The sequence below is a fragment of the Tetrao urogallus genome (genome assembly GCF_951394365.1).
Source record: "Tetrao urogallus genome assembly, chromosome: 3".
Classification (NCBI taxonomy): Eukaryota; Metazoa; Chordata; class Aves; order Galliformes; family Phasianidae; genus Tetrao; species Tetrao urogallus.
This window is the reverse complement of record NC_136815.1, coordinates 31,678,266-31,750,354: the sequence shown is the minus strand read 5'-3', so window position 1 is coordinate 31,750,354 and position 72,089 is coordinate 31,678,266. Positions and strand designations below refer to the sequence as shown.

Sequence of the window (72,089 nt, the reverse complement as noted above, 5' to 3'; positions counted from 1 at the left end):
CATTCTGAAAGATGGCACTCAAATCAGGTTAAATTGTCTGAAGAAAACCACAAACTTCACCATTTAACAGAGCACAACTACCAGAAGACCTGGTACTTCCTCATGCCACAAAAACTTCCTTTAAATTGTGCTGTCCCTATCTCTATTTCAAGGTTTTCCAGCTCTTCTCTTAAAACCAACGCTTAATGTAAAGGTTGTAACTGACAACTTCTTTGATCACTGACAATTTCAGGCCTAGTTTGTGATAAATATTAGCACAACTGGTAAGGCTTCAGTAGGATTTGTATGCCATCTTTCCCCACTCAACTGATCACTGCTGCTGTTATTCTCTGAAACTTTAGAGTCATGATGTAAAATGAACCCATCTGCTTAATGCAAAAGGAGAAATGTAAATTTTAATCAGTATTATTTTTTCCTTTCTGAAGTGCTAAAAACAAAACAACATGCTCCTCGTTCTTAATTTTATGCACTCAGATTTGAAAACCATGAATCATAAGATTAATCAAAAGGCAATGCAACTCTGCCTTTTGATCCAAGACAGAAAGCCTCACACGCCCTGTAAATCTTGGGCTCCAGCTTACAAGAAAAAATAAAGCAGTGACTGGATGTGCTCAACCCAGCCAGCACCCAAGGCAGAATACTGAAAAGATTCAGTGTTATATATCCAGTATCCCTCACTCCTTATAGCCTCTTCCTTTTGGCCATTCCCCATGATAATCAAAATAAGCATATTTATTCAGCTTACTCCTGAAATGCACCTTCAGCTGCGGGACCACCAGGTCTTCCGCTCCTCTCAAAATACAACCATTTTGTGCAATTATTAGCAGCAATAAAAGCAGTGGCAAACTCCATTGCTTTGCTTACACCAACATTGTTTTATTCTTTAAACTGTTATTACAATCAGGGCACATATTTAGGAATGACAACTTTACCACACGCTCTTTGATGACATAGAAGGTAGTCAGATATTGATCTGTGCAATAAAAAAGCACTTTTTTGTTTTGTTTTGTTTTTTTTTCCATCAAGACTCTGTACATGGGAAATTCCAGCACACCATGGAAAGCTACAATGTGTTGTTTCTGTAATTATATATTGATAATCAGAAAAAAGAAAAAGGAAAAGAAAAAAAAGCGGAAAACTAAATAAAATCTGATTTTAATTCATGATCTTGACTTCTCTTCTAAGCTTTTCTGACACTGGCTCAGCCTCCCCCACTCTGCATCTCGTTGCACTGAATGCTGCCTGATCACATGGCCACAATTCAAAATGAGACCAAATGACGCAGAAAACTAAAATTGAACTTTAACCCCACCTCCTCCCCTCAGCTATTTCCCCCCTGCGCTGACTGCAAAAACATATATTTATATAATAATAAGGAGGAAAAATATCCCAAGCAAGTAATTCCCCGCAAGTACTGAAGACAAACAGCAACAAAAAAAACCTCATACATTTAATTTGACACAAAGACTTTTCTTTTTGCACAGTTCTGCCAGGCATATTATCTGCAACTGGAAATAGAGCATTTAGAATGAAGAGCAGAAATAGAAATGTAGGGGTGGGGACTGTGAGCTCAGAAGAGCCTTTTGTCTGGCGATACTGTGACTAAAGATAATCTTTGTTTATCTTGTATGTTTGACTTGTGCCTTGTATATCCAAAGTGTTGGAAAAAAATGTGGAATTGCAAGTGAGTAAATGAGCAAACCCATAATGCAGGGTATAATTTTTAGGCATGGCGAAGGCAGGAAAAACAAACTCTGCAGTTATTATGCTGTATTTTTTCTCTACAGTAATCTCTCCCAGACTTGTGGCGCAAGAACGTTACGGTTATAGTATACCTGAAGTAAGGATTTCACAGCAGAAAGAAACGAAACGATGGTCACATTTATTAATGTGCTAATGCAGAAAAACATAGCTGCAGTGCACCCCAGCTACGCGAGTACAGTTTAAAGATAAAACTTTACGGGGAAGAATGAGTAAGCTCAAGGCTGTAGAAAACTGAATAGGATTTAAGTATTTAGTGTCATCCAATCAGTGAAATATGATTAATGAGTCTGGAGGAGTACACTGCTTTTTAGTCTGCAAAGTAAAATGGGCATGGGGGGAAACATATTTGAGCTCTTCAACGATAAAAGAGGCAGCAAAATTCTGCACAGCTAAACTCCACGTTATATCACAGTTGCTTATTTCTCCTCTGTGTGATTAGAGCCTCCCTTTTCCCTCATTACGGGCTTGATATTATTGAAGCAAAGCCAACAGCAAGTTAGCAAGCCAGCAGGGGAGCAAATTGATTATACAGTTAGCTGTGGAAAAACTGAAATTCTTTATTAAGGGGAAATGAAATACAGTTAATTTATGCTTCAGCTCAACCCCTCCCACACTACACTTACTCTGCTGGTACTCTGAATATTCTCTGAAGCTACAAGACGGCCAAGAAATTACAGAAGCTTTATTGATATAAAAATAAGTCAGGCCTTCAGGATTCTTTTAAAGGGTTTTTCTATTACTAATTACCATAACTCACTCACTATATAGGACAACACGGCATTAAAACTAGAAAGAAAGGTGGAAGCATTTGGTTTAATGTACACTGAAAGACTTAGCTATCTGTCTTCAAGCGGCCTTACAAAGGTGGTTCACAAATAAATGTAAACACCAACTCATCCGTAGAAAAACAACTTAACTTCTGTGGTATCTCAATTACAAATCTTCTTCCCCAAATGAGGGAAGTAATCCTTTGAGACCAGAAGTCATTTTCTGAGAGAAGCATTAGGCCGTTTACTTTAGTTCTGAGAAGAATGGCACGTTAAGCAGACCACAAGATAGAGTTCACTTCTGGAAGGAGATCTTGCCAAAGTCATCACATGGTGCCATCCTCACCCTGTCCCAGGTGATGGTATTGGAGAAGCTTGGTATTCTTTATTAAGCAGAAAAGCACCAAAACCTACTGTGCAGACTGCACCTGAGGACAACACCTCCTCCTGTCCACAGCCCTTTGTTCTCCCACCCCAAATGTTTGCCCTTGGCAAAGCCCTGATAAATGGGGCTCTCGATGGGACCCCACTGAGAAATGCCCCCTCCCATGTGCCTGCCACATCCCATTGTTTTTAGCTGAGCTCTGGACACCGGCTTCCATTCCCAACGGCAGCCACTGCTTCTTCTAATCTATTTTTCATCATCCCTTTCTGTCCCCTGACGGGATGAGGGATACATCATCTTCAGAGGGCACCTTGCCTGCTGTCCCACGGGGTGTGAAGGGTGGGGGAACTTCTCAAAGATGAACAGTTTACAGAGAGACAGCCCACACGAGAAACCCACAGGGGGAAATGTTTAAGCAGAACACTCCCTAGGAAGGAAAGAAAAACAAACCATGCAACATGCTTTTAATAAAAAGTGTGAATCAGTCAGGATTCACACGCATGAACGCAGCCTTCATCAGAGCAGTGAGGAGGGGCAGCACTAATTGCTGGCATGCCGCAGGTACACCCCTCAGTACTTCAGTCTGTTTGCATCAGCTTTCCTTCTGCTTTCTCTGTGCTTCTCCTCCAGCATCTGCACATGCAGTGTACCAGACACTGATTAAGGGCTTTGAGATTTTCCCCTCATTTTCAGACAAAACTTTTACCAGCACTCTGCACCTGTCAATGCCTTTTGGCTGAAAATGTTCAATGAAAGTATTAGTATAAAAGCAACAAAGCCTTGTTTGCACTACACACGACATGAATAATAATAGCACTACAGGAGAAGTAAAAATACATGTTATGCTTTTATTTCCTGTTGCCTCTCCCTTCCCCCAAAGTATTGCAGAAAATAAACGCCTCATTTCTTATTTGCTGTTATAATATCCAGTGAGTAATCCAGAGAAGTGATAATAAATGCAAGTGAAAGTTTGCATACAACTTGAAGTGCAGAACAGCTTATTTCACTGAAAACTGGATGTTCACCAGGAAACAAGGAGGGATCCAACTGCCCCTGCAATTGCTTGAGACATATTATTTTTAAAGATGGTATTGAAGTAATATGCAGGAGGAAAGAAACTGTTTAAAGAATAGTGCCAAGACTGGCAAATCTAAAATTTCCTACACACAGTCATACTGCAGCTATTTTGGGAGCCACAATCACCTCTTGGAAAAATAAATACATTTCCACAGAACAGCAATTCTGCATGTTGCACTTGGCCAAGTTGACTGAAACCAATGGGGTAATGACTTTTACAAGAGGCAAAAGCCAGTCCTTCCACAAAAGCAGCCCCTTATCTCAAGAAATACAGAGCTATTTTGTTAAAAGAAAAAAAAGAAAGCATTGGAATGTGTTTGTACCTAAATGTACATCTAAACAGAAGTACGGGAACTTCTTGTTTGTTAGAAAATTTCTACTAGGAAAAAGATTGCAAATCTGCAGTACATGAACTAATGTAAACAATCATTGACAGAAAAATGATGCTCTTGTTCTGAGAGGGATTTTTAAAAAGAAACAAAACCTAATGGCTTCACAAAAAAAAAAAAAAAAAAAAAAAAAGAGAAATTCTTTGTGCCCCTCTGAACCATCTTTCCTGACCTATGGTTGCTATGCATTCTAAGTAGTACTATTCATATATGATGCAAAAGAATTATAAAGAAACCAACCAACCAAAAAAAACCCAACAAAACCCAAACAGTTTATCATAGCTCTGTCTGAGATGCATCCAAAAAGCATCCAGAAAGAAGTGGGTGTGTATGTATGTATATATAGAAGTATATGCATATGTGCATATATAAAAATGGATTAAATGCATGTTGTAAAAATATCTTAAAAAATCCACAAAACACATGAGAACTAAAATAAAACATAACAAAATGTAGGAGGAAAGCCTATGCAAAATAGACTATTGAATAAGAGGATGGCAAAAGCCTGTGGGAGAGCTACAGCTCTTCTCCTTTAGCAAGGTAATGGAGGCACGGGCCTCCATCGTGAAAAGTAGCCCTAACATGGCCCTGTTTTGGTGCATAACACACTCTAGTAAAGCAGGGCCATCTCAAGGAGAGGGCTTGGCAAAATCTAGAGCACAGGCTCCAATTCGATGTGCCCCATCATCTGCAATACACTTGCTGGACATAGCAAACATTACATGATTTCATAGTGCATGACCAAAAAAGCTACGATACACGAAAAGCAGAGGGGACAGATGCTTCCTATACTAGCAAGAAGCTGGTTTTTTTTTAGGGAAAGAGCTGGGTGCAGGTTAGTGAATTACATTACTAAATGTATCTGTCCATGTGCAACAAATCTGGCTATAGCCTCTGTGAACACTATGAACCTTCACCTTTGTCACGATGAATCCAACCTGACCCATGTGAATGGCCTTTTCAACATCTGGAGTCACAGATACCCCCAGATTGCAGTGAAGTATTTGGTGGCAGAAGATCTCCAAAGTCCTATGGGTGATCCCAGTACGGTCTTAAATATGAAATAAAATACAATTTCTTATACCTTGAAGGAGTGAAAAAATATCTTCTGTACAGTAGGCAATGAAAAGAAAGGTGGCTGAGAGCACATACCAAGTGAATGGCACAGCTAGTCTCTATCCTAGCTTTGTGTTTTGCACAATACAGTTTCCTAATGCTTTCACAGTTGTCTCTAGTGCTTTTCCATTAATAATGTTTTGCAAAGATTCCAGCATTTCAAAAAATCGTTACTGATTTTGAGTGTATTTTTCTGTGAATCCAAGTTGAAGCTCTAAAAGAAAAGATAAAGAAGCTGGTCTGGTATTCTGGTATTTAATGCAACAGATAGGCATCTCAGAGGCAGCTGGTATCAAGAAGAGTTACAAGATTGAAGGCACTCAAAAGTTCTCAGCGAGTTTCAGAAATCTGTCACTTGTGAGTGCCATTTCCTGCATCTTTAAGACACAAAAAAACATGCTTCAGCATCAGAGAATGCCTGACTGCAGCCAGAAGAACAAGCATTACCGATATCAACTACAGCTTTGGCAGGTGTAGGACCCTGTACTTAAATAATTGTTATCTGTATGTGATTCCTTGAATCAGTTTCAGTGAAGGGGACAAGTGCTTTTTCATCACCTCACTGACAGCTGGATCCTAAAGAGGTGCAAAGTCTTTCTCTACCCCACTAACAGAAATGAAAATGAAGAGTGAAATTTCCTTACTGAAGAAAAAAAAACTGGATCTTTATTTTCCTTCCCAGTTTTATACAGTTTGATAGGTCTTATCGGCCTAATTTCATGAATATTCCTAACAATCTGAAAAGAAAGTTGACCAACACAAATTAAAAGAATCCTGAAACAGAAGAGAGATGGAGAATAATGTTTAACCATTGTAGAACTCTTTTATTAACATCACCTACTGAGTAAGGCTGATGCACAGCAATCTGGGCTGTTTTGCTATAAGTGGAAAGTTACCTAAGTAGAGTATCTCTGCAGAAACGAAGGAATGCAGCAGAAAGGTGAAGATTTGAAAAGGAAGATCTGGTTCCCTGAAAAAGTAGAGCAATATAAGAACAAGTATAAGAATTAGGAGAAACGTTCCTTAGCATCCTTAAGATGCTAAGAATAATGTTTTGTAGGTTTATATATGGTAAGGTATGTAGGTATATATATATAAATAATGTTTTATAGTGTGTATAGAGTCAACTCTGCATCGTTGAGACTACTAGAAGATTTTAGAAACCCTAGACAACTGGAAAGCTCCAGAAGAATATCTGGAGCAGTAGAGCTTGGCTGATTCCCTATGGAATATTAGGTAATAAATCCCATGAAATGTAAGGTCATATGGGGACTCAAACTGAGACTCAATAGGGAAGAAAATGAAAGTAAAATGAAAGAGAGGGGCAAAAAGGAAGTTTGATGTAGTTACAAAACATAGGTCTTTGCTAAATTCCTGGATATAATCAGGGCAAGTTGCATTTTGAGATACTGCAGGTTCCTTGTGGCTGAAAGAGTTTCAGTCTCGAAGCCAACAAGGATGTTATAAGGCTCAATAGCAATTGTTTGTTCCTTTTGTGTAAGATTATGTACTTGAGAACATGGAAGTCTGGTACAAGGATAAAAGGGGTAAAACCATCAAATATTCTTACAATTTCTGTAAACTTTTTCTTGTCTGGGAAGAGGGCAGTCTGCCTGCTGTGCTTCTGACCAGTGACAGGAGATCACTTAGGAGAAGCCCAGCGTTAAAGCAGATAAATAATGAAGCAGGCAAAACATCCAACTGACGCTGAAACAACACCTCTGATGTGGACGTGTCCAGAAGAGCCCAATGGCTGGGGGAAAAAAATATCCCCACTTTGTATTTTAAGATCTACTTTTAATTCAGTGGTATTTAAAATATGTTTTCAAGAAAAGTGTTTTTAAAAGCGGTCAGAATTTACAGAATGAGACCAAAAGGTGAAGTCCCAAATGACTTTTGGCTGAGGGGGGAAAGAGGAGTCACCGGCATACATGTCTCAGAAAGATGGCCTTGCTTGCATCCCTGGCCAGATCCCAGTTCTGGTAACCACTCTCAGCTTCCCCAAGACATCTTCTGGCGCTGCCTCCCACTCAAAGCTATTGTGCAAGAGATCTCTGACTTGTCAGACTGATAGTGCTCTTTCAAGCAGAAGTGGCTGTGATTCAGCCAGCAGTGCAGTAACCCTTCTGAGACTAAAGCTCCCCCAGCTCAGCTGGAATTAAAGGTGGTATTGTAGACACAAAGAATTTGTTTTTCTAAGCTTTTTCACAACCATTGAATTGTTACTATCTTTATGCATACGATGTCTCATTGGTAATGACCAACATCTTTCACTACAAACAGGAATAAGGTTGGGCATTTCAGAGCAGCATTTCAGTAGCAGGAGCAATATTATGAAATAGGTTTTTCATTTGTTCATCAAGTCATCTCAAAAGAACAAGAGAAAAGAGGATGTCCTAGCATTACAGAAACACTTGCAGTTGTAGGGCTGGCAAAGCTTGACTCGAAAGCTTAGACACTTCTCTAATCATGCCAATGTTTCTTCAGCATCTCCAACAGCAAACCAGAACTTCCTTTGGGTTCTAACACAAGCTGTTTCCTGCCTGTCACCCACTGTTCTTAGTTTGCTTTCCAGTAGGCTCAAAAGGTTGCATCTGCAATGTTTGATTTTCCTAACCAAATTCAAACTTCTGGCCATCGGCAGCTGTACCTCAGCACTGATTTCCTCTTACACTCCCTTTTTGACTAGCTCACTAGAAAGACTCCTTGTTTCTGTAATACTTTCTAAATCACTTAAACAGTTCTAAAACAGCATTCCACTTTTCCATATTTTCCAAATGTCGTTAACTTACTTGTGGTGCATTTGTGATTCAAGGTTAGTACTTTATGGAGAAATGCATTGACATTAAGATACAGCTTGCCTGTAACGTTTTAGAAACCAGAATATTCATACATCAAACATCACTATAATAGTCAATTAGGAGAGCTGCTTCTGTTCACTTTTTCTCCATACCACTGCCTTTGTCATGAGAATGAAAGACCCAATATGATGCCTCCAGCAATGACGGAGGGGATCTGCATTTTCAGAGAAAGATCTCAGGGACAACTTACCAGTACAATTTAGTTTCTTAGAAATGAATTGAAAAAGGAAAAACTGGAAAGGAACTAACCTCAGGTTTCCTAAGTTACCAAGATTCCATGAGAAATGATGCAGAGAAAATAATTAATCAGCAAAGCAGCTAGCAGAAGGTATAATAAATAGCTTTTGTATGAAGAGATATATATATATATCGAATTAATGTCATGTTTCTCTACCATATCCATGTAAAGAAAAGTAGATAAAAAATGCACAGTTCTGATTTAAAGCATATTTCTGGTCGTATTACAAAAAAACCTCTTTGGGCTACACCCACTGGTGAGTTCCAGCATTTTTGGTCATGTTGGCTGTCAAATATGCACATGGAGTTTTGTTCATGGGAAAGGTCCATTTCATGTTTCCAGGCTCAGGCTCTTATTATAGCTGAGATCAAACCCTGTAATAAAACCCTCCACAGCCGCCAATCCTATCATACGCAAATACTTACACTTCCACTGAATCCTCTAGCCTAATCTACCATCTACAGCTTTACTTACCCCAAGGATATTGCCAAAGGTGCATTTTTTCCTCATCATTTCATATTCCAGACATGGCCAAAGTATAAAATTCAATCATTTTGTTCATCTTACATCAAGAAAGCAACAGCCTTAACAGCACAAGTCCACAAACAACAAATTCAGATATGCTGTTCCAATTTAAAACCCAGCTTTTAGACCCTCATGGCTTCTTGAGACCTCCCCCCTCCCCCCCCCCCCCCAAAAAAAAAAAAAAAAGCCAACTTCACAACTTCCCCATAATGAAGACAAAATCTGTCACTTTCATTCTGCCTTCTGTACTTCTGCCTATGCAAATTCCATGAAATCCTGGGAAGGGCATGGCGCACTGTCAGGCATATTTGCATGAAAAGCCAGAAAACAAAAAGCCCTACACTTTGCTGTCCTGCCCCCTCTCTATAACATCTCAAAAACCCAATGCCACCAAACGAACAGGATGCTACTGCCAGACCCTGGCAAACTGGATTTGATCTCAGCCCCCAGGCTGCATTATGCCAGCAGGGACTGCTGCAGCTCTAGTGCTGCACACAGGTCATGTCTCATATCTGCCAGAGAAGAGAACCCATGAACAGAGACAGGGACGATATTAAGCAAGCAATATTTATGTATTACTAACCAGGAAGCAATATTTATGTATTACTGACCAGGCAGATTTATCCAAAAAATTCCAAACCAGATAAAAACCAACTTACCAGCAAAACCTGCAATCCTCTGCATTAAATGTCCTACAAGAAAGATGGAACTCAAGAATGACATAGTCCTTCATTCGTAACACACCTTTAAACTTCACTTAAATGTTGATCACTTGACAAGCCAAGAAAGAGCAGGTGAAGTGTTTAGGTGGAACTGGAATGGGTACGCAGGGACAACCAAGAGCATTCTGTTAAACCATATTCCAATCTGTGCCAGATCACCTAGATGAAGCACCTAGATATGCAGGTCACATAACTCTGTATCAGTCCTGTGGATACGTACAGCAGCCATTTGGTTGTACCTATGAGATGTGAGGATCTTGGGGCCAGCCTGAGGATCTATATCCAGCTGTACAACAGCAGTCGTAAAGTAACACTAAACAGAAGGAACAGCAGACATCTTCTCCCTACCCCTTAACTACCTACTGCTGCTGATTTGCTGCTAACTCTCCATACTGCTCATCCCTCCCTTCCACAACACTCTTACTTTTTCAAGCCTTATATCCCCACCATTTCCCCAGAGCAACCAGCTCCTTCCCACCTGCTGCTCCCATTTTGTCCTGTTTTACAGCTGCTGTCATACAACTGGTGCAGGTCCATTAGTCTGCAGCTGGTGGAGGTAAGCAGACCTCCCCTCCCCTATCAGCCTTTTCAGCTCCTCTCCACAGGTGTTATTATCCCAGCTCAGGGATCACTTAGTGAGGAGGCCTATGTACAGGATGTCAACTTTTTAGTAGATTAACTAGAATATTTTAGAGGTAAAAAGCAAACAAACAATAACAAAAACAAAAACAAACAAACAAAAAGCCCAAACACCATGGAAAAAATGCACTAGCAGCTTGGAGCAGCAGAAGAGAATCATTTCCTTTCTGAACTCATTTGCTGCTGAGTAAATTATGAAATAAAATTATATTTCCAATTGCTGCCTTCAGGAGAGCAGAAGAGAATTGGAAAAAAAAGCATAGTGCTGAAGAATGGGGAGCTGTGAGTGAAGTTTCCAGCTCTGCTGCAGGAATCCCCTGACAGAAGCTGTAAGTCAGCCAAGCCGCGGGTCGGGCACAGATGAAGTGAGGTACAACAGAGACATCCTGCTCTGGAGCTCTGTGCAGCTCTCACGTGAAAGTCAACATCGTTGGAGGCTCCTCATCAGCAATGTTGCATTTTAATACTTTCTACTTAGCGTTCCCTTTTCCGGGCACTTTGCCAGGAGACGTAGAAAAATGAAAACAGAACAGCGATAAGGACTGAAAACGAAGAGTTTTTACTTTGTAAATCAATGCAAATCCCTCCTGGTTAAAGCCACGTTCTCAGAGATGCTAAGCATCGCTCCCTCTCGTGGCTAGAACCAACCATTGCTAACCTGGGGGCACTTGGAAATCTTCTTGTGAAAATTCATTTGAAGAAGAATTCTTCACCTAAACTTCTTTCTCAGTGCACGGTCATGTACACATTCACATGCACAAAGCATGAGTTATAAAGTACACCACGTTTTCAGTTCATACTGGGTATACAATTTCATCTACTGTCTTGATGTTGAAAGACTGCAAACATTTATCTCCCTCAAATGGCTGATAAAACTGGAAAATGAAACTTACCGGGGTCTGATATTCACACACATAGAGCTCCATACAAAGGCAGTGAGTTTGTCAGTGTTTGCTGACCGAAGTGCTGTGCCCGATAGCCAAGAGTTGAGCCGACAAACTCACTCGCAAATTAAAGATGTGAAACTGCTGGATTCCTTTGCAAGATTAAACACACACCCTTCAGCCTCTCTTCCAAGGTTGTGCAGAATTCTATCCACTACTCTGTGTGGGCATTTCAGGATTTCAGTTACTTCATAGATCTCAAAATGTTTTGTTTTTGTTTTTTTATTAGCACACTCCAATGGCTATTATAAAGCCAACATAAAAAGCAAAGACAGTCTTTACAAAGTGAAAGTTGAGTTGTGTTGTTTAACAGTGCCATGGCAATGCACTCCAAGGGCTTGAAGCCCACTCTCCTGCCCTGGCTTCCAGCCTGCTAACGAAAAGGAGGACGCCTTTCATTCTGTCTCAGTGCACCGTAGACTTGCATGAGGAGACAAAACTAAATGTAAAATAAGCAGCTCTGTTTTCCAGTCAAGCTGCAATTTCATCATCAGAACAATGAATTATTTTCTGTGCTTCCACCGCTAACAAAATTTACAGAAAGCACCAAGTGTATTAGAATTTTTTATATGAAATATCATTATACAATAAATTCTCCCCAGAAAACATTGCAGTATGAAGATGGGAATAAAAGACCGTGGAATTACCAATATTTATGTTCTCTTTCAACTTAATAGGAATTTATTTGAACAAGAATGCATTATTTCATTCCATAGAATGAGTAATACAGTCATTCACAGGAGTAACAGCTAACTCAGATATTTCAAGCTGATATCAGGAAACATTCAAATTTATCTAAAATACACAGCTACCGTTAGATTTGCTGCAAAGAATGGTTAAGAAACCAAGAAAGAAACTACCTTGAACATAGGACATGCAAAGTCATTGAATCACTGACAAAAAAGCCAGTGTGCATTCTGGGATTTTTCCAACCCCACCTTCTGTAAAGTTGTATTCAAGGTGCAAATGTCCTTGAAACAAGGAGTATAAAGGTGATATTTTGGAAACAAACTGTAAGAACGTATGTCCATGCTTTCCAGGAACTTGCAGTTGTTTCTCCTCAGCAGTGGCTGTAGCTGACTTTGTTGGAGCCATTACGTCTTCCTAAGACAACTAGAGCCATCTCTTCAGGAGTTCCCCTCACATTGTCTCCCTGCCCTTCCTTTCTATTAAGGAGCTGTAATTCAAGCTTAAATACTTTGGAAAGGAACTCATTTTGCTGCAGCAAAGGAAGACTGATGCACAAACATTAGAGGAATCTAATTTTAGATCCTTCAGACAATACACTGGATCCTTCCACGCATTATTTAAGCCTATTTATAGTCCCTCAGACAGCGCTGGAAGCACAGCCATCCATTGTAGGGCTGCTCAACTGTGCTGTGCTGGAGGGAGGAGGTGATCAAGAGTCCCATTGTTCTGGGAAGGCAGGTATTCAGGTGTTAGATGAAATGTTCATTTGCAGCCTGAACCGAGATCAAAAGATTCCGCCACTTGGCAACTCGGCCGCTGCCAAAAACTGCGGGGCTGCTGTAGAACTTGGAAGTCCCACACCACACCAAATTACAGGCCCAGATACAAACATTACTCACAGCTGCAGGCACGGAAAAGTGACCGTGTGCCAGGGTAAGAGGGGGAAAAGCTGAAAAAGTTTTCGTTCCTCTGGGGACGCTTTCTGGAGCGGTATAAATGGCTGCACTGTACCCCAGGGGCTGAGCGGAGCAGCCAGCAGCTCCCTCATAGGCATGTGATGGCTGGACCAAAGTTCTCCTTTCTGGTACAACCCCTTGAACACTGTGATCTAAAAGCTGGCATTCTCCAGGCTCCAGGACTCGGTTATCAGAAGGCGCCTCACTCCCCTGCCCTTCTTCACTTCTTCTTTTTAGTTCTATTTTTTTTTTTCCTCCTGTTTAAATGAACATAAATCTCATCACATCTTCTGACTGCAGAAGAATTTTGACAGCGCATCTCAGGCAGTGCTTCCACCACACCCATGCAGGGGGAGGAGGATTCAATATGCTGAGCTGGCAATCAGGCCCAGCTCTCTGTAGCACCACAGAAGCCTCTGGACCACTGGCTCCAATTGTGCTATAAGATGAGAACAGCATTTTCTCTGCGGTCCTTCTCATCTCTAACTCATAGATAATCTTTTGTCAGATTTTTACTTAGTTTCAAGTCCTAAGGTCTTCAGCTATTCTGGAGCATACATGTTTTTGAAGTTATTTTTAGTTATCCAGGTCAAAGGACTTTGAGTTGGAAGCATGGAAAATCCAAAGCACTACGGCACAGCAGCTTGTTTTCATCATGCAGTGTGTCTTGAGTAGAAAAACAAACAAATCTGCTTCTGAAGTTATGGACAGTCTGAACAGAAATAGCCTTCCCATGAAGCTGACTCACCTGGCCATGCAGAACCCAAGGCATTACCATTCATCTTCAAAACAGCAGCTGCAAGGCACAGCACAGAAAACAGAGTCACAGAATGGCTGGGGGTGGAAGAGACCTTAAAGCCCACCCATTTCCAGCCCCCTGCTGTGGAGGACACCAACCAGCTCAGGCTGCCCAGGGCCCCATCCAGCCTGGCCTTGAACACCTCCAGGGATGGGGTACCCACAGCTTCTCTGGGCAGCAATGCCAGTGCCTCACCACCCTCTCAGTAAGGAATTTAATATCTAATTCTAATCTCTCCTCTCTTAGTTTAAAACCATTCCCCCTTGTCCTATCACCATCATCAGACCACGTAAAAAGTTGGTCTCACTCCTATTTATAAGCTCCCTTTAACCTATCTGTAGGTCTCTGAGATCCTTGGATGGAAGGTGTGTATAGATGATTGAGTCACTGTCCTATTATGTATGTGAGCTAAAAATAATCCACCATTTAAAGAGAAGCAGGAACGAAGTTTGAAATGACAGGTCTGAGGTTCACAAAGATGACAGATTCAAAGACAGAACTTAACTCATCGCTCTTTTCATCTTAACCTCTTAACTACCTTATGCAGCAATTCCATGTGTTGTGAAATCAAAAGCCATCCTTGGAAGTTGATGCTGGGAGACCAAGTCAAGCTGTTGAGAGCTCCGGAAGACAGCTTCACACTGGGAGAGAGCAACTTTCATTTTATGAAATTTTACGAAATTATCAAGGATAAAGATAAAGCAAACATATATATATATATTAAAGGCAAAACAAAACAATAAAGTAGTTCTATCTTAAAGATTTTTCTTTCTAAATTTATGGCTTGAGTTTAGTTATGACCCTCTAAGTGTGAGCTGACCTCCAGTGCAGATCCAAGCTTCTCTTGGTACTGGGGCACACTGCTGCGCTCCTGCTAGTGGGGTTCATTTGTTCTGCTGTCCTTTTTCAGGTACTCACGATCCCAGATCTTTGACACTTCCAGCATTTGCTATTGAAACACTGCAAAAATAAGGCCTCCTGACCAGCTTCTGACCAGTCTTAAGTTCCTGACTTCCTGACTTTCACCATTTGAGTATCTGATCCTAAGTTTTCAGGTATACACACTACATTCTAGATTCTCATTTTTGAGGGTCATATTTTTTCTGTTCAATATCTGTACCTTGTATACTTAGTTTCAGATTCCAGATACACGTGCACATAAAAGCTCATGTACTGTAACTGTAAGAGTATTATAAACTCAAAGCAAAACTTAAAATAAGAAGCAAGATATGACAGACTGTTGATTTGATTCCCTCTGACCTTAAGCAGGACAGAATTCAGCTCTGATTATGTTTATAGAGAAGTCAAGAATGCAACATTCATATAATAATTACACATTTGCATAAAAATGCTACATTTAAAAGCATTTTTCTGAATCATTTGAACAATGTCACACTAGCACCAGCAGTAACAGCACCAGAGACCAATCCCTGCCCACCAGGCTACAAACAAACCTGGCAGAGAGGAGGGGAATGGAGCAGAGCCAGGACAGACCTGCATGCAGGACTAAGACTCTCTTCCATGCTGACAAGTTACTATTTGATTTGCTTGTGTATCATTGAGCAGCATTCTAAAACGAATGCCTCACTTTCAAATTGTTGAAGGAATATAACTGCTCAACTATCTAGCATGGAAACGTGTAGTGAAGCTAGAAGAAGAGATGTAAAGTACATACTGGAAAAAATATAGTATAAGATTTGAAAAAAATAATGTACCTAGAAGGGAATGAACTGTCAGGAACTACTTCCCATTAAGGGTGGATAAGGCCCTGGGCAACCTGATCTAGTTCTGGTGTCCCTGTTTATTGCAAGGAGTTGGACTACGTGGCCTTAAGAGGTCCAAGTCTAAGGGTTCTATGGTTCTATACAGAAAAAAAAAGCAAAAAAAAAAAAGCATTTAGGTGAACAAGGAAAGGTACATAAAAATGGCAGAGAGAACTGGATGGGCAGAAGAAAACATGAAGTAGACAGGGAATGCCTGGGCTTTAAAGAGAGAGATACATAAAATTATGTATAGCATGAAAGAGATGAAGAGGGAACGATTTTCACAGCTCAAGACACACACGGAAATCATCAGGTTTAAAAAAGAAGCCAAAGGAAATACATTCTTTTTAAAAAAGGCGTCATTAAATTGTGTAACCCATTGAGTGTTGTGGATGCCAGCTATTTAAATGGGTTCAAGAGGGATCATACAAATGCATGTAGAATACTTCCATCGGCAGCTATAAAACCAAGGAATAATAGAAGTTTTGATGCAACTGAAAGCGTCAGAAGTCCCTCAGCTGTTGGTCACCAGACATGGGGTGAATGGAGCTGGCTGACAGCTCTCCATCTCGCCTTCCTTCCCCACAGAGCTTTGAAGTCATGGCTCTACACAGCACATGGGCTCTGGGTTTTCCCAGGACAGCAGCTCTCTGCAAGGCAAAGCAGCTCTAGGGCCCTGGAGACAAGAAGTCTGCTGGCCCCTGCAAGAGGAACCTGCATGATGGGTGAAGCAGCTTCCCACGGCCCCAAAGCTTCCGGGGCAGAGCAAGACTGTGGGAGCAAGAAGGGGCAGGAGGGATGTGGCCCCATCCATGTCACATCTAGAAATGATAGAGCATTTCCTTCTCCTTCTCAACGTTCTCCTCTAGAAAGCCAAGAGCTTTCATGACAGCACAGTTTACAATGTCTGATTTTTTTTTTTTTTTTTTTTTTTTAGTATTTAAATGCCAGTGCCAAGAATTAAGATGATTTACATCATTCTCTCCAGGGTGGGGCACGCTCCATCCTCCATTCAGTTAGAGGCTCCTAATAGCCCCCGCGCAGCTGAGCTGCGTTTATTGCTATATATTAAAAGGTTTCTATTTCAAATCTCTTCAGTTCTTGAAGGAGGGCAGATGTGGGGGGTGGGAAGCAGGGTACAGCTTTCCATTCCCGAAGGGTTCAGCTGGTCCAGTGTGCTCACACCTCCTGGCTCTGCGTCCTCCTGTAGGACTGAATGCAGCCACAAACGAAAGAGCCCGACCTCCCACCTTGTCAGCATGAGCACCGTGCGCCTCACGACCCGTTTCCAAACGCATTTACATTGACGCAGAGCCACACAGACGGACTTGCTGCACTTCTGCCCTGGTGGTCAGTGCAGCGCTGCTGAGCTGGGAGCAGGCGGGCCGGCCGGACGCTGAACCCGCCCACGACTGTTTAATGAATTCCAAATCAGAGCACGCTCACAGCTAATAATGTGACCCTGCTCGTCTGCCATCCCTCACCAGGACTACCCAAATCCAGATGTTCAGGACAGATTTGCCCAGACTCCATCAAAGTCCCAAGACATTCCTGAAGGAAAGCCATTTTAATTATTCTTCCAGGGCTAAATCATCCTGCTCTGCAGTGCTTTCCAGCAGATGAAGGTAAAATGACCCAGAAGATATGAACAAAAAAGAACACATTGCAAACAGTCTTCCAAAATCACCCCAGAACACCCTTCTGCTACATGAAAGTGGGCACATGCTCAAGAAACAAGACCTCTCTGTATTATTGAAGACAAAAACTATAAGCTGCCAAGTTTAATGTATTTCTTCACTGAAATTACTTTAACTGCAGAGTTCTACAGCATCTAAAGGAGATGTCCACAGGCAATACTCCTGCAAAGTAAGTCTCTCCTATCAGCAGATGAAACAGATCTTTTTCCATTGCAGAGAACAGATTTATGGGGCCATCACCCCATATCTTGTTCTGAAACCATCAAAAATTGCTGGAGATGCAAAGAACAGGTTTTTTTTTCTTTTTCTTTTTCCCTCCACACAAGCAAAGAAATCAGCATCTACCTCAGCACTGTGTACTTGCCTGCAAAACCAAGCACAGCCAGCAGATCTAATTTGAGGCTTACATTGCATTCTGTACTCTATTTTTAATGTAGGATGTTGCAGCTTTGGAACAAAATAAAGCTTTAACAGTGAAGATGTACATCCTGCTCTCCCAAACGTGAGTCAGGAAATAGTTTCCATCCCAACAAGATTGTCTTTTGAGATCTGCAGAATATCACTTCTCTTAAAAAATAAATAAATAAATAAAATTAAATAAAAATAAAAATTAGGTCAGCAGCAAGATCAAAACGACAAGGAGTTGTGACTAATTTAATTCAGTGCTCGGCTTTCTGAGTTACAGCAGAAATGCTGCTTACAAGGAGACAAAAATATATATTCTTTCCTTCAGGAAGGGTAGCAGGGCTGTGGGCTTCTGGACACCCACGCTCAAAGCCAGCTGCCAGAAAGATTGTGGTGGCCTCTAGTGGCTGTTTTGCCCAGCACGCCAAACTCATCACACACTTAGCTCCGAAGGCTCCGGCTGCTCCACCTCCCATCAGCATTTTGCAGGTCACCCACCTGAGATGGGCAGCAGGAGCATGGGAACGACGCTGAGAGGAGCAGCAGGGAAAGGTGAAGCAGGGGGTTGGACTGCGTGATCACCAGAGGTCCCTTCCAACCCTACCACCCTGTGACTTTGTCAGCCCTCCTGGGTGCCAGCCATGCAACATCCACCAACCCTCACCAGGTGACCTGACAGCTACATCTATCACTCAAGTAGCTCAGGTTCTTAGAATTAGATTGTCAATGGAGACTACATAACACAATTTCATCTCAAGCTATGAGTGTCTCAATAATGTAATTGACCCAACCGTAATGAACCTGAGAATGAGATGTGTCTTCACAGCTGACTAGCGGTGTAGGATTTTAAAACGATTAAATAGCTCTTCACAAGAACTCTGATTTATCTTGAACTGAATATGAAGATTTTTCAGTCTATTCTCAACCCCGTTACCATACAGGAATCAAACTCATTTGAAGGCAACACTTGCGGCACAGATTTTCTACAGTCCGTCTTTACTTTCCCTTAATTTGGGTGAAAGCTCCCTATCACCTGGCCTACATCACCAGTGGATCAATTCAGAGGTTGCTTTATAAGATTGCATTGAGTTGTTTTTCTTCTGGGTCAGTGAGCACTAAGCCTAAAAAGGCTTTAAATGCAAGTATTACCACAAACAAGCCACATCTTCCCATGATGGAGCACGAAACTGGTTGTCAAGTTGATGGCAGGTGGAAAAACTCAGCCTTGAACTCTCAATAAACGTGCAAGCTCCAGCTCCAGCCTCAGTTGCAGGGTATTTCTCTTCAGCCTAAGGTTGTCTCCTGGCTGTGTTCACCTGTTACAGAGAACAGCGAGCATCTCTCTGCTGCTGGTGCAGCTTGGCTGTAGGCAAACCTCCATCATTTAACAGACTATCCAAGCACAATTTTAATTAGATACTCTTTATTATGATATCCAGGAAAACAATAACAAGGTGATTGCTTATTACAGCTTCCACAGATTGGGGCTCGAGGCCGTATTGTCCTGGGTACACACGCACACACACACAAGACAACTCTTGCCACAAAGAACTTACAATCTAAATAAACAAAACAAAGGTAATGATGAATCTAAGAAACAAAGAGGAGGAATCACCTGCATGAGAACACAAGGTAGTTTTGGTTTGGCTTCCAGCCTGAAGTTCAAGAGTTGAAATTCCTATCCTATTACAATATTCCCATCACCACGGGCTGAATTTTTAATCCATTAATTACAATGCAAGATACATTCTTCAACATTCTTAATCAATATAAGGAGACACAGACAAAGATCAAAGTCCTTGACCATGATTCGCCAATATCTTTGTTGTGTGACAGCAAAACTACTTTCTACAGATACTGAAATACTTTGTGCCCAGTTTCCTAAATGAGAAAAGCAGTACCAGTGAACGGTAATACAGAAAGATCTGGACTAAGAGAAACATCCAGGAATACCATTTTTTCCGAAAGCAGTCAGGACTTAGCACTTCTTTTTTTTTTTTTTTCTTTTTCTTTTTTCCATTTCAGTGTATTGTATTGCATAATGTTCTTCTGTTTGGAATAAAGAAATGACAACTGCATTGTGCTGCATGACAGCGCCTGACCTTAAGTGTTAACCACAATAAATAAGAAGAAAAAATGAACACTGAAAAGCTATCAAATTGTAAAGCTACACCTCAGATGCTCTGATTCTGCAAAAAGATCCTAACATAAAAAGAAAAAGGAGTTGTCATTTCTGGCACTCACATCACAGATTTTCCATTCTCGAGCTGCATACAAATAAAAGTCTTTGCAGGTACCCAAAATAAAAGTGACAGGACACACTGCGCGAGATCAAGAGCAATCATCTTAGATCCAAAACTAGGTAGCACTTTTCCTTTTTTTTCTTTCAACCTGAAATAGAAGTTGTTAACTTTTTTCTTGTTGACATCAAAAGAACTTCCCTAAGAGGCAGAAAAAACCCACCTGCAGCTGCAGCCCAGGACTCCTCACCCATCACTCACAGAAGGGGAACCGACAGTTGTAGATGCTAATAGTAGTTCTGTTTTGTGGACAGAAAGGCACTTGCTATCTGAATGTGAGCTAAATTCAAACACCTCACTTGAAATACAAGTTGTATCAAAATGTATTCATGCTATAAAGAGTTTCAGTTCCCATTAAACGGGTTCTGATGACACCCTGTATATTGCTTTAATGTGCTTCTTTCTTCTTACGTGTCTGCTCCAGAAACACTCAGGCACTGCTTCTATTTTAGTTCTAAAAAGTATGCCAAATTCCTTAACGTGCACAGAACCAGGCTTATTAGATCCCAAATTGAGTAGTTTGGGGAGCAGTGAAAAGGGGGATAGCAATGAGAAGAGGGTATACCCACCACAGAGATCCATCACCACCTATAGCAGAACAAGAAAACTAAAAAAGCTACAAAGCCAAGAACAACCACAACAAAAGCCCAAACAACAATAGGAAAAATTCAAACACAATGGACAGATGATAACAGACATCAGTTCTTTTAAGAGTCCTATTCTTTTCAAAGGATCTTTTCAGAATTCCCCCCCCAGACTTAGCTCTGTAGGACACTGTCACACCCAGCGCAAGAAATAACTTCAGCACTTGAATAATAGGATAACTGTTACAGAACCTACAGGCATCAAACTACCAGCCACTAGAACGTAGTATGCTCTGTTTGCTGACTCGCACCGTGCCTGTACCTCAAACAAGCAGCATGACTGTCTACCTGGTGTTCTAACTCCTTCAATACCGACTTTTTCCACAAAGAACCATTAGGCCCGCAATGACCAACACAAAGAGAGCGGCCATGGAAGCTGCTGGTTTCTACCTTCCGAGCACAGGTCAAGGGCCGAGTCACAAATGGAACAAAACGTAAGAATGAGCTAGAAATGGGCTAGCCAGCATCCTGAAAACAGAATAACAAACTTAAGAGAAACAGAACAACTCTCCCTCCCAGACTGCTCAACAGAAAGACAACGCAGTTCTTGCAAAGCTCTTTGGAAGACCTGCTTTAACATACGAAGGGTTCACGGTGAAAAGAAGCTGTAGTTTCCCAGCTGCTAAAGAAAGTAATCTTGGTCCTTGATCCAGAAGAAATTACATTTTCAGAATTCCTATTTCTACACTTCCAGTTCCACTGCTTGGAAACCCATAAACTGAGACAGAGAAAATGCATTTCACTACAGAATACTGATTATTTCCCCTTCACCAAAATACCTGGCAGAAAGCCATAAATAATCAGTTTGGCATGTCAGAGCTACCAGATAGCAGTTTCCTTCTTGTATTGAAGACTGGAAGCCCTTCAATAAAGTCTTCCAACTTACACATTGTGTAATCTGTCATTTTCAACCAAAAAAAGTGCAGTTGAAAGGGACAATTGCCTTACACCTTCATGCACGTTTTTCCAGCATCTCCTTGCTTATCTATAAAGACTTGTGTACTTCCAGGATTACTCTCAGGCAACTAATTCAGTCAAGAAATAACTCAGCAAACATGGCAGTTTACAGCTGCGCCAGCTCCTTGATCGAGCTGACCGTGCAACAAAAAAATCTTTGTGCTAGAAAAAGAGAAGGGGCACTTTTTGGCAGCAACCTACAGTATTTTAAGTTTAGCACAGCCGTGAAAATGCTCCTTCCCTCCAACACCAAATTGGACTCCCAGCAAAACTGCTTCGGGTGCAGTTACTTTTGCTAAGTTATTTGCTAAAAGGGCTGAAAATGTACGTTAACTCTTTTTAAAGCAGTCTGATAACAGGAGGACGATTACTTTTATCAAAGTACCAAACTACTTACTAGAATTCAAGATGATGTAATTTCATTAGCACAACTAATATTTTCAAAGAAAAAAGCACTTTGGAAAGAGTATCAGATGCTTCATAATGACTGATACTCTAAATAAAATACATTACCCCAACATACTTCATTTACTTTCAGTGTATTGTAACACCATAACCTACGCATTCTCTCTGCACGACTCCCTTCCCTCGATCACTCCTAACTTTGGGCTCGGGATCACACAGAAAGCAGTTTGTGAAGTGTCACCCTCACAAATAATTTACACATGAGAAATCACTCTTTTTAACTAGTCGTGAGAAATAAGTGTCCTAACAAGAGCAGAAAACTGCAAATGCTGAAAATGAATGTCAGCAGCTCCGCAGTCTCTGTTTACACTTCTAAGTTGCATAATGTTATTTAGTAACAGTAAAGTCCCAGCTTTGGTAACTAATTCTGCACATAAAGCAAACACACCTTTAGGGCCAAAAAGAAAAAAAATAAAAATAAAAGAGGCTCAGGATCATCAGTTAGGAAAGAGTTCTTCCAAGGTTGGGGGAGAGAGGTATGACAATAAAATGAAAACCCTTAACCACAGTCTGTATGGATCATTCTCTTCACATCCATTTACATGGACAAAGCCTTCTCTTTGTGGGATTTAGTAATTGGTCAGGATAAACTGCCACAGCCTAAGCAAAAAGCATTACAATGAGGCATAGGAGCGCAATAACAAACTCTTCAGTCATTTCCATTTCTGATTTTCCTGATACCGTAACTTTGAAAACACTATTAGACAACTAATCTCCTATCCTAATGAATCCCAGATTACAAAGAGAGATGAAATGCGATAAGGTTTGAAAATCAGACTGTAAGCAACTCAAAAGAAGTTATCCAAACAGGAAAGAACAACCTTATGCCAAGGCAAGTAACGAATCGGAAACAGAAATCTCAAAATGTTCTAAATTCACAGAGGTTTTCAGCACAAGGTAGAAATTAAAAAATTATTGCTTCTGCAGGAAGTCAGGAATGCCTCCTCCAAAACTATGAATGGGCATTTTTAACTATGACGCAAGAGGATGAAAGAAACTGGCATTCAATGCTCTGTTCAAACCCAAGAACAAGAGAAATCATTCTATATTACTCATCAGAAAGCAACAAGTCCTATAAGGCAAAGATGAAGATCAAGCCATCGTGGAAGTAAAAATTCTTTTTGTGAAGTCCAAAGGCCGAGAACATCCATAAGGCCAACAGGAGACAAAAGCAATGTCAATATTAACAGGCAAGAACACGCTCTTCTGAAGTTTTTAGAAGGGAATCTACAGTTGACATTTCAAGACTCCCGTGACAAACAATGAGCTTTACAAAAACAGTTCCTTTAGGGACACAGCAATCACAATCCTCAGACTCCAATGTATCAAAGAGCTGAAGAAGTACCTTAAAAGCACCCTCTATAATTTCTTTCTCCATCTCCTATGATTCTGACAATACCAAGACAACCAGATATATCACACGCAAACTTGATTTACAAGTCAAAGTACCAGACAAGAAACTTTAAACATTTGCCCCTTTTGGCTTAAGGTACAACTTGAGAGCAAGGCACGCAGAATCTATGCACGTCTGTTAGAAATATCAGATGTGAAATGTGATTTTGTGCAGTATTTCATTTATCAATTCCCTCAGCATTTCTGTATTCCAAATTTCCAGTTTCACGGTCAGATTGGATAGACTCACAGTTCCATCACTTGAGTTTTCTTTTTTTCCATCAGTACATAAAAATAACTATACCTACTGAAGTAGATTGGGAGCATTAAAGGGCGTGCAGCTCCAGGGTTCTCAAGTTAACTAAGTCCAAGTCTGCCAAGTACACTTCAGGAGCTGTGAAGCAAGTACTCAAAACTGTGACTTGAACTGCCTGGAACACGTAACAAATTAAACGGTAGTAACACTAAATAGCACTGTATGACTGAAGAACAGATAGTTACATGTAGTCAATATTTTGCACTAGAAATTTTATTCTGTATAGTAAGCAACCGAACTGTGTAAGATACAGAATGCAGATTTTTTGTTGTTGTTGGGCATAAACTCCATTAAAGTAACAATTTTTAGTTAATCTGTTTATTTCTCAGTTTGATTGCTTATAATCACTCCTACTCAATCCATAAGCATTCTAACACTGGGGTTAACCTGAAAGCCTGATTTAGTAACTCGTCAAGACTGAATAAAAATCTTTAACTCATTCCCAAGTCAAATGGTTCCCATTACAAAAGGATACACAAGAAAAACATTAACTGCATATTAAATTGAAAAATTAACTGGACAAGGCTTCACATTTAATACAATTCTGAAAGACAGATAATGGAAAAAATCTTAAATCCAGATTCCTCCAGCCGTAGCCAAGGGCACACACAATATACCAGTTTTAAGAAGTTGTAGCTTTTAAATATTCTTTCATAAAAATATATATATAGGAGAAATCAAACTATTTCCTAACAGAGGCGAAACAAGGCAAAGCATTTAGAATAGAGGAATGTTTGTCAAAACTTGATCCATTTATCTAACAAATTCCCTCTTCGTGGAGCATTAGATGCCTCCCCACCTAAAACAAACAACACAGTGTAAGAATCTCCCCCTCTAAAATCAGAAAGACAGGTTTTGGAAGAAGGTCCAACGCACAGTAACTGTCCAAGATATGTACACTTTAAAAGCACAGACAGGAGTTAACAGTGCTACTCAAATCAACTCCATGACATACACTTTTCCCTTCTAATTTTCAAGTGCTAAAGCTTTATCTCAGAAAGGTTTCTCTGTTCCTTGTAAGACATTTCTAACCAACGAGCAATAAGACTCTGCAACATTTCCAATCAGTTCAGTTTTGTTTTAATGATATGGGGCAATTCTTAGAGCAGACATCGTGTAGCTAGCAACTACAAAATAAAAGAAGTTTACTTTTGTGGTCCTAGAATTCCAATTTGATCTGTGAATTTGAATCAACTAACTTAAAAGTCAGAGTATCCGAAAATGCATACTACATTTTTACTTCAATTTCATAATATATTTGAAGTTTTGAAGAACTAGGAAAAAGTGAAGTTGGAAAACAGTATATATCACCAAGATTACAAAAACTGGAAAGGAATAATACATTGCATCAGTGATCCTCATTAAGTGAAGTTATTTCATCACAGTAAGTGTTTAAAAAAGTGTCAATGTTATTTAAAAAGTGTTTTGTCCCCCCACCCCCCAAGCGTTTGTTTGAAGACAGATAAACCTTTTCTTTTAGTCAAAATGGCTTTTAAAAAAAGTTTCACAAAACAATAGCAATAATCAAAAAACATGATTTGTATTTTCTTTAATCCATTACATCTCTAGTGCTGAAGGGCCATCCATGTAAAAAGCAGATTCTTTGGGGACACTTGTCAATTAACTTAATAAAACCCAGTTTTACGAGGATTTATCCTTCCTGCTACGAGGCGAGTCTGCTCCATTTGAGGTCACTGTCCCATTTATTCCATTTTCTACAAAAAAAAAATAAAAAAAATCAAGTAGAATGAGACACTTTATTATTTTACTACATTTTAGTAGGTCCTAAACAGTCATTAACTTCTTCTCTGATGCATCTATTTTGTTAAATCTCATCATTACCATTTATAACTGGAACCGTACCATTTATTACCATTTATTCACTGGAACAGGTTGCCCAAGGAGGCTGTGGATGCCCCATCCCTGCAGGCATTCAAGGCCAGGCTGGATGTGGCTCTGGGCAGCCTGGTCTGCTGGTTGGTGACCCTGCACAAAGCAGGGGGTGAAACTAGATGATCATTGTGGTCCTTTTCAACCCAGGCCATTCTATGATAATACAATAGTATAACAAAGCTTTTACCAACTGCAAAATACAACGTTTACTCAGACAACTGAAGCACAGTTTGCTGACATGGCCAAATACTGACATGGTTGTGTTACATATATTATAAATTGAAAATCAAGATTAGCTAGATATTCTCTGATAAAGAGAAATATTCAACTTGTTGGCAGGACATTCCTGTGAAATTCTGGAGTCAGATGGACACAGCCCTCATATCATTCTTCTTCCTATTTCATTTTTTAATGCCTAAGAAACTTGCAATCCTTTACTCACCTTTACAAGCTTTTTATATACGTAGAAAAATTAAGGTTAATTAATCACGTACTTAAAAAAATATAGAGATCATTTATTTTCTGAAGAAAATATTTCAATAGATAAGATGGACGGAAGTAAAACATCAGTTAAAATATAAGAAAAGTATAGAAGGAGCTCAAGCACAGGACTTAGACACTTAAGAACACAAAGCAAGAACCTGATACCATCAGCAGCTCTTTACTTGTATCCCACTTCTGGGTCAGCTCAAGAGTTTTAATATGAAATAGTCAACAAGTGGTACCTGTGCGCAGCAAACATTTGCTCTCAGCAATGACCCAACGTCTATGGATCTATCATGTCCTCAAAAGAGTGGAACAGAGCAGCGTGATACCGCTATGAACGAAAGTCTCCCCTCTACTTAAAGTCACCACAGCCCATGGAAGCACAGCTGCTGCCTGACAGCAACCAAATTTATAAAACAGACCAGAAGAGCAGAAGTGCATAGTCAGCTTTACTGCTTGCATCTCTGCTCAACTAACTTGCACCACCATTTTGATTTAAAGCAACTGCTATACCTTCCCGTACAGATAACAGGTTAAGTTCATGTTTTCCATCTCCAAAAGTGCTGCAGATCATCAGAAGGAGTGGCCAATCCACAGAAATAACTGCAAATATTCCTTCTCCCCACCTTTCCTGCACCCAAAGCTCCCACGCATGCTAACAAGCAACTGAAGTGAAAAGGAGAACAAAAACAAAACCAATCAACCAAGCAGCAATACAAGTGAGAAGGAAACTGGTCACAGGCCTGATCAGTCATAGAGGAACAGTCAGAGCCTCTTTATTTGGCTGTAAATGACACCATCATCTCAAGCTTATGTCAGGCTTCTTCAGGCTCCTCTCAAAAAAATTTGGTTATTCTTGATTTATAAAGCTTACAAATAGTGATCTAGATCCAAACCAGCAGAGATCATATTCTCTTAACAGTTAAGTCAAAACAAGTGAAAAGAAAGAACACAAATCAGCAAGTGCTTAGGCATCACACATACACACCAACATTTTCCCACTATTATTGCTTGCTTCTGGCACAGTCTAAAAGAAAGGCATTTTGCGTCCTGGCTCCCCAAATGCAGCCTGCCACACTCACATGCAGCTCCCCCCAAAAACAAACATCAAAAAAAACCTGTTTGAAATGCAACTTAATTGCATGTTTTAGTTCTCAGAAAAAAAACCCCACATCTTGTGCAAGTGTTCTGAGTCAACAATGTTACAGGAATCTTCCAAACAGAAAAGTCTAAAACAACACCAGCCTTTGAGATCAACCTTTTCTTTAGAATTCCAATTTAAAATAAGCTGCAAAATTCCTGGGTCTTTAAGGCAGTCATAGCTCAATTATTATGTGAATTCAATCATAATTCAAGTGAACTACAAGTTTACCAAATTAAATCAATGAAATTTAAGAAAAGTTTAAACATTTTAACTCACTGATTAAATAGCAGATATATAAACGAATTCCACAAGTAAAACACAGTAATAAATGAACATTAAGCTCTGATTCAGTCGGACACCTACAAGTTCTATTGATAAAAATGCCACTCCTATTTTTTTCTAGTATCACAGAATGACAGAATGGCTTGGGTTGGAAGTGACCTCAAGGATCACCAAGTTCCAACCCCCTGCCACAGGCAGGGCCACCAACCTCCACATTCAATACCAGACCAGGCTGCCCAGGGTCCCATCCAATCTGGCCTTGAACACCTCCAGGGACGGGGCATCCACAACCTCTCTGGGCAGCCTGTTCCAGCACCTCACCACTCTCATGGTAAAGAACTTCCCCCTGACATCCAACCTAAATCTTCCTTCAACTTAAAACCATTTCCCCTTGTCCTGCTGTTATCTACCCTTTCAAAGACTTGATTCCCCTCCTGTTTGTAGGCTCCCTTTAGGTACTGAAAGGCTGCAATGAGGTCACCCCGCAGCCTTCTTTTCTCCAGGCTGAACAAGCCCAGTTCCCTCATCCTGTCTTTGTAGGGGAGGTGCTCCAGTCCCCTGATCATCTTCATGGCCCTCCTCTGGACCCTCTCCACCAGCTCTCTGTTTTTCTTGTATTGGGAGCTCTGGATCTGGATGCAGAATTCCAGATGGGGCCTCACGAAGGCAGAGTAGAGAGGGAGATCATCATTTCATATACACACCACCTCATGTATATTGTAAAAACCTACACTCTGCCCACCAAGAACCCAAAACAAACTCAAAAATAATAAAATAATATAAAAATCAAGGTCTGAAATCTGTCAGCTGAAGTAAAAATATGTGCATGTTAGCACTGGGCAACAAAACCTAAAAACTAACAATGGACAAACACAAAACAGTGCTAATCGAAAACAACCAAAATGATGTAAGCAACAATCTAAAGCATGACTTTAATACAAAAAAGACACCTTAAAAGTTGAAAATCCACCTCTGACACATCTCAGTTCTCAGTACAACTGTCTTCATGCAGTAAATTCAATGTATTGAAAAAGCATTAGAGGTTAGCAACAAGCAAAAGATCATGTGGAAATAAGCTTTTGAGGTGACTGTTTCAAAGAAGTTCAGGAATTATTCAAGCTAGCACTTAACTACATAGAAGCTCAACTGTACAACAGATTTATCTACGTAAACTGAGTACATAATTTCATTGGAGGAAATGGCAGACTGTTCATCTTTCATCTTCCCCTAAGAGTGACACAAACCATCAATTCATTTCCAAAAGCTCTTAAAGATTAAAGTAGTAAGCAGTTGTTACCTACGCCTTTAAAAGAAACATCAAAATGCTGTTATTAGTAAAGACAGCCCAACATGAGCTTATTTACTGGATCTTCACTCAGTGGCACTGAAAAATATGCCTGAAATTCATTGCAAGAAAAAAGAACTTCAGAGCGATCATGGGAACATTTAAAAATGTCTCCTCCCTTTTTATAACTGTAAACAACATGAGCACAACAGATTTCATGCAATAAGATTAGACACAATAAATTGCAAAAGCTGCAATAACTGTAACAGTGATTCCTTCATTCCATCAATTACAAAACAAAGCCAAACCCACTTTTTCTAGATCAAGATTTTTTTTTTTTTAATCAATAAAATAAATTCACCAATACTGCTTCTGCAACTGAACCTTCCCTTTTGAGAGCAGAACACAGAAATTACTTCAGCAGTTTTATCATAAAAGGTTCTCTATAATCTGAAGTTGCTTTCAAGACACCAAAGTTAACAGAAAACTTGAAAATACAAACCTCTTTCTTTTCTGGAAGTCTTTCCTTTAGCTGTGACAAACTTCTTTTTCACCGATTGAGGCTGAGAAGAAGAATGCTCTCTCCATCTCCGAAGTTGGAAATTAATGAATTTCCACATCATAAATGCTTGAGCCAAGCAGATGGAGGCCAGCACGCTGATTCTGAAAAAGAAACAGGTACAGGTTCAGCAGTAAGTCCACCTTGTTCAAAGAAAAAAGGAAAGCAGAATAGCACATCATACAGGTTTTTTTGTACATCAGAAACGGCCTTTTTACTTTGTTTCCTCCAGTGCAACAGAGTTGTTCTTTCTGGACTACACATTAGTAAATGTTTTTTGCTCTCTGGCTAGGAGGTTTTCCTCTCCTCCTAACACCCGTTTTTCCACAGATGCAAGAGTTAGTGGGATTAACACAGCAGAACAAAACTGGATGTGTACTAAGAGCAAAGACTTCATACTTCCATCAAAACTGAAAAGCAGTAAGTTTCTTTTCTGCTTTCTCCTTTCTCTAACACTCAAGGTACCTGTCACCAGAACACAGAATCACAGAATGGCCAGGGTTAGAAGGGACCTCAAGGATCATGAAGCTCCAAGCCCCCTGCCACAGGCAGGGCCACCAACTTCTCCATTTAATACTAGACCAGGCTGCCCAGGGCCCCATCCATTCTCACCTTGAACTCCTCCAGGATGGAACACGGGTCCTCCAGTTCTGAATAGTTAGACTGCAGGGTACTGTGGACACTGGCAATGTTTTAATAAATTCCTTTCATGCATTTAATTCATAAAAAGGCTGAATGGTTGGCCGAACCAACCACTGCATCAGGCAGCAGCAATAAAAGTCATAATAAAGGCAGAGAAAGTGGTGAGAATCTTCAACCAGATTCAAAGATGCTTGGATATGATGTCCAATTGTCACTGCAATTATTTATAGTTCGATTTAATAACTCTAAGGTGTGAAAGGCATCTCTACAGCCGGATATTCCTTTTAATCTTGTTTTATTTTCCTAACTCGTAACCAGTTACAGATTTCTCAGTGACAGACTGTAAATTCTTCCATTCACTTCAATGTGCTTGACAAGCTTTTTGTTTTTTTTTTTTTTAAAAACCAAAGCCATGCCCACTGATCCCATTCAGTACCACTAGCATTAACACTACACAGGTTTAACACAGGCTTACAGATCATGCTTAGGAACCATCCCAAGTTTACTGTACCTAACAGCCAGGATATTGAAGTTTCCAGTGCTGAAATTCAGCTGCTGATTTTCTGCTCTTGCCAGACCAAAGCCAAAAGTGAGGACAGAAAGAATCAAGGTGAGAAGCCTTCCCAAAACAAAAAGGACTGCCCACAGTGAAAATCTGCAAAGAGAAAGACCACAAACACTATACGAATTCTCTGCTCACAGCACAAGTACTAACAAGGCAAATAGTTACTCTTAACTCTAAGAACTCATCTGAGAGTTAAGAACTTGACTCAGTCATTTTTCACTTGTCCTAATCCTTTATTTTCAGTTATCACAGAAGACAAAAATTAAGAAACGCCTCACTTAGGATTTTTTTTCCTACAAACCAAAACTTTGTTCTGAAAATTATTTTTATCTCAATAGAAAGTGCCTTCCGTGACTATCAGAACATGACTGTGTTAAGAGTTTATTTAGAACCGACTGCATTAGCAGCCCAGGTTGTTGCCTTGTCTACAAGACCTGTACCTGGAAAATGTTTTATTTTTACTTTTAATAAAAGTAGTATGAGATTTAACTCCATTTTACATAGCTACTAACATCTACTTATACAGGAGAGTAAGTTAAAAAAAAAATAATTCTTTTTTAGTCTGGAGGACAGTGGCCTCTAAGGAAGTACAAGACAACCTTCCCTGTAATCCTGGCTTCTGCTTAGTTAAAATGCACGAGGCTTGCAAGACAGAGGTTACCTGAATTTGAGAACTGCTGACTACTTACCCTTTCTGGTATCTTTCATCACTAAAGTAGAAAAGACGAGATATGTGGAAAAGAAATTCAACGAAGTAATGTAATACCAGGAGAACAAGTCCAAGGTGGGTCAGACTATTAAAACAAATAGAACATCCATTCAAATGCTTTGTTACATTTTAGGACAGTGATTGAAGACAATAAAACCTCATACATTACTTACTTCAAAAGATAGGCTCCAGCAATATGAAAGAGATAAAGTCCAATGTAGACAATTTGGCGAAAGATATCCTCCTATTGAAAAGAAACAAATAAACATACATTACACACAATGCTATACGATGTTACAATACAGATTGCCTCCTAGTCCTAGAAATTATCATCTTCTCAGCTACCCCACGTGGCCTGTTTTGGCACTGAGTTACTCCATCTAATTCCACACCACTTACTGCTTACTTACCAGTAACATACTGCATTTTTTACATACACTTTTGTGAGAAAATGCATTTGAAAATGCATTTCAAAAGATGAATTTAATTCTTTGTTAAGACTTATCTGAACTTGCAGCAGTTATTACAATAAGTACATAATTGGTATGAATTATTGTGTCTCCAGATAAACTTCCGTAGTTTGACACATTTTCTGCCATTCTGATTCTGTCAGATCGTTACAGGAATAGAACAAAAGTCTATGAACCAAAAAGAAGTTTACAACTGTTGTTGTGCATTTAAAAAAATTCAAGATCATTCATGATTTTGGTACACTGTTGGCAGTAAACAGAATAACATTACTAAGCAGTGATACAAACACCACCTGAGAAAAGAAAACTCACTGAAGTATACTAGATCACAGTATGAGTATTCATTCTGAAATGGTAGGTAGAATACATTCATTTGTGCTCAAGAACTCCAACTTCTTTAAAGATTCCCTACGCTTCAGGTAACTCAGTTTTTCAGTTTTATCACGCACGCACGTAAATGCAACCAAAGAAACACAAGAAAACCTCCTAAAAATGTCATCCTTTAAGATCTACTCTACATCTCCAATACTTTACCTCAAAGCTGACAAAATGAAATACCTGTTACAACACCTAACAACACAGAGAGAGGGAATATAGTTAAAAACCTAAGTGATCCCAAAGAAAACAAAAAACAGGTTGTGCAGAGAAAACACGAGTGTACTCACTGCAAACACTGTGGTTCTCCAAGTACTACCAGAATAAGTCTTTTGCACTTTATTTTCGGAACAAAGGTAACATTTAAATAGCCTCAGCTGCCTGCTTACATAAACTGTCAGACTTAATGCCCATTGGAATAACTCAGGTGGAGTTATCCACCACTACACAAAAAGCAGAGTTGAGAACCCCCTAAATTTTTCTTTTTTAAATGTCAGAAGTAGAAATAACTGGACCTGAGCAAAAGCAGCCAATTCCTGCATGAGAAGTAAGGCAGGGAAGTCAAGACAGGAGAGGTGAAACTGTGATAAGGGGGTGTCAACTCGAAACGTGATAAAATAAAACAAATAGCCTTAAAACTTAACCAAAAAACTAAAAACCCAAACGACCAAACAAAATACTACTATTAAGCATACAGCATTTCTGCCACTTTCTGGCAACTTTCATAAAGTCACATTAAAGCAAACAAAAAACAGAGCCAACCAATATTTAAATATTAAGTCAAGTTCTAGAGATATCACTGCCCCAGTGTGGCAATATTGGAGCATCAGCAGAAATATCTGCATCACATCACTGCTGATGCTGCAATCAGCATGAAAACAAACCTCATTACTACTTTCCCAAGCCTGCTCTAGGTCCTGGAATAAAGACCTGTGGTTACCTAACATACATTTCATTTCCTTGAATGAAGCAGAATCCTGACAGCAGAAACTCAATCTAGTCACAGAGCAACAAGAGAAGAGTTTTTAAAAGGAAGCTGTGCATGCAAAGACAGCCTGAGCAAAGAACATGCAAAGAGACTATTTATGTTGGTCAAGAAAAGCAAAAGCTGCTACAGAAATCTACAGTGAACTCAATGTGAGCAGTTAAATTCTGAGAAACACAATGGACAAAACTCCCATGTGGCAAAGATGCTGTTCAAACACTCACTGCACTACTAACTAGAAATTCTGCTGAGGACAGTGGTATTTACAACAAATCTCTGTAGTTTATAGTGCTTGGATTCAGCACATTATTCACTGCTTCTATTAAATACCTATATTGAATAGAATACCTGTATTGTGATTTCTGAAGCATTTCTGTATCTCAATGAGATTATTCAGACAAGTAATTACAGAAAACAAGAAAAGATTCTGAAACAAAAACAATCTCCCAATCATTTGTTCAAAGGAAAATTCAAGTTCTTTTAGCAGATGGGATATGCTACTGATTTGTATTTACACAACAGACACACAGTGATTTTACTTCAGAAATACGGGGTTTAAGTGAAAACAAAACACTTGCTTCTCACATGTACATCAGAGCACCAAAATTCCAATAAGGAAAAGCTTAAGTACATAGATAAGAAAGGGGTTGCAAATGTAGGGTAACACACTTTCCCAAATAGATGAATCACTCCACTATTCAAGCTGCTTTGCTTGGCATTCTTTCCATTTGCTTTCTGAACTTACTTTTTTAGTTTTCTGGAAGTACAATTCTGGGAAAGCATGAAACCAGTAAGCCAACTGTAAGATGTAGAAAAACTTCATTTGAAACCTGTACAATACAGCAAGAATTGAAGAATATTACTTTCTCTTCATAAACTTAAAATGTTCCAGAAACTTTCTAGTGAATATATTTAATCGCTATCTCTAAAGAGAAGCAGAGATCCTTGTTGCCAGTCAGCTTTGTTCTCAGAAAGATCAAATAATCAAATTCACCACAGCTTCATTTTATAAATAAACAGCCTGCAGAAGGATTAATGTATACTCCCCACTGACACGGAATAAAGCTTCTCTGTCAATACAAACAAAAAATACATCAGCGACAAATTTAATTTCAGCAATTTCTATATGACCCCTTTCCTCCCCCAGAACCGTCCTTCAAGGAAGAGGCCTTACGGAATCAGAGTGTGTGGGTAGTCCCTCCACAGAGAGGTTGGATCTGATATATAGTTCTCCTAAAAAACAAAAGCACAGCTTCTGAAGTCACACAGCGTTGCTGTTTCCTAGTTAGAAATAACGAAGGGACACACATACATGTATTTTTATACATCTGATGTGTGCACACAGAAATACTGACACGCAATTAAAAGCTGCAGATTGATACACTGCCATTTACAAAACTAAAACAACAAAACACAACTGTATTAGCCTAAAAGGAAAAAAATAAATAAGGAACAATAAACAATTCAAGTGCTCATTGAAGAAAAGATTCCTTCTGAGCTGGAGGCTATTTCAACATCACCACAGATAGAAGTCTTCCCTTGTAAACTGCTGACAAGCTTTGAGCTTAACTAAGAGAAGTTTTTTTAGGAGTCATTGTGCTACAGAAAAAGATTCTACTCTACCTTTTTCTTGAAAATTTTAAGTTTCTATAATCATCGTTAGAAAATGAGCTTTCAAATTAAACAATAGGTTATACTCCTGTAAGGGAAGAATAATTTAGGAGCTTACAATGAACCACATACTTCTCCCTAAGCACCTGTGTAAGTGGGAACAAGAGATGGGTTATACCTTTCTTCTAAAAGCAGAAAGTGGGGTGAGCACAAACACAGCCCAGTGCTAGCAAAGGGCATAGCATCTGACAGGGCTCACCTAAGCCTACAGCAACTTGTCCACTGCCCATTCCCTAGGCTGCCAAAATGCACTGCATAACTAATACATTAAACATTTATTTTACAATAATGAACCAACACAGAAAAACTATGGAGAATGAAGTACCCTAATAGAGCTTAAAAATCACATTTTATTCATTTGACAGCAAATTCAATTTACTGGAGATGGAGCAACAGTAACGCTACTGGACTTCATACTTAATTTTGATACAATTCACACTGAATTCTGAAACATGCCCGTGCTTTAATATTAAAATCAGCTAAAATTAAGATAAGTTGAAAACTTACTGGTCTTGCTAAGTTGCAGTCTTATAAGAAACACAAGAGGAAGTGTACTTACAGAGACAAGAATACTCGTGCCCCAAACACAGGAGAAAAGGTAGAACGCACTAAGTTGTCCAGACTCATTGAACTTGCTATGCTTTGTTTTGGAAAAGTGCATTTTCCTGTTAATTTTCTGAAATGAAAGTCCACTGTTATTTATATGTTGTTGTACTTAACATTAGCTGTTACCAGCATTAGAACATCTGAAAGTTCCAATAAATGTTTCAGCATTTTAAAGGTAAATTTTAGCATTAAAGCTTTTAAGTTAACAGTCAAAGTCTAATCTATTATCTTGATGAAAGGAATTAGTATTTTGTACTTACATCCAATACATACTCCTGAATAATAGCGTGTATGATTATTGCTACGAGCATATAAAAGAAAATTGTAGCCAAGTCTTTGATGCCATAGTGATAGAGAGAGATTGTTTCTGCAGATTGTTCTTCTAGAAGACAAAAACAGAATTAACTGTAAGGCACTGATACAGTTTTATTGCCAATAAGTTTGTTTCTTAAAGTGAAACCTTTCAGGCAAAAGTCATTTGTTGTCAGCTGAACAAATATAAGTCAAATTAAACCACCACCCTGAGCTAGGTCACTAGACTCCATTTACAGTAATCTTCTCCATCGCATCACAAACTCAATTTGATTTTGGAAGGATGTAATATAAAAATGGAAACTTAAGTGCACTTAGGAAGCTTAGCCAAATGCACTGAAAGGGAACTATAAAATTATGTTAAACTATCAACCCTCCCCCCCGTCCCCACACACTAAGTAGAACAGATCACTTGCATAACCAGAGTAAGAACATGAACTTATTAACCACTGAGACTGGGTTTCAGGATCAAGAACAAACCCAGCAGAGCAGAAACATTTTCCCTAATGCAATTCACAAAATGACAGAACGGATTCCTTGGAAGTTTTACCAAAACAATTTATATTAAGTCCTTAAAATCTCTGTACTGTCCATTTAAACTCGGTAACTTATCCTCAGTTTAGGGCATACAACACGTTAGCAGTGTCTGAGGATAACAGCCCATGACTAACCAACCACCTGCAAGCACATACCTGTGGCAGGAATGGTAACGTTATACTGAAGAGTGACGAAAATGACAGCTGCTTTTGCTGTAATCTGGAAAAGAAAACACAGAAGTGCTGTTGAATCTCACCGACATAAACTATTTTAAACTGAAGATGTTTACTCCCCAGTTTTAGCACTCTTCCCCAAGCATGTCTGCTCCTCCCAAGAAAACAACCAACTCCCATCATCACGCCACTTCATCTGACTTTCTGAAGGCAAAAGAGACCACATAGATTTGTTTACAGAAATACCCTCAAAAATTCCTCTTCATGAGGGACAGCAAGAAAAAACGAAATTCACAATAGAAGAGAGAAGCAGAAAATGTTTGTTCTGAAGTCTTTTCTGGGCAGGGAGATGATACCTTCAAAGAAGAAAACAAAAGCAGCAATTCTTGTTCATCAATAACAATTTTCAAGTGTAAGACATTTTGCTACCTGAAGATAACCCACTAAATTATTATTATGGCTCAAAAGAAATCGGACTTTTCTTAAAAATTTTTATATCTTTTTCAGTTAAACAAGCACTCCATAAACTAGGAGTTTTCCTTGGAACCAACCCTGTGCAACTTCTGGGAACCCAACTCGTCTGCCAGAATTTATTCCACTGCTCAGGACTGTGGAAGGAGCCTCCAGAGGACTCACACCACCAGCCAGTTCCGACATGCCATACCAAGGCTCACTCAGCTAACGCTGTTCAGCTGAGCAAGGGCAAGGCAGTACCTAAAGGGAGCCTATAAACAGGAGGGGAGCCAACTCTTTACAAGGGTTGATAACAGCAGGATAAGGGGAAATGGTTTTAAGTTAAGAGAGGGAAGATTTAGATTGGATGTCATGGATGTTACCATGAGAGTGGTGAGGTGCTGGAACAGGCTGCCCAGAAAGGCTGTGGATATCCCGTCCCTGGAGATGTTCAAGGCCAGACTGGATGAGGCCCTAGGCAGCCTAGTCTAGTATTAAATGGGAAGTTGGTGGTCCTGCCTGTGGCAGGGGGCTGGAGCTTCATGATCCTTGAGGTCCCTTCCAATCTGGGCCATTCTGTGATTCTGTGAGGACAGCATCAATACTGTACCATACCAGCACTAACTGCGGCAGATGATTTCTAAGGCCTGTACGCAAAGCATTTCAGAGACCTAGCAATCTGTTCAGCCTCACTATATGTGTAACAACAGAGGTACATGGTCCCTCTATGCCAAGATAGAAAATAAATGTCGTGAAGTGAAAATCAGAGAGATTTTCAGAGAAATGTCAAAGAGAAAAAGGCTTCGGCACACCCAATGCTAGCAGCAATGTGGTGAATAAACAGTAAGCATACACACAAGGGAAGGGTTTAGGTCCGGATCTTTAACCTTAAAACCACACTGTGAGGCACGGTGTGATTCCTGGTGACTTTTGGTAGTAAAAATCACACAGAACAGCGTTCTTAGTGTGTCCCATCTTTTCAGACGTTGGGAGTTTTTCAAACCCTACACCTGAGCAACACAAAGGCCGGGTAAAACTGCCGAAAGTCATCTGCGTGGGAAAAACAGCCACCGGCTGGGACTCTGAAGAGCCACAACCGCGCCGCGTGGCGGACGTGTCCTGCCGCGATAAGGCACTCTGGGAACATCTCGGGGATCCCTCACAAGGGAACCCAGCACGGCACGCTCAGCTCAGCGGCCGGGTCGGGGAGGGTTTCCGGGGAACCGGGAGCTCCGCAGGCCACGTGGGCCGGGCCGACCAAAGCCAGGCGGCGGCCGCCGGGGGACGCGCGCCCCGCTGCCCGCGCGGCGGCCGTAGGTACACGTCACCGCCGGCCGCCCTTCCCCCTGCGGGCCGCGCGGCGGCGCGCGGCCTCACGGGAGTCGTAGTGCCGGCGGGGCCGCCCGGGCAGCGCACACAAAGAGCGCGGTGAGGCAGGGCAGGGCCGGGCCGCGCCTCCCCGCCGCCCCCCTCCGCCTCCCCCGGTCTGAGCGCGGCCGCACGCCGCGCACCCCTCCCCCGGCCGAGTGCCACGTAACCCCGGCGCGGCGGAGGGAAGCGCGCCTCGGCTCCTCGCGGCGGCGGGGCACGGTCTCGCTCGCGAGGACGGCTGCGGCGGGCAGCGCGTCTCCGCGCCGAAGAGGGCGTTCCCGGAGGGGCCGGGCCCCGGGGAGCGGGGACGCGGCGCCCGCCCGGGCTCCGCCGTACGGCCGCGATCGCGGCACCGCGATGCCGCCCGCCCCCGGGCCGCCCGGGCTCCCGGCGGAGAGGAGGACGGAGCGGGAGTCTCACCTCGAACATGAGCCCCAGCAGGAAGATCATGGCCATGCAGGAGACGATGTCGGCGTGGTTCTGCACGATGAACTCGTGGCTCAGCACCGGCGGGTTCTTGTTGCTCTTCTTGCGGATCGCCATGGCGGGCCGGGAGCTGGGCGCCGCCGCCTCCCCGCTGCCAGCACAGCTCTCGCTGCGGCCAGGAAGAGGCGGGTGGGAGGAGGCGGCCGCGCAGCAGAGGAATGGCAGCAGCCGCCGCTTCACCCCGCCCCGCCCGCCGCGGCCCCGCGCGGCCCTTCCTCCGCTGCCCGGCCGCCGGGAGCGGCCCCCGCCGCCGCCCGCCAGCGCCCCTGCCGGCCGGAGGGGTCTTCGGCCCGCCCGCGGGGAGGCGGTGGCCCGGCGCTTTGCGGGCCCCGACGGCTGGCTGAGGGCCGGCCGGGGCTCCTCGGGCGGCGCTACGTGGCTGTGGCTGCCTTCGCCGGCCCTGCTTCTGCGTTGCCCAAAGCCGCCTTCGGTTTCGTTCTCCTCCCTCTCTCTGGCGAAGTTTAGTTTCTATTAGGCCGTTCCTAGCTGGACGTCGGGGGAAACGAAGGATGTCGTTAAGAAACGGAACGCGCTGGGTTTGTTAGGGTTATGGCTAGGGCACGGCCTCAGGGTATGAATAACAGCAGATTCCTGCCAGCCCATAGCCTGGAACAACACACATCCAAACACCCTGGAATCCCAGGACAAGAAAAGTTATCCCATGAGAGGGGTAAAAAAAAATTTCTAAATCAGAAATATGTTATGGAGAAGAGATATCAAAAGACTGTGAATAATTTAAAAAACCAACAAAAACAACAACAACAACAACAAAAAAAAAACCAAAAAAAACCAAACCCAATTGCCCCAAAACAAAAGCCTGCTCTTAATTTAAAAAAGATATGTATGTATATGAGAAAGATCAGCCCAGATGGAAGAAAAGGGAAGGCAAATAAAGGTGTCCTGACAGATACTCCCACTGGAGAAGAATAGTCTCCAGCGTACCTGATGGCTGAAGCTGAGTGGTGTGAGGGTGGGTTCTGGCTTGCCAGAGCAGAGTGCACACCACATCCAGGCCATGACCAGCTTTCTGAATGACACCTGCCAATATAAACTAGATTTATGTTCAGGCTCAAGCATTAAATCAGGTCTTTCCAGAACCAGAGCTACTCTAAACAAAATCTGTGAAGATGCTCAGAAGCTCTGTAAAAGTTTATTAAGTCATGGAGACAGGAATACTCAGTAATTGGAGATGGTCTGGGATACTTAGAATACAGAATAAACTATTTTTTTCCTCCTTTTTTTTTTTTTAATATATGAAAGTAGTTCAAACTGAACAAGCGTTCCTGTTTCAATATATTTCTTTTCAATCCTAGGAATCCCTCCATCTCTTGGCCATATATTTTGTAAAGAACATTATTTCAAAACTGATGGTGTGAAAGTTGCATTCAGGTGCATTCCACATAGTTACAGATGTAATACAATATAATGCAGAAGTAAAGTACACCGAGTTAGGATAAAAAATAAAAAAATTCATTTTTCAAAGTAGTCTTGAACTTATTTATTAAAAGAAAACAAGTCCATAGAACTTAGGGAATGGGATTTAACTACCTGGGATGGGACATCCTTTTTTTCAAGCAATAAACAGCAAATGCCCTGAGCGGATGGCTACTGTCTTACTTTACAGGCACAGAGATCTTCTTGGTTTTAACTGGCTTTTTGTGTTTATCAATACAAACCACTACACTGAAAAGGAAAATAAAGCAACCTATTGCCTCATCTGAGTGTTTTCCACATATTCCTATTGTTGGAGACCTCTCTTCTGCCACGTGATGTTTCTTACGGCGCTTTAGGCAAAGTGTTATGATCTGAAATACCTGTCAGTCCTCAGTCTTACTACTTGCCAATGGGCTGTTGGTCTACGTTTGCCAGATTTTGTCCCTGCTTTCCAGATATTGAAAGACTACGCTTCAAAATGATCCTATGAAGGAAGTCTGAAATCTATTTCAGGTTGGAAGATTGTGGAGGATTTAGCAGTAACCATATTACTGCACCTGACGTAACAGATACAGACAGAACAATGCCCTTCCAATTTGGGAACCTTTCAATCATCACTTATACTTAAAAACATATCTCAAGAAAGATATTTCTTAAGAAATATAAACTTTGCAAGAAGCAGAATGGGAAACTTGAAAATGTTATACCTACTGTCAAAATTATTTCCTAGTTCTTAAACCTAATAACCTACATTTCTGGGTGTTTCATCTCAGGACAGCATATTAAAACTACCCAATTTAGTGCTCCTTCTGTCCCCAGCTGTTTACAAAGTTAATGCACTGAACAACATTTGCCCTTCCATCTTGATGAGACAGAAATTGCCCCTTCTCCTGTTTTTATTCTCAGTCCTAAATAGATTCTGCACAGACTAATGAATTCAAGGCAGGGGTTGGAAACAGGATGATCCTCATTTTTTTACAGGCATGGATTATAGCTTACTGTCCCATTATTAAACAAACCTAAAATCTCATAGCAAGGAATCTTATGACTTGTGCAATGTCACAGATGCAAGTATAGGTCTTAGTAAAGCAACCTCTGCTTTTAATATTTCAGACACCATCTATATCACGAAAGACAATTCAAGTCTGGTCAAACTATTTCTCTCGCCTTTCATGAGCTTTAGACGTCAGCTGCATCACAGCATGGAATATGTAATGTAGTTCTTTGCATCACATCTCTTTCTTTACTATCTGCAATTTAACTCAGTTCTGAAGAATTTTCCATAAACACCATCAAACAGAAGAAAATGGTGCAGTGACATTTGGGATGCCAGTAGCTTTCTTTAGCTTGGAAGGTAATGAGACATCATCACTTCATACCAAACCCTACTGTGTTTTAGGTTCTCAGGCTTCCCACCATGACAAAACTGTACCATTTCACTTAAATTTCTCTTCTCCTGAAGCGAGAAGCCATCATTATGAACAAATATTATCAACTTCATCAGATACTGGTAACTATTAAGCTGTGCCTACTAAAAACACCCAAACATACGCATGTTCCACAAATGAAGATACAGGAGGAACTTGAAAGGTTCTCAAGGATTTTCAAGAACATACATTTGTCTTTAGTACCTTTAAACATCTTTTTAAGGTTGGACCAGCATTAGAAAAGTGAATCAAAAACATATGTTAAATGCACAATATAATACAAACATTTATATATTACTCTGAAAGCTACACAGAAAACTAAAGTTTGAATTCATCTGCAAACATATTTTACTACAACTACTCAGTATCTTACAATCAAATACAACCTTTAGTTAAAATATTTGTTCTTTAAATGGTGTTAATAACACAATTCTAAGCTTGTTATAAAGTGGTAGAAAAACATAACCTCATATTGTTTACAATATATATTTCAATTTAAGTAGCTTTTTAAACACATTCTTGCAGAAACTTAGAAGATATAGAATTAAAGTCTGTCTTAATGCTGTGTGTGTTTTGACATTAATTAGGTGAAATTAATGCTCCTTTAAATTTCACAGAAATGGTGTTTCCATGAGCAAACAGATATATCTGGAAGTAATCTCAGTTAAAACATACTGCCAGCAAAAACGTGCACAGACAGTTACATTATGGAAAAGAATATGAAAAACAGTATTTCCAACTTGCTAGCAAAAATTGGTTGTTTTTAGAATTTACAGAGAAGTTACCATCAGAATCACTTTTTGAAAAGCACAACAAAAGCAGCTGAAGTATCTGATCTTTGTTCTTTTTACTACAGATTTGTTTATACAATCTCCAATTTGTTGTTTAATAAACATCACTTTTAAATTGTTAGAACCTAAAAAACAAATGAAAGACTTTTACTTCACATATCCTCTGAGCTCATCATTCTCTTCTTTCATGCAGCAACCGTGCAGACTGAAAATGCTCTCGAGCAATCTTGTGTAAGCTACAGATTGTTTCTCCATCTGAAGCTGGGAGATGCATCACGTACTGTTAAGATAAAGAGTTCAAATTAGTCACAAGCTAACACTTAGATGCTACATATAAGCAATAGACTATCTCAATCTGCACATATGTGCATGTCTTTATATGGCATTTTGAAGAAGATGATCAGGTTGGCTATTAAAATGCTTTCCTGCAGGCCAGTGCTGAATTTTAGTGGAAACTGATAAACACTGACTGTTTCACAATGTAAGTCCTAGTGATATTAAAAAAAAAAAAAAAAAAAGGATTTAATAATCCTGCAGTTATTTAATGTTCAGGATACTAAAATTGCTAGACAGTAATAAATTTGAAGTAGAGGAACGCTTGTTGCATTCTGTGACATTTATGAACTTGAGAAGTGTGCTGCTAAATTTATAGCAGTTTTATCTCTTCAACTGTTTTTTTAAGAACTTGAAACAATGACAATTTTCCAAATATGGCAGAGTATACATATATGTGTCGCGCAGTGCTCCTGTATGCAAGGCATTGTTTTTCTGTCCAAAGTGAGAAAAACAAATGAGGAAAAGCCATTATCACTCCTAATTGGAGCTATAAAAATTATGTACCCATATACACTGCAATCCCTAGGAACAGTGGCAGAAAGCGTATGGCCATAATCTGTATGGAGCAGCTCTCCAGTAACAGTGGAATAAGCCTGTCTTATTCATTACCAACACCAGCAACACGTTTCTTTGAGATAATATTTTGTGAAAATTAGGAGCTGTAGCCATGCTGCTGTTTGCCTATCTTCCATCACAATGACAAAATCTGAAATACTGTAAGACTACATGTAAAGTGAGTATGCAAGCATTTGTATGCTACTCATTAAGAACCAATCAATTTTCCTTAACAGATGTGCTTAATTTGAACTGAAAAATCAGCAATGGTTACATGATGTTAAGTGTGTATCACAGGTCCAGGTCTAAGCTCGTACTGAAAAAGTTAGCAGCTATTTTCTAGGCTGTAGAGGTCAGCACATAGATGCCTCAAGTTTTCTGATGAGATGGCTTTCTTCCTTGTCTGTGAGCACAAAATGAGGATCAAAACCCAAAAACCAAACCAAATCTAAGACCTTTAAAAAGCACTTCTTGTGCTCCTCAGAAAGCAAGAGAAGGCAGCAAAATCATGTTAAAGAATCATAAAAATTATTCTAATCAGTTATCTTCTAGTTACTACAGCTCTCTAATGTCTTCAAGCAGAAGCTACTTTGTGAACAGGTATCTGACTGAAGCTCCTTATCTACTGTATCTTCAACCTTCAGAGGTAAGCACCTTTCTGAGGAAAATGGTGTCCACTAGACATGGAATGTTGTTCTGAACAAAACCGGCTTAAAAGATGGAAGTAACTTTGAGAAATTAATTCCTCAACATTTATGATGCATACACACAGCCTACTGTATGAAAGGCTGCAATTCTACCGCTGAAGAGAAAGTTAATTTACCCACTACTTTATCTAAACATAAAATACTGTTGCTTGAGCTACTCCAGCAGTAAAAGGGAAGAGATGATTTCAGTCAACAGCATCGGATACCCTGGAGGAACTCTGTGTAGCCAGGTTGGAGAAACGTGCAGGTTTGTGCTCAGTAAGCTGCGTCAACAACCAAGAACTGAAATCAGATTTAAAAGTTGGTGCAGTGCCAGTCAGTGAGCTTACAGGGCATTCTGAATGAAGTACGCATGAAGATACTATATTTGAACTTTAATAAAAACAACTGTGTTTGCATGATTCTAGTCCTTTTTCTTGGAACGAATATCATGTCATAATAATAACAAAAATTCGTTCTCAGTTTTTCAATTAGTACTGAGCCTACCAGATGATTAATTATTAAAATAAACAGGACGATGGAAAAAAGGCACCAGCAGAAAAAAAGGCACAATGGAAAAAAAGGCACCAACTTCACACTGTCATCATTTACCAATGTAAGCAATTTTGAACAGATAAAAATTGTAATTGCTTAATTGTGGATGTGTACTTATGTAATGTACAATGTGTGTGAGTGTATTTATGTAATGTACAGAAACAAATATTTTCCTCAGCTCATAGATGAAAGCGCTTCCAATTGCTCCTGCCATTACTGAAATAAAATACTTCATTTTGTTCACTAACGTAAAGACAACAGTGTAAAAATAATAAATTAAATATAGTTGCTCTGTTTAAGTTAATCAGAATGTTAATCAGAAAAAAAGTAACTCTACCCAATTTTAACCACCCCCAGAGCACACATACACAACATGCACAGTGCACAAAATGAAGGGACCCCAAGGATCACACAGAATCACAGAATCACAGAATCACCCGGGTTGGAAGGGACCTCAAGGATCATGTAGTTCCAACCCCCCTGGTCCTTGAGAGCAGCTCGGCAGAGAAGGACCTGGGGGTCCTGATGGACGAGAGACTCAACATGAGCCAGCAGTGCGCTCTGGCAGCTCGAAAGGCAAATGGGATCCTGGGCTCCATCAGGAGAGGGGTGGTCAGCAGGGACAGGGAAGTGATTGTCCCTCTCTACTCGGCTCTTGTGAGGCCCCATCTGGAGTACTGTGTCCAGGTGTGGAGCCCTCAGTACAAGAAAGACATGGAGATTTTGGAAAGGGTCCAGAGGAGGGCGACTAAGATGATCAGGGGGCTAGAGCACCTCCCCTATGAGGACAGGCTGAGGGAGTTGGGCTTGTTCAGCCTGGAGAAGAGAAGGCTGCGGGGCGACCTCATTGCAGCCTATCAATACCTGAAGGGAACCTACACCCAGGAGGGGAGTAAACTCTTCATAAGGGCTGACAATAGCAGGACTAGGGGAAATGGATCCAAGTTGAAGGAGGGAAGATTTAGGTTGGATGTTAGGGGGAAGTTCTTTACGAGGAGAGTGGTTAGGCCCTGGAACGGGCTGCCCAGGGAGGTTGTGGATGCCCCGTCCTTGGACGTGTTCAAGGCCAGGTTGCTCTTCCTCATCAGGCAGGGCCACCAACCTCCACATTCAATACCAGACCAGGCTGCCCAGGGCCCCATCCAGTCTGGCCTTGAACACCTCCAGGGACAGGCATCCACAACCTCTCTGGGCAGCCTGTTCCAGCACCTCACCACTCTCATGGTAAAGAACATCCTGACATCCAACCTAAATCTTCCTTCAACTTAAAACCATTTCCCCTTATCCTGCTGTTATCTACCCTTTCAAAGAGTTGATTCCCCTCCTGTTTTTAGAGACCCTTTAGGTACTGAAAGGCTGCAGTGAGGTCACCCCGCAGCCTTCTCTTCTCCAGGCTGAACAAGCCCAGCTCCCTCAGCCTGTCTTCATAGGGGAGGTGCTCCTGTCCCCTGATCATCTACACAGAAAACCAAAATGGAAATGACTACCTTTACATCCCACCATCCCCAACTTACACACTTTTCCTTCCTTTTCCAACTTCTTCAAGTGGACTATGAGGTTGTTTTCTGCTGCTAGAAGTAAATTTTCAGGAATGTCCTAATGGGAACACAAACATATGTTTTGTATTATTTTAAGTATCTCCCAAATATATATTTAGTACATTGATATTGTTTATTAATATAGCTTTTCCTCTTCTCATTACTGTCTTGCGCATTTAGCTATACAGTGATTAAAACCTGAAATGACTAAATTAACTTCAAACCATTTAAACTGCAGACTATAACACATTTCTGACTACTGTGCCCACTTTTTGCATCACACACTTTCGTAATTCAAGCTTTGGCCAACTCTAAGACTGCGTTCTTCCGAGCTTGGTCTACACTGGGTTGTCAATATAGCTAAGCATTTTTCCACAGGTTTCAATGACAAAATCAAAGATGCATTTCTCCACAGATACTGATTACTTCTTTTTTTGACAATATTTGCATGGATTTTAATATTCTTTAACAACTAGCATCCATAAATGTGTAAGCAATTTAAAAATACAGCTTCAGGAGGACAAAGTATCTTAAAATTTCACACTGATAAAGTATAATATTATAACCAATGATAATAATATTTTTCAAAATCCCCTTCTGCTGCATTATCTTCATATATATAAAGCCTTCTTATAGAAAATTAAAAAAACTCTTCTCCAAGATCTGAAGTAAGGAAGAAACTCTCTAGAAAATTAGCTCAATAAATTGTGAATCTCTAAAAAGCTTTGAGAAAGATACACTTTTTTGTTTTAAAGCTTTAGTAGTACTGGAAAAAAACTCTTATAACACAGTGACAGGAAAAATGGTTTGTGATTTACAGAAGCATAAAGATGGCTCTACACTTACAAAGTGCAAGAAGTAAATAGCCACAGATAATAGTACATCAGCAATGCAAAATGTTCAGTGTGACTTGCATTTTCTTCTTTGGAAACTGGGGCTTAGTAGAACCATGAAAAAAATAGTTGTGAAGCTGTGACAGACCTCTTCACATACTACAGCCATTGACAATTATGATATCTTCCTCTGAAGCTGAAGTTGCATCTCTTTAATGTTTGCATCTCTTTCTATTTGCTAAATGCAGTAACTCCCACTTCACATGCACAAATTACTGAGGTTACATGAGGAATGAAGTAGGGATGCTTGTCTAATGACACACATGAGCTACCTGACTTCTGAGTGCAATACTTATCTCTGCAAAACTGCAGACCGATGAATGAAGACAGGTCAACAATTAACAGAAATCTCACACTTTGCACTTACAACCAAGCACTACAGCTGTATTTCAGCTTGGTCCTATGAAACCAAGCTTAAGGCTATGTAGTGGAATAAGAAATTTGCAAGGATCATCTGAGCTCCAATCCAATCCAATGCAGTGCTTAAACAATGCTATTTAAAATACACATTTTGAACAGGCAGAAATCTTTCAATCTTTTTTTTTTTTTTCCTTCTTTTTTTAAAGCCACCATGATCTTCAATCAAACATTTAGGTTGCTATGTACAATTTTAGGAACATACTCTCAATTTTCTTTAGTTAAACCTAAAAGACTTCATCAGTAATTACCTTGTACACTATCTTTACAAGCTCTGAAGATGTATATGATTTTCCAGCATTCTTCTGGAAAACATTCAGAATTTGCTCTTCACGTGCATTTCGGTGAGAAATGTATCCTTGAATTCTAGCATTTGCATCACGGACCACTGGGCCATGACCTAAATTGAAACACATGCACCAGAGTGCTGTTACTTACATTTGGATTTAAGTATGCTACAGAATAACTGACTCATTCTTATATAAACTTTGGTAGGCTTTAAGAACTGTATGAGAGGAACAGCACCTGTATGTATCACTCTGAGCATCCCTGGTGCTAAACTACAAGATGCTCTTCACGCTTTGCATTTTTTTTTTTCTTATAAAGGGATTGAAATTAAGTTTGAGTGTCTTCATCATAGTCTGCACTTCAATAGGATTTAGATGGAAGAGGAGAATTAGGAGATCTCAGAAGTCTGAGTGCAAAGGGAATGCTTTTGATAAGATAAAAAAAAAAAAAACAAACTTACTTTATACTGCTTAATGCAAGAAAAAAAGAATTTGCTACTGAACAGATTTGAAAGATGAGAGATTATTATATTACATCTGCTTGTCTCACCCTCCACAAAGGATATTGGTATTGATTTAAATTGAAACTGGTCTCTATAAAGTAATGATTGAGGCAAAGACTCACATATTGTACTACCATTCGTGTAACAAACACCAGCAAACACAGAGGTGAAGTAAGTTAAGCTGCAAGAGATTCATTTTCCATGACATATCTTCAGAACTCACTCATACACAGTGCTGCGTTAATATTTGTATAGCAAGTTTTCTTATATCTTTACTTGCATGCATCATCTAAAGTAGCAGCATCAGCTTCTGGTTCTGCCAGTTTAAACTCTCTCATTTTTTAAATAAAATATAACTTTTCTTTAGAACTAAAATTATCTTTCCTTTAAGTTTTAAAAGTTTAAGTTTAAAAGTTACTGGTTACCATCCCAATCAGTTTTCTTTGATGCTCTTGGGCTGTTTCTGAAAAATCATCATATTCTCTACTCGTAGTTCTTGGTTGACTGACCAAGTAAGTTTTTAGCTTTCAGGTAGTTTAAATTATGGCTTATTTCACCTGAAAACAGGCACCTTATAGAAAAAGAGCAAATAATTTTTCATAATCTGAATACCTGTGAAAAAAAAAAAAAGCGTCAAGGAAATCTATGCTTTACCACGACTCAGAAGTTTCTTAACTTGTACACTCACTTCAACAGACTTCAAGTAAAAAATTATCAATAAAAGATATCATAGAATCATAGAATGGCCTGGGTTGAAAAGGAGCACAATGATTATTTAGTTTCAACCCCTTGCTACGTACAGGGTCACCAACCACCAGCCCAGGCTGCCCAGAGCCACATCCAGCCTGGCCTTGAATGCCTCCAGGATGGGGCATCCACAGCCTCCTTGGGCAACCTGTTCCAGTGCCTCATCACCCTCTGTGTGAAGAACTTCCTCCTAATATCTAACCTAAACCTCCCCTGTCTCAGTTTAAAACCATTGCCCCTTGTCCTCCCTATCACTATCCACCCTCGTAAACAGCCGTTCCTCCTCCAAACATATCAAGTACTGGAAAGCCACAATGAGGCCTCCCTGGAGCCTTTTCTCCAAGCTAAACAAACCCAGTTCCCTCAACCTTTCCTCATAGGAGAGGTGCTCCATGTTAAGGCCAATATAAAAATGTACTGTCACACATGCACTTATTTTTCATGATTTTGATTATATTTCATCTGAATTTATTTTTCCTTACAAAAGGAGCTACAAATATAACAGTAGCCTTGTAAACACGTTGTCATTCATTAAAAAAAATTCAATTTAGAAAACCACTAAAACATACAGAGCAAGGACCATAATATCAACTGTCCACTTACATTCTCAAAAAGACAGCAGGCACAATAAAGTACTCAAGCACTTTAAGTACTTGAGTACTAAATGTCATAAAGCTTGGAACTGAATTTAGGTGTGGATCTTTCACACCTGCAATTTTCAGGGATAGCAACATAATTAACCTCACTAAAAAATTAACATCTACATAAATTTCAAGTATTTGAGTATTTGAAGAAGATATCTTAAAATATAACTATCTTTTAAAAAATAACTTAGACATTATGTCAGACAGCTTCATATTTAAGACCTCTGTATATCCCAGGTGATCACACATTTATTCTTATAGCATCCTGTAAAGTAGTATAGGTTCTCTTGTTTCATCCATGAGAAATGGAAGCAAGAAAGATAAAACTAAAAGAAAAGAATTGGCTCCTGAAGTCTTGCACAGATTTCTAACTACTGTGCCATTTCTTCTATGCCGCCAAGTAGCAGTGTTTATTATTACAGGATAGGGCTCCCTCTGCTGGCCAAAAGGTCCTTTTCTGTTCCCAAGGATTCTCACCAACCACGAGCAGCAAAATACTGCAATGAGAACTTTGCCCGAAGTCATTCCAATGTGACAGTAAAACAAACTATCTTCTGCTACGGTTTTTACTATAGTACATAGCAATAACATAAACAATTATTTTGGCTAGGCAATAACTATCTTTTACACTATTGCACATCCATTTTATGATGTGTGGATAAAGAAACAAAGTTATAAATCATATCAACACCTAGCTACCCATCAGTAAAAATGAGTAATATCCTACTGTCTTCCTAATTGCAAGCAAAGCATGAGCACATTCACAGCAGCGTTGCAAACGGTTACGGATAAGTGGGACAAACGTTCAACCTTGGTGAATGTGTAATCTAGATAAATAATGATGAAGGAGAGACTGAGACACAGCAGATAGAAGTAATAAACCAAACACGAATTGGCATATGTGGGGTTTTTGGAAGACAGAAATTCAATTAGAGGAACAGATTGTGCTTGGCAGGTTTAAAGAAAAAAAAAAAAAAAAGTAGAACATTTCATTGATCAATAGATTGAGATTCAGAACCTCAAATATTCTTAGTTTTACCACTAGTTTAGTCAATTACTACAAGTACTATTTATGTTTGTGTCAGCCTCCACATCCATGGAATACATAGAATCATATTTTTCTTAAATTGCACTTTTAAAAAAATAGATCTAAGCAGTTCATGATTTTAGATCTTAAATATCTACTATATCTGTATTAAAAAAGAACACAAAAGAGATTTGGCTATGCAGGCTAAACATAGTTAATGGACGTAGACAGAAATGAGAGTGTAGAAAGTCCCTCCAACTAGCTGAAAAAGATGAAACAGGAAAGGCCAGAGAAATTCCTGAGATGTAACTGAGGAAGAAAGTGAGGAGGTTAAATCCATTCTTCTCAAATAGAAATAAACACGTAGTTTATACAAAAAATAAACACATCTTCCCCAAACCTTGGGAATAAGAGGGAAAAAATGAAAAGCAGAGTTTTAGACTGAATCAATCAGCAATTTATTTTTAGAGCATGATGTTTGGACTTGTTGGATCCTGTTCCTATTAAGCTCAGTCATTAACTAACATAACCATTTGACAGTTCTGCAGCCTTCCAAGATGAATTTGTGATTAAACTGTTGCAAAAGGACAAACTCCTCTCTCAAAACACACTGCATAGTGACTGAGTACATGGGCTGCAGAGGACCAAAAGAACTATTTTATTCTTCTAAGGTAACACTGGTGATAGATTGGTTAATGAAATAAAAGCCAACTTCTTATATGATTGCAGCAGTCAACAATCCTGGCTTCTGTATGCTTTTAATGCAGAAAGAACAAGAATCACCCTCAAAGGAAGAAATCACAGGAAAGAAAACTATTTGTCACGGAGAGATTTTTAAGTGTCACAGATGTCCAAGCCACTAACTCAGTTTAGCACCAGGCATACATTCAATATTGAACATGAATTGTTACATTAATAACGATCTTTGACTGTAAGAGTTGATACAGTAAAAATAAATAAATAAATAAATAAATATATTTTTTAAATATATAAATAATCAAAACAGAACCACTAACCTGGATATATTAAATCTGGTTTCATTTGTAATAGCATTTTCAAACTTTTCATGTAATCATACAGGTCTTCAATTACTGTTGTTCCTTCCCCTAAAATACAGTCACCAGAAAATATAGCATTTTCCTCTTCTAGATGTAAAGACATATGATCATCAGTGTGCCCGGGTGTATATAAAACTCTGTTTAAAGAAAAACAACAAAAAAGTTTAAGACTTTCATTCAGCAGTCATACAGAACTACCTTCATTTCCAGATGCCTAAAACAACAGTGATAAAATCATACCTTTCTAAAGGAACCTACAGGAAGAATCACAAAAGGTATTCTACTGGGAATTTCTGAAGTGTCAGTGTAAACACAGTGTTATTTTGTTTAATCTCAGTCCATTCTCTTATACCAAATAGAGAACACAGATGACCATCTGTAACGTTCTTTGTCTTAGTCACATCACAGAGGCAGTATATTAGTGCAGCTAGTTAGTCATGTCAAACTTCTGTTGCAGAGGGTTTCACTGTGATAGTTTAAGAAAGAAAAAAAAAAAGACAATTTGTTCTCAGATTGAAAAGTTCCTGACATCCACATTGCACTTGGCAAAAAAAGGCAAAAAAGTTGCTGATTCTCTGAGAAATTCCTTGTACATTAACAGACATAACACAAATAACATTCTGCATTCCCATGTTTAGTTTACCCTGAAGGCCCCATGACACAGTGGGCAGAACTGTAAAATACAAGGACTGGTGGTCTTTTAGCTCTTTTATGTGCAGGTCATGAAACGTCTGTAAGGTATGAATTTAAGATACCACAGCTTAGTGAAGAACTGTGTTAAAAGAAAATTAAAAGACAAATATATAGTAATCAGAGCTGCTAAGGAGCTGCACTACAGTTTTTGAAAGGCAGAAATCCTCTGACTCAAGCTCAGACCAGCATCAGTGCTTTAATTCAACAGAATTTACTTGTCAATGGGATGCACAGAGCTGGTGCCAAACATGGCATATAACCTAATGCTAAACAGCCCCAGACACTTCAGCAGAGGGCCAGAAGCACAGCACTGATGCAACGGCTCTCAATTCTGGAATACCAAGTGCTGTGGAAAGCAGGTGAGTCATCACCCTGCTGAGGCAACAGAAAATCAGGTGAAAGGCTTTCCTAATGGAGCTTCACCAGGAAGTTTCAATACTAATATGCAGAAAAACCAAACATGAATGAAACTAACATGGATTGGCATCCTCCTTGAAAAATTTAAAGTTGCTAACCAGAAATGAAATGTGCTGACATTGTTGCTTTAGAACCACCGGGGAGGGCATCTATGAGCATCCTTAGCTAGTAGAGATTACATGCTCTTAACCAAGTATAAAGGTTGGTTGCATAACTGCATACTTCAAAACGTAACACCTTCAGATTTGTTTGGAATCAAATTAGAATTTAACAATTTAATGCTAAATACTTAATGTTGCAATGTTTCCTTTAGAAGCATTTTATGATGTTCACAGAGATCATCATAAACATCACCAAAGTATCAATTTCACATCATAACTATGTATTTAAGAGTAAAGACAAGTTACATAAAATCCTGTGTGGTTTTTCCCTCGGGAATTATTTCTCAAGGAAAGCATTTCTCTGGTGAGGCCAAAGACTAAAGGCTGATTCCTCATAAGAACAACTTTTTTGCATAAACACACCCTGCTGAGTCATGACAGGAAGTCTACTTGGGTAAATGTTGGCAGGGTCAGACATTGGATTGTATGGATTACATATATGCACCAGATTTCTGAAGAAACAAATGATCAAACAAAGCTGCAGAAATCGCTGCTTACCTGAGTGTGGCTCCCTCTGTCTGTATCACATCCCCATCTTTAAGATATAAATATTTATATCCTCCATCTCCTATTATTTCTTCACAGTGAGGGACACGAGGAAGCTTACAGATGCGATATTCAGAGTCTATTTAAAGAAAGCAAAGAAAATAACGATTCATATTTTGTCACTAACAAAGCTAATACTACAGAATTACTTATGCTTTTTGTAGATGTACTATAAATTATTACACTGTCTGATAGCAAATCTTCAGGTAAACAATGGTAACCAGTAATTTTATGCTTATAAAATAACTTTCTTATAGAGCCAGAAATACTGAGTAGTGAAGGCTCTGAATTTTATATATCATACTCTGTACCAGCAGCAATTTTGAAGAGTAAAAAGCAAGAGTGAAATTAATACGTAACTATGTATAAGCAGAATTCCAATAATCATTACATTTTGAAAATGTTGTTCCTTACTGACTCATCAAGAGCAAAAAGATAAGTGTGTAAAATAGCATTCGAGTCCAACATTATGATTCACAGAAGCACTATGCAACATTTATCTAACACTAAATGGCTTGACATGAAACCTCCCCCAGCATCTTTCATTCTAAATTGCGCATGCTTTGATTGCCTTGGCTACAGACAGCACGCAATCCCAAAATTAGGCACTTATACCCCTTGCAAGTCTTAAACTTTAAGGAGTTAATAAGATTCTCACTAAGACATCCATGCTGGTTTCAGTATTGCCAGAGCTTTTTTGAAGATATGCATCTGGCAACTCAACAAGATCTGATAAAGACTGTGACAAAGTCCACTGAAGCTAAGATGAGCTGCATTATCTACACTGCTTACTCTGTTCTATTAATAACTTCTCAGCTATCACTACAGAATATGCACTTGACATTAGAATTTATCATAAATAACATCCCTACCTTCTTCTCATGATTTGAGGCCTAAAAGTTTGCCATGGTCTACAGTATGAAGTCTCAATGTTATGTATGTTCTTTTTTTTTTTTTTTTTTTTTTTTAAAAAAAGAGATTATTTATTGCTTTTCACACAAGTAAAAATAACAGTTTGTCACGACTGTCAATGCAGAATGGAAAAAGCGCTGTGTTATTCTCATGTCTTTTGATAACATGCAAATTGCTCATTATTCACTTGTAAGAAAAATTCTTTGTGAAGTTACACGCAGGTATTGAAGAAAAATACAGTACTGTAATTATGAAATTCAGACTATTCATTGTCTCACTCTACACATTATAGTGGTACAGTGAAGTCGCATGTGGATTATGTGGAGACTGCAAAAGATTATTCCAATTGTTGTACAAAGAATCAGTTGTTTTAAGTTACTTCTTGCCACATATCTTGCAACAAGAACTGAAAGTTGCGGCCTACCATTCGGGATGTTTGTGCAGATGTCAGGTATTCCACCGGTATGATCACGATGCCAGTGTGTCACCAAGATCTCTTGAATTGAGATGTTGAACTCGGACAGGGCCTGCTTCAAGCAGCCAATATACTCAGGAATAGCTGGCTCGCCTGTGTCAATGAGGATTCTTCTACACACGGGCAAAGAAAAAAAAAAAAGAAAACAAACAACCACAGAGTTTAGAGCCCTTGTGTGAGTTAAACAATGTCTAAAAATAAAGGAAAAAAAGCAACCACAGCACTGCAGTTACTGAGGCAACAGTAGCTATCCCCAGCTAAACTTCACTACTGTTTCAGCTTTTTAGTCATTAGAAGCAACACAGTTTTCAACCCTCAGTCCTTACACACGATCACAGTTTACTTCCACCACCGACAGAGCACGGCCTCGGCTCCACCACCCTTCCCATGGGCTGCACCACAGCTCGGGCAGTCCGACCCGGGTTATTACACTCACACCGCCCAGCCCCGCGCTGCGTCGAGCCTCGCCGCCGGGCCGCTACCTGAGCCCGGTGCCCACCAGATAGGTGTTGGTGCCCTGCAGAGTCATAGGCCCAGGGTTGCAGCCCAGCACCCGCACCACGCGCGACGAGAGCCGTTCGATACGCGGCAGCAGCGACGCCATCTCCGCCGCTCGGCCTTCCCGCCGCCACCGGACAGCCCGCGGGAAGGCGGAAGCGGCCCTCCGCCTCGCACCGCCTCCCGCTCCTCCCCCTGAGGGCCCTTGTGCGCTGCGGGGCGGCGCCGCCACACTCCGAAGGAACATCCATGGGGGCCTGTGGCGGTCGCCTTTCTCTGGCGTTCTTAGAGACGTTGCAGCAGGCAGCCTCCCTCCTTAAAGAGCCTGCAAAAGGAGGAAAAATGCGATTATTTGAAATTAAAGCAGGCAGTACCACATTGTAGGCAACTTCAGCGGTATTACAATCTCAAAGTCTGCATTATTCTCATTGTTTATACATATAAAGGATCCTATGTATTACATATAGCCTAAGAGTTGTAAATTAACTCTCATAGTTAAACAATGTTATGAAATAAATGTAATTTTAAAAGTAGTAATAAAAATACAAGACTGGGGTAGCTTTTTTTATATATATAAAAAAAAAAACTTAAAATTTTAAATGCTCGTTATATGAAAATATACACAATCTGAGGCTGCCTTATAGGGTTTGCATAGTCAGATTTGCAGGCCATATTCCCCGTGCTTTCTGAAGGGGCACATATGATTCTATGATTCTATATCCCCAGATAGAGTCTTCAGAGGCATGCTTCCAGAAGGCTTGTAAGATACAAACAACGCAGTGTATCTTGGAACTGAAAAACTAAACTTCTACAGACTTTCACAGCAAGTGATATATGCTACATATACCAGGAGATGAGTTACTGAAGAGTTCACATGTAATAAAGGTCTACACGTTTCCATCTATGACAGACTGGTGTTCCCCACTCCTCTGCAGTTCTCAAGCTCTCATTCTGCTGCAGATCCATCTGATATATTTAGCTTGCTGGGCAGCAGACAGACAGCAGTTGGACCACAGGCAGAGGATGTCAGCTGGCAGGGAGGCAGCTCCAAGGTAGACCTGGTTACCTGCCTGACCTTGTTCTACTTGTTAGTGTCAATACGCAACACACCTCTTCCAGCTGGCCTCCAAGGTTAGAGAACAAACAATGTTTTCAGCTGCCAGGTCAGACAGCAGCACTGTGTCTTTGCTTTTCAGGTGCCAACAGCATGCTTGCCTCTATGCTGTTTCAACAGTGCTAATTTAGCTGCATGTTAGTGCACTTGAAGTGCTAACCAGCCTTTCAGCTGTTCAAACAGTATGAATTATTTTCAGTCCCTCATTCAGCAAAACAATCTGTTCTGTGATGTACAAGATGCTTCCTAGCAGCATGTTCTGCAGGTCTCTGTATGCAGCAATTCAAAAAACCTACTCCTGGGCATGGACTTTAATAGCAGTTGTTAATTGCTAGGTATCAAAACAGTGACAGACAGCAATTGGACCACAGTGCAGATACTGGACAACCCCATGTTTAGATCTTCAAGCCAATCTCCATTATTCATTTGAATTATTCCTATCAAAACATTGTTTACTTTCTTTTTTCTTCTTCAAACTCATGGAAGCATGATGCACTGATATCAAAAAATGATATTTTATGTGGAAAGAAAGAGGCTTTTTTGTGTGTATGTGTGCTACTGGAATAAGGAAGACACACTATATACAATATTTCAATATTTCAATATCTTCCCATATAATTTCCCAGTCTTGTTTTATAAGGACATGTGACTAAATCTGAATTTACTCATGAGGTACTCAATTATGTTGACTGTGTAGCACCCATATATACCCATTTGCTGGTACATTCAACCCATTTTCATTCCCTAAGTGAAGTTCAGTTGCTCTGCCATTGAGCAAAAGTAATATCTAATCAAATGTGGGTGTTTCACTGGTTTCCTATTCCGAAAACGTAGAGGAGATTTCTAAAATGAAGATTTACGTGTCATTGACAACAGAGTAGTAAGGCACAAATTATTTTTATGATCATAGGTTTGATATTGTAAAAACTAAGAGCTGGGGGGAACTGCAGACTTATCCTGTAAGTGGGGATACTTACAACTATGGTGTAGTAAAATCGTATGTTCTATTATTAGGTGAGAGCTTGGATTCTGTTTCGTCTGTAGATGGCAGCAGTGGGTGCCTTCGGACAATTAATTCCAGGTTCTTTCTTTCATTGTGGTCTTCATTTCCTGCACAAGCCCACCAGCTAAAAGTTTAACGTTTCTCTAATAAAATGGGGATAATAGGCACGCATTGACCGTCTTGCTGTTATACATTTGGTACGATCACATGTGACTGCAGAACCTCAAGATGTTCTTTGGTTCAATAAGTTGCTGTTTTACATTGTCAATACAAATTTTTCAGGGGAAATGTAAGTGCTAGTCCTAATGAGGGCCTTAGTTTCTGATATTTGAAAAAAGTTGACTACTCTAAAGGTAAAATATCCAGTGTCTTGTCAACACTAATCAAAGCAGAGAGAAAATATACTTCCTGCTCCATTTGGAAGCAAATAACAAGATGTGTACTGAATACCACAGGATTTTTGTCATAGTGTGCTTTCTTCAATGGCAAGTCTAGCTAGAAAACAAACAGGTCATCCAGCCACTAGTTTTAACTCATGAGTTACATGGTTAGTAAGTCCAAGGATGAGATACGCAAACCTATCTCTCAGTCTTTATTTCTCTGTGCTACAGAATTTGCGTAATTTGTTTAATAACAAAGGTGACAGCAATGGCTTTGTGCTCTGACTAATTTTAGATGCCTTCCCTCAAGGCCACAGGAGCTTAGTTACCATTTGGACAAACAACTTGCAAAGCTTTGTAGAAATTTTAAGTCCTGAGCTTGAGTTATAAGCATTTGAAAATATAGCACAGTATGTAATGTATTTATTGCTCTGCTACTAAATTATGAATATTATTATCATTCTGGTAGAACACTCACCTCAAATGATCAAAAGTTATTTCATACTTAAAAGTTCTATTAGTAACAGGCTAAAGTCGTTGAAGTTTTTCAACTTTTTTCAAGATTTAAAAGAGGTCTCTGTTGTACTGGAGGGCACCTGCTTTTCACATCTGGCTCAGACTCATGGAGAGGGGTAGTCTTGGCAAAAACTGTCAACTGTAGGTAGTCTACTCCACAGCCAGGTTGTCACAGCCTTGTCTTGCTTGTGCAGTTGCATCCATCGAACTCCTGGTGAAGTGCAAGTTATGAAGAACCAGCAGCCCAGTGCATTCCAGTGGCTTTCATGCAAGCATAAAATAAAGTCTGGGGGATAAAAGAAAGTACGGATGAGATGCATCTCTTTTGTCTTGGCAGAGATTATGCTGGTATCAGACTTTCAATTTGCTGCAAAAACCCATGGTAGCTTAGTCACATGTAAAGGCCAAGAAACCTGGGACTTATCACTGTTCATAAATATCAGCAGGGTGGGAGTCAAGTGGATATGCCAGGCTCTTTTCAGTGGTGCCCAGTGACAGGAGGGACAATGGCTACAAACCAATGGGCACAAACACAGGGTGATCCATCTGAACTTGGGAAAGAACTTTAAAGTGAGGGTGACAGAACACAGGAACAGGGTGCCCAGGGAGGTTGTGGAGTCTCCTTCTCTGGAGGTATTCAAAACCTGCCTGGACATTTTCCTATGTAACCTGCGGTACAGAACCTGCTTTAGCAGTGGGGTTGGTCTAGATGAACATCAGAGGTCACTTCCAACCCCTACAGTTCTGTGATTCTGGAAATACTGTCCACAAATACTATACTCTAACCAAGTGCTTGTATTAATTTCATCATTTATAGGACTGAGCAGGTATCATTACAGTTGCCGAGCTGCTTCTTTCTGGAAGAAAGATCACCTGGATTTTGCTGGGATAAATATAAAACTGTATTTTAAATTAATTTGTTAATGATGCTCAGAACCATAATGAAGACTTTGTTTGGCATGTATGCAGCAGCTCTATTATCTTTGAACCATCACCGAGATTTCATACAGGCAGAAAGATCTCTGTTTCATCTTCCAGAGGGCAGTTATGGATAATGCATTGACCCACTGATGACTGAAGGTGTTTTCTTAATGCGTTATCTCATAGAGATGAAGGAACCACATACAGTTAAATCATGAATTCTGCTGGACAGTTTGGGATTCAGACACTGTTCTTTAACTTTGAAAAAATCTCAGATAAACTGATGCCATTATTTAAATGGTGCCATGAAAATACTGGCGCTGCAAGAACTGCTTAGTATTCTAGTCTATAGATGGGAGGGAGCACAAGAAAGGGAAATCAGTCATCTTATATTCCCTATGAAGATATTGATTTGGTTGTGTCTCCTGCCCTTAGAGCTAGAAGTGCTACAGACTGCTCTTGCTGAGGGCTTGTATCACCCTGTGCGGCACAGAAAGGCTGAATACCAACACCTACTCATTGTATCCTGCAGCTCCTTTAAATGTGCTCTGGATTTTCTCAGCAGCATCAAGTTGAGTGTTGAGTGCTGATAGAACAACTGGAGCAGACTCTTGCAAACACCTGCAGTTTTACCAGAGGGAAGTTTTAATAATTTTTAATAATTTGTCACTGGATACATGCAGTGTCTTCCCATATTATTACATAGAAAAGCTTTTCACAAATATTTTAAAAAGTGCATTTTATTGTATCTTTCTACTGTTGCCAAAATGATTTTTTTCATAAATCTTTGAGCTACAGAAATGTGCATACAAATTAATAAATATTTATAAACTTCTGTATAAACACACATATATTGAGGGAATACAAGAAAAACTGTTCAGAGCAGCAGCTGTACAGTAAGATAAGCAGGCAGCATGAGAACCAAGGACACCTTCGGAAGAAGAAAGAACATCTCACGGCTCTGATTGGATAAGAGCCTGTGTGAACGGTTAGAGAATGTTTTGTTAACATGTAAATGGAATAGTGCTTAACAATAAAGTGGACTAACAGCTTCTAACCACATTGCTGTGCTGTTGCGTCTCTAGCATGTCCTGAGAGTCCAGAGACTTCCCCACAATATATAAACACAGGTATATTTGTATGTTTTCATAAATATATATTGGGTTTTGCTCAACAGGTCTGACAAACTATGTTCTCAGTTTGAACATGCATACACACACACAGGGGAAAAGTGGGATTCTGTTATTTCTTTTTTTTATTATTTTGACCTTTAAGGAGCAAAGTGTCAAATTCATTTACTGAAGGGAATTTTATAATATATTAAACATAGACAGGGATTTATAAATAGACCCCTTACAATGGAATTTTTATAATGTATTCGTAAGAATAACAATTCTTAACAGGTAAAAAATCATTAACTATGTCACATGCTTTGCATATGGTTTTAGTTTCAGTTTGTGTTATGTCAGTAAGCCCTGAAACTTTTCTTGTGTTATGTGTCTTAAGGAAGTCTGGATGGGAAACCTGCAAATATGCAAATCTGCAGGTTATTTTACATGAAAAATCTCTTGCATATTTATTGAGGCCAGTGTTATGGTAAGTCTGCATTTTGTAATAGCACTTGAATCATGAAATTATCTAGTTAATAACATTTTGTTGGTTCTGCTTTATTATAAACTAATTCTATTGAATTATTTTAGCTTTCAAGGCAGGTTTACATTTCTGTTGGGTGACAGATTCTATACTCTGCTTGTTCCTGTCATGCTAGCTCATGTGTGTTAAAGACAAGATAACTGTGAGTAATATAATGCATTCTCTCTGGTAGTATTTAAGTGTTCCCCGACTGGGGCACAACACTGTTCTGTTTTTCCAAAGAGAGCTCTTGTGGATAAAATATTGGGGATCTTAAGAGCTAAGAACTTCAACAGAGATTTCACCTGTGAGCAGACATTCATGCTCGGTCTTGATATTAAGATGTAGGACTACGGGGATGTGAATTTGTAAGTCTCAGCTTACCTGATGGCTTTCCATACCAGGCAGGACTGCAGGCAGACAGTATGGCAGCTGTTTGGGCAGGATGCATTTCAGTGGTAGAAATCACCTTGTTTCCAGCTACTCTTCATGATGTTTTTTCTGCATCTGGATGTCACCCATAAAACTTCCTTTCTAATTAGTTAATTGATTTCTAATTGTCTTAATAAGACAATAAGATAACTCCAGTTTGTTAAGTAGTCACAGAAGCCTGGGAAGGCAATAAAGATGGAGAAGTCCAATTACCCTCATTATTCATTCCAGCTATGAAATTAGAGGCTATTCTTCACTACTGAAATGGTGAATACAGTATTATTTATTAAATATGAAGCCTATTACCTTCTTCGGTCATTTATTGTCTTCACAAGGAAATTTCTGTTTGTAGCAAATCGTTGGCTTACCATTTACTGTTGTACTGCCTTCTACACAAATAGCGAACTTTTTTTTTTTTTAAATCTGTTCCAAAAATTGTTCATAATGTTCTTGTCATAAAAAGGATATACATCCTGTTGTAGACTGACATGATGCTCTTCTATAAAGAAAATGCAGGGCTTTTGTTTTCAGTTTTATTGAATGAAGACTGCTTATAAGCTATTAAGTTGATTCATACGTAAGTTTTCAGCTTATGAAATATTTGTAAAGCTCTGTTTATGCTAGACTGTACTAAAGCCCACTTCCCTGAATCTGCCTGTAAGTTGGATGTAGTTTCACTAGTGATTTGAAAGAGACTAGTGATGTTTTGGAGAGGATAGGAAAGGATGGTGAAAGGATACCAGCTGTCCTAACTATGAGATCACCTTATGACCTTTACTGGGCCAGGATGTGCAACCTCAGTAGGAAACAGGCAAGACGCAAGGAATAGCTAAGGCCTAGATTAAATAATAATAATAATAATAATAATAATAATAATAATAATAATAATAATGCTTAGAGACCCAGACCCAGCACCTATTTAGGCTGTTATGTCCCCACTGCCCTCTTTAGGAAATTAGGAGCTTAGGTTCTCTTTTCAGACTGGTACCTGGGTCAAGATACAGACAAACTCAGCCAGCACAGCTTAGATCAGTTGTTACCTTTCCACAGGTTAGTGTGCTGTTAACTGACTGTGCCAGCCTGCTCCTCCATGATGGTGAGCCTAAACTCACAAAAATCTGCAGGCTGGCCCCACATGGACCACCATGATGCAGTTGCCCTCATGGCACGGCCTGCTGCCCTTGGGTTTTGGAAGAACCGAACCTGCTGCTCTGGCACCTCCTGCCTCTTCTTCCTTGGGACTGCTGCCAGAAGCCGAGAAATGCAAACAAAAGCGGGAATGCTCTAATTCTAACATTTACAGATTAGCAGAGTGGAACCGAACGAGAGAAAGGATGTATGTACTTCCTTATAGTTTTTATGACTCACCTGTCAAGTACCACCAATCCGTAGAAGGACTAATCAGAAAGATCACAAGAATCCTTGCTATGTTAGGCAATCTACACAGAGTTTGGACTGTGAACAAATTCCGTTTGTAGTAGATAATGTGGTTAGGTCATCTACACATAGCTGCTACTGATGCAGGCTGTGAGACGCCTGTCAGAGAGGAGTAGGAGCAGGTGTGGCTCCTTCCATGTCTCCTTCACAGAAGAAGCACAGGCCTTCTCAGCACTTTGTTGCTGCATTAGAGCATAAAAGGTGAAACCATGAGGTGCATGCACACAAAGTCAGCCACTCAGATGGAAATGGCATAGTGACGTGTACTGTGATACACCACTGTGTACTCAGGACAGGAGTTCTCTCAGCCTTGCACACTGTGAGTCATTTGCAAGTTCAAGTTCTGGGATGGAGTTGCTCTTTTTTTCCATAAACTGGCTTTAAAAGAGATTAGAGGTAAGCTTGTTTCTTGGTATTTTGTTACAATTAAAAGTTGTCTCAGAAGCTGCTTAGTAAGGCGAAGAGTCACAGTGGCTGGGAGGATGAGTGACCGTGGGGTGTTCAGAGGTGCAGCTTCTTTTACACTAATTGTTCACAGATATCTCAGTAAATTCTGATTCACATTCTTTGTATGCAAAGTGTGATAACTTAAAAAAAAAAAAATTGCTGTGATTCAATTAAAAAAAAATATTGTTGCTGATGATCTTCCTTTTTCTTCTGTTTAGGAACCAGTAAAGAAGAATGACTGAACCAACTACAAAGACAAAATAGATTTACAATTTACAGAGTAGGCACGCAACAAAGAAGTTAGCTTAATATTTCAATCAAGAACATGGGAAAATGGAAGTAGTGCTTTTAACTTGCCATAATAAAAACATGTAACCAACTTTTGCCTGCATAAAGCACTACAAACAGGAAAAAGGACTCTGCTGTAGGAAAGCATTTGGATTTATTCTGAATTTCCTTCACATAAAATGAGGACAGAATGACAACAGTGACAATCTAATGCATGATGAAATTTACCAAATGGAATTTTATTTTTTTAGTTGGTGGAATTGTAGTTTACATAGCTGATATTGGAGTGGATTTCTGGGTTGCTAGTAAATATTTCTATCAGGGACAATATTGTTGGGCTATACTGATACTCTGTTTTAGGGGCTTTTCATCACTAATAACTCAGATATTCAGTTATCAATGGTTTAAAAATGACTGGAAAGGTACTGCTCCTGGGAAGCTAGATTGGATCTTTCTAGTTCATTTCTTCCACTGTGGAATTTTTATAAGGTAAGCTTTGTCTTTTTGTTGTTTGTTTTTAATTTAAAATGAAAAATCATACTGCTTTTAGCCTTTCTTAAAAAGAAATTCCAGTGCCAGGCTGTCATGTTAATACAGCTTCGGGGATATTTGTGTTAACAATCATTGGTCCATATAAGGTATACTGCTACTTATGCTTATGTCAGGTTTTGCTGCACATGCAGATTTCTATTTAATTTTACTTACCAATAATAATCTATTTGATTCATCAACCTTTTGATCAGGTGTATTTATAAACAATTCTTGCTTTACAGAAAAATACTGTCTTAACTGATAAAGAAATGTAAGTAGTTAAAGTGACGCTAGGAAGAGAATTCGTTTGGTTACACTAAGTAGGAGAGAAAGCTGATGAAAGAGCTAATTTGTAGATCCAAGTGTCTATCAATACTTAGAAAACCACAAGATTTGGGAGAGAAATGAATTGTTAAATACTGAAGAAGGATACATTCTATAGGGACCGAGTTAGTGGTGATTGGTTCCTTTGTTTCCTGGCAGGTACATGTCCAGAAAAAGTTTAAGATATTACACATGTAAGATTCTTTAACTTCTGTGGTGGTATTGCTGTAGAATTATCGCTGTCACTACAGAAATCATCTGGGATAAGGTTTGACTTTTGTTTTCAAAATGATTTGAAAGTTTTTAGTGAAAAGTCCTGAGGAACTGAATTTTAATTATTTTCTGTAAGTTACATGCAATAAACACAGGAAGATAAAGACTCCTCAGAGACACTTAATAAAATTCTTATTTTAAAAGCCTGCTTTAAATTCCTATACAAATTAAAGGAAAGTAGTTAAATGTATATTTATGTCAATGCAAAACTTCCCCTTGCACACATGTTTTATTCATTTTGTTATCACGGCTTAAGGAGAATGTTGAAGGTTTTGCTCACCACAGTTAACTTTTACTTCTCAGTGTTCTTTTTTCTTTTGCTCACCAGCTTTACTTTCCTGCTGTTCCTCATACAATCCTGAAGCCCTAGACTTCGCAGAGGAGCACTTACTGCCAAGTTTAACTTTTTTGGTGTCAGGCATTAGAAAAGCTTTAAAATACTTCATTTTGAAGGGCAAAAAAAAAATCCCTCTTCAATTTTTCTGAATGGCTTCATGTTCAGCATGGTTTGGTTCATGAGTGAGGTACAAAGATCCAGCTACAGGAATTGTACCACATTCTGCCTTTTAGGGAGATGTCTCAGGGCCTGCTGTAGCACCCCCCTTTTTGTCCATTTCCCAGGCTCTTAATCTTCAGTTTTCAGTTAATCTGAGCTTGTTTCTTGCAAAGGAAATTAAGGCTCTGACATCAGTTTCTTATAACTCATGATAAATGTTAAACCAGCAACTGCAGTGGCATATGGTAAGCCTCCCTTCTTCCCCTTTCTCTACAATGACATCATTCTCCATGATTTGTACTCGATTCTGGTTTCACCTTTGGTTTAACACACCCAGGTTGCCCCTAAAATCTCTCTCTGATTTGTGCCTATCTTTAAAAACTCTCCTCTTCAACATTCAGATTTAAGTTCTGATCATCTACAGTTCTTGGTGATATAATTTTGATTTAACTCTTACATCAATTCATCTATTCAAAACATTGCCTCTACAGACACATTTTCAATGGATTACTTTATTTCCTACTCTTTCAATTTTAATCACACATTTTCACCGTTTCCTTCATACAATGAGCAACACCTTCTCTTAGCAGTTTGTTATCTAGTAAATGTAATTTTGTCTTCTGCAGTCAGTGCACTGTGGCTGTCTTGGTCCTCTTTTTCTCTATTGGGCAAATTGTGTTTTCTCTTATGCTGCTGCTTCTGCATGGAAAAAGTTCCCAGGTTGACACATATAACTGAGCCGCTCCTCAAAATTCAATAGTGTGATAATGCACACTTTAAGGTGTAAGTTGGTATCAGCAAGCTGACACCTGTGCTTGTACCTTGTCATCAGCTATTATATACTTCCTATTTCATTTGTTTTCTTAAGTGTATGCATGTACACTCCCCTCCTGTCCTCTCCTCAGTCATCTGATATACCCAGTCTATGTAGACAGTGAGTCTCCCAGGTTTATCTCTATAGTCAACACAGTCAAAATAGATATTGTCAAGAGTCAGGTCATAACTGTTAAGGTGAGCTTACCCAGAGGGCAGGAACCTATCTTCTTCACCCATCAAAGAGGGCCTAGACAGTAAATATTGACTCAGCCAGTGAACTGAGGATGCCTGAATTTGGAAGATATTAATACACTTCATCAAACTCTCTTCCTTCATTTCTTTATTCTCTTATGCCTTTTATACCTTTTGCTTTGCCTTTGAAACAGGGAATTTCACTGTATTGTGTTTGTACAGTACTCAGATTGATAGAAGTTCATCCAGTTTTTTTTTTTAATCACAATATCAGTGCTAAATAATAATTGTGGCAGTCATATGCATATATATATATATATGAATGTATTTTATATATATATATATATATATGAAAGAAATTAAAACTAGTCAATATCTAATAAGGCTTTATTTTAAAAGATAACTGACATACCATTACATTTTATACAAAATGTTATTCACTGAACAGAGTTTTTAAAGACAAAATGGAGTTGTTAAAGTATTAGTCATATCAACTAAAATTATTTTCAACTTGACCTATTTAAGTGGGTCCCAAAGATGTTAATAGAATTGAGAACAGACTGAAGCATAACAGCCAACATTAAGAAGATAACACAATCAGTGAATTTGGAAAAAGGGAATATTTCCCTGGAGCAGCATATGAATACACTGACTTGTAGCAGTTTGCAGCATCAGTCGAGAACACTTAAGGAAGACTAAATTTTATCAAGAAATAACATTCCTGTCAGAACAGCAGGCCACAGCAGCAGCCATTGCGATATTGGTAGCTGCTACTGTACCTCTTGGTGCTTCAAGCAAGGATCAAAATGCCCCACAGCTTTAAACAGATGAAAACATTTTTTGCTTATTTGTAGATACAAATTATAAGTACATGAAACAATAGAGCAACCTCTTAAACCCAGTATTATTTCATGTCATTTTTAAAAAACGTGAAGAGAAAAAGAGAAGATATGCAGAATGAAGTTGTTAGGAAGGTATTTAAGGTACAAAGTCAGAAAGGTACAGATAGTTAATTGAAAGTGGAAAGTTTGTAAGGCTACTGTGAGTTAGAAGTCACAACATAACATGTACTTGCTCATGCTTTCTTAATGCAAATGTACTGCCCCAAGGTATTGACATAGTCACTTCAGTTTCATGGATTGAATCCAAGCCTTTTGATAGTTGGAAGATTAAGTTCAATGCGCAGCAAGGAAGAAATTTCTATTGATTAAAGATTTATTTAAAGCTGCAAATTGTGACTGCCTGATCAAAATTTAGAAGGGACAACTGTTGCTACCAGGTGTCTCTCACATCCTTCTTCCATGGAACTATACATTCTAGCTGGCACCCAAATCTTCATTGGTGTAATTTGATAAGATAGGACATATGCTGTAGTACTGGGACTGATTAGTCTCTTGGGGAATAGCCTTTTCCTAACCTCCACCTGACCCTCTCCTGACATCCTGTTCCCTCAGGTCCTGTCACTGTCACCAGAGAGCAGAGCTCAGCGCTGTCCCTCTGCTCCCCTTGTGTGGAAGCTGTATTTCCATATTAATAAACATATTGTTATAGCAGCACCATGTTTCAATCCCCATAAACTGTTTTCATTATCTCGTGGCTTCACGCATCACCATTAGTGGTTAGTTTATAGCCTTGTTGCCTCCCATGCCCAGACATCCCTTATCATCCTACACGCTACTTTCTTTTTCTCCTGCATCTCCACATTTCAGGATCTCTGCTATCAAACCAAAACTGTTTTTCTCTATCCTACGTCATAATGCCAGTCATACATATCTCATTCAATTTAGAATAGCAGGTTAGTGTTACCTGTGTAAAACCATGACTGCGCCACACAAAAATAAACAAAAACATCAACTAATCGGTTAGAAAAAAGATACTTTTTTTTTTTCCTTTTTTGGTAAGCCAATTTTGGCTACATGAAGGAAAAAGGTTGCAGGCAGGTCAAGAAAACTTCACTTAAGCCAGACAAGCAGAATTCTCAAGGCCTTGCAAAGCCAGTACAATGCTTACAGCCTACTGCTAGCAATGACTTGTTTGTGCTTATTGCTGTGCTTCAGTTCTAGCCTACTGCCTGCACAGCCACTTGAAATCAGGTAACTGGCAGAAGACAGCAAGCATCGCTTTGCTTTATGATGGGAAAGAAGTGGCTGGCAGTAGGCTATTGGCAGTGAGAACCCATTCCTCTGGAACTTACACATTTCATCACTCACAGGTAGAAAGTTATCTACCTCCCCTACCTTGAGAACCAGTACTATGAGCCAGATCATTCACCAGGGCTAAGCATGAGTGACTCCATCAAGTACAACAGAAATACCATAATTTGCAGCAGCAGGATTTCTGGTGCTTCATCAGGTCACAGCCACCATCCTGTTTTTCTAACACAGGTGTAAAAATTACCATGTACAAGATCTGGTTCCTTCCTTAGCTATCAAAACATTTTTAAAATTACAACTTAATTGTTCCCTTCCTTCTGACATGCTATAGCTCCCTTCAGGCCTGAAGCAAAAGCCTTGGAAACAGGAAAAAAATCTAGGTTTTATTTATCTCCAAGCATGGCATTAGAGATAATCCTGAACAGAATAAGTTCTTCACTTAGTCAGTCAACTGGCTAACTAATTCCACGTATTTTTGAGTTTTCAGTTCTCTTAGAAGAAATTTTCATTTAGTCTTAATTGAAAATAAACTATTACTGTTCTAAAAGTCATTCAGGTGCAGTCATTCGCTGAAGCAAATGTTGTGTTTATGTAAAACTACTTAGATAATAGAATCTGCAGTCCCAGGAGATCCATCTGTCTTGAAAGTAGTTTTCTGAAATTAGAGTCTTTGTGACTATTTAGAAAAGAACACTTGAGTGGTTTTTTTATTTTATTTTTGATGAAATCCTGTTGTATGTTTGTAGTTCATTAGATATTATCCTCGAGGTTTACAGACCTATATGCACTGGATATTCACAGCTGGGTATTCACTAATACCCTTAGAAGAATACAAAGAAAGTAAATAAGTATCTTTGAGAAAGTGAGAAAAGCTGCTCAGGGAATTTTTAGAAGTTTTTTATCTTTCAACGTATAAAAACCCAACAAAGTACTACTCATGATGTTTATTCAAGCAAGTCTCCTGCTCTTTTACTGGTTTTACATTGCATCAGTATCAGTGGGCATAAATGAATATCCGATATCACCAACACCAGTCAGATACTGGTCCAGATTTTATCTTAGCAGAAGGTACATTCAAAGATAAAATATGAATGGAGAATGAAATGGAAAATAATTTGTTATCCAATATAAATTTATAGAATTGTACTTTAAAAAACATGGTCTAACCAAGTCTCTCTCTTATTTTTTTCTCCCCCTTTTTAAATAGATATTGGTTTGCCTTGAAGTATGGCTTCCAAGCGGCTTTTAGACAAGACAGCAGTGGAGATATATCAGAAACAGACCCTCCCAACATCATTCATAAACAAGCTATTGAAGTACTGACTGATATTAACATGCTCAGGGTATTCAAGACTTTCCTTGAGACCACACCACAGCTCTTTGTTCAGATTTACATACTCATGGAACACAACAACCATAATTTCTATCAGTGTGAGTATTTGTTTCACTGTGACTTGGAAGTTGAGGATCTTACCCAAAAGCATAACTGTATAATCAACAAATGTACAGATGTTACAGTTATGAAATACAACAGAGAGTTTAGCTACGCAGTTATTATACCAAAACAGAATAGATAGAATTCTTACCCATATCCTAGGCTCGCTATGAAACTCCAGAGGAGTGGATCCTAGAAGAGATCTTTCCCTACTGGTAGTCAGCTCTTAAATGGGTCTAGGAGAGGTGGAGACAGACTCCACCCCTTCCGGCAGCACTGGTGAATTGCCTTCACCTGTGCTCCCGTGGCTTACTTGCCTCAGGTGATTAATCAGAGGTTCAGGCTGTGATTCAGAAGTTCCCATACAATAACTCATGTTATTGGATACTATTTTAAAAATATTTTGGTAAATGTATACTTCACTGTATAATTGCTTTGCATTTCATTAAAATTTCAGTCTGAAGAGATCTGCACTGTTAGGTAGGGTTCTTCGACAGTCCATGACTTCACAGGTACTGAGATAAAATGCTCAGATGAATCTCATCTTAAATATGACCACATGAAGGATCAAGTCTCAGCTATAGATGCTATACATAACCATAGCATCTTTGTCAACATCAGTTGCTCAAACTCAACTGTGTATGGGTATAAGGTATTTCCAACAGCTTAAGTGTTTCTAAGTCATCTGTGTGTGCAAATGACAAACACAGCACACATTTATGAGATGAGCAACAGCAAGAGATCCCAAATAACAATAGATGTCTAGATTTAGGCAACTAAACTGAGCCTTAAAATTAGTGTGTCTTGTTTAGGAGCACAGAGGATACATGAAGTTGGTATGAAGATAGTGCAAAGAAAGCATATACTTGTCCAAACATCCAGAAGTTCTAATGTAAAAGAAATTTTGTTTCTTAAGTCTAACATTTGTTTTTGTGTTTTGTTTAGATGCTGCCATTATTATTTCATTTTGTGGTATTTCCTTTTCAATGGTTGATTATCAAATATCACTACGAAAATCTCTGCCTGATAAAGAGGAATTGCAAGTGCTTCCCAAGTTAGTGTATCTCTTCTATAAACTGTTCTCCATCACTTCTTGGATACTCAGTATTTCACTGATCACTCTACTGAGTGTTAGAAGTTCTGTAATTCTGCTGATACTTCTTTGGAGCTGCGGTTTTGCCTGGACTTTGAAACAGCACACAACATTTTGCAAATCCACAGAGATGGAATATCTGTACAGAACTGTTGTTGGAATCATTCTACTTTTTACTTTTTTTAACATAAAGGGGAGAAAAACAAAAGCTTGCATTTCTATTTATTATGCTACTCACACCCTTGTAACTGTAGGTATTTTGCTTGTATGTTTGTTTTGGAAACCTGCTGTTATCAAGGAAGTACATCTTACAATTGTGAGCATCTTAACTATTCTCAGTCAGGTGTTAGGTATTATTTTTCTTGCTGTTTATTACAAGTATTTTCATCCCACTACTTATTGCAAGCATCAGACATTTTTTGACGAAGTTGATAGAAGGGGAGCAGACAATATGGAAGTTAGTAGATTTCAAAATTTCATAATGCAATGATCAGTATAGGTTTTGGTGTAGACTGCAAAGCAAAAACTTGCTGCAGAGTGTGCTTCTGTCTTTGTTTCTTATGTATTTTTACTAAGCAGCACTGGAGTTACTGGCTCTGAATAACAACTTTTCCACGATGTAATATAAAGTACCTTTATAACATGAATATTTTTTCTATGTGTTAGTCAGTGTTACTTTTTCTAAAAGGAATCTATTTATGCATCCGATCCAATTCACTGTTTTAGTTTTTAGCAGTGCATATAGAACATAGGAAAACCTAAAAGCAAGTCAAATGAAAGTTAGCATTACCAATGTATTCTGTTTATTTATATTAATTCTGTTAAAAGCAAGGCTTAATTTTCTTGCTGGAAAGAAAGAGAAATATTGAGGGATGATGATCTGTGAGCTGGCTGTTTCTTCCCATTACTGTAAGAGTTGCAGTTTTTATATAAATGAGCATAGATACAAACTTCACTGCCTCCTCCTTAAACATCCCGTGAAGAAGAATGGCTTTGATTTATGACCCAATCACTGTCATGCTACAAGAAAACACGAGGAGTTATTTTAAAGCATTTTATCTTCTAGGTGTTTTAATGACTCCTTTATTGCTTTTGTTCTGCTAATCTTTCACACACCCCTTATTTAGGAGCGATGCCAGTTTGTTGTTCTGGACTATAATAGCAGCTTGAGTGATTTATTGACAGCAATAC

General features: G+C 39.5%; 3 protein-coding genes across 3 annotated transcripts; 1 reads left to right on the top strand and 2 right to left on the bottom strand.

Annotated features, from left to right (window-relative positions):
* Positions 1 to 25,452: 25,452 nt before the first annotated feature.
* TRAM1 (translocation associated membrane protein 1) lies at positions 25,453 to 38,872 on the bottom strand (the record flags this gene model as incomplete). Its single annotated transcript, XM_079533630.1, has 11 exons — positions 25,453 to 25,526; positions 29,404 to 29,564; positions 30,614 to 30,757; positions 31,357 to 31,461; positions 31,550 to 31,620; positions 33,952 to 34,036; positions 34,381 to 34,439; positions 35,437 to 35,553; positions 35,744 to 35,865; positions 36,488 to 36,551; positions 38,750 to 38,872. The coding sequence occupies 11 exons, from the start codon at positions 38,870 to 38,872 to the stop codon at positions 25,453 to 25,455; spliced, it is 1,125 nt and encodes a 374-aa protein (XP_079389756.1).
* A 3,831-nt stretch (positions 38,873 to 42,703) lies between these two features.
* Positions 42,704 to 55,521, bottom strand: LACTB2 (lactamase beta 2; the record flags this gene model as incomplete). Its single annotated transcript, XM_079533272.1, has 7 exons — positions 42,704 to 42,747; positions 46,114 to 46,195; positions 47,699 to 47,847; positions 51,672 to 51,850; positions 53,483 to 53,609; positions 54,867 to 55,030; positions 55,400 to 55,521. The coding sequence occupies 7 exons, from the start codon at positions 55,519 to 55,521 to the stop codon at positions 42,704 to 42,706; spliced, it is 867 nt and encodes a 288-aa protein (XP_079389398.1).
* Positions 55,522 to 63,775: 8,254 nt separating this feature from the next.
* On the top strand, positions 63,776 to 71,388 carry XKR9 (XK related 9; the record flags this gene model as incomplete). The annotated part of the gene is given in 4 exon segments (XM_079533059.1): positions 63,776 to 63,793; positions 63,797 to 64,074; positions 69,578 to 69,801; positions 70,751 to 71,388. Coding segments are annotated over 4 exon segments (1,158 nt in total).
* Between the last annotated feature and the right edge of the window lie 701 nt (positions 71,389 to 72,089).